The 72,089-nt window shown below is 39.5% G+C and overlaps 1 pseudogene; it reads right to left on the reverse strand.

Annotated features, from left to right (window-relative positions):
• Positions 1 to 35,257: 35,257 nt before the first annotated feature.
• On the reverse strand, positions 35,258 to 35,709 carry LOC110217868 (small ribosomal subunit protein uS13 pseudogene; annotated as a pseudogene).
• Between the last annotated feature and the right edge of the window lie 36,380 nt (positions 35,710 to 72,089).

The raw sequence follows: 72,089 nt of genomic DNA on the forward strand, positions 1-72,089 counted from the left end.
AAATAGGTATATATATGTAAATTATTCTATCCCTACTTCTATTTATCATTTCTTTCTCTGGATGCAGGTAGAGTCTTTCTTCATATGTCCTTTATAGTTAATCTGGGTATTTATAATAATCAAAATGACTTATTTGCTCAAGATCATTCTTAAAATAATATTGCTATTACTGTATACAGTGTTCTCTTGGTTCTTCTCATTTTACTCTTCATTATTTTGAGCAAATCTTTCCATGTTTTTCTAAGATCACTGAACTCATCATTTCTTATAGCACAGTAGTATTCCATCACATTTTATTCAGTCATTTTAGAATGAACATGCTAGGGCACATCCAGAAGAGGTGAGCCAGTTAAGGGAGGTGAGATTTGAGACTACTCTAAAAGGCTTGATTGAAGGAAATAATAGTTATTTGGAATGTAAAAGAGAAAATTTATTGTAGGAGGGGGTGGCAGTGGGGATTAAGGAGTGTGAACAGAGACTTTAGGCCTGGGGAGCTGGTTTCACGTTTAGCCAGTCAGCTGGATTTCTTTGAAGATGTTGGTGCCATGTTAGATAAGAACAGCTCAGGGATCCCCTTTCTGTAGACCTTCAGGAAGTATCTGAGAGATCAAACCCCTCATGGAAGATTAATGACTGCAGTAAATAAGTCATGAGTCCCTACAGAAGCCAGGCTGCATGGTGGTGGGGTCTAGGGGAGGTAAGTTAGCCATGGTTATGAAGAAAGGGAGACTTGAGGGTGACTGGACTAGTTATAAGACCTAAATTTGCTCTTTTATCACTAGGGGCATCCCAGTCTGTTACTTCTTCACTCTATCCTGATTGGGCAAGTGGAGTAAGGATTTGCTACCACATAATGCAAGTGTTTGGAAGCTTTTGTCAATAGGGTACACAGAATTAGGATGCTGGAGCTAGAGATCATCTAATCCAACCATCACATTATATTGATGAAGAAACTTCTAGACTACATGTTATACTAAAAACAACTTAGAAATTGGAGTCATAAAGCCTGAGTTCTAGTCTTGGTGCTGCCATTAATCCTCTCTGTGATTTTGGGCAAGTCACCTAAGTTCTGATGGACTCAATTTAACAAAATCACAGAATCTCCTTTCTATCCCTCACAGGTCTATCCCTTTCTTTCCTCTCCTTTCATTGTACTCTCCAGAGCCCCTCTTTTCTATCACTAACAAACTCCCCTCCCTCTTTTTCTCTTGTGGTACCCACAAAGACCTGGCTCCTCTCAGAAGACATCATGTCTTTAGATATCTTCTGTAGTGCAGAATGTAACTTTTTTTATCCACCCCTCTAACCTACTAGACCAGGAGGGGGGTAGGCACCTTCCTTGCTCCACACTGCCATTTCCTGACCTTCCCTCTATCCTTCTCCATCACTACCTTCTCACTCACTTGAAATCTGCTTCATGCAGATATATCATCCCACTGACATCCAAGTGCCATTTACCCACTGAACCCAGGTCATTCTCCCTCCTCTCTGAAGGTGTTCAACATCTAACCAAGCCTTCCTATTGAGTCCAACTCTCATGCTTTTTCTTGGGGAATTCAATATACATCTTAATTTCACTTCATATGCTATATCCTCCAGAACCTTTCCATTCTATTATTAGCAAACTTCCTTTCTTCTTGGACTTTTCCCTCTAGTGCTTTTTTTTTTGGCTGTTCACATTCATAAAGATCTGGCTCCCCTTAGAAGACACTGCATACCTGGCTATCTTCTGAGTTCACATCATCCCCCATGATCTAAGTCTTCCCTTCATCACAGCCACACACAGGGATTGTTATCCATTTGATCTCTCCATCACCCACAAGTGTTCCACTTCCATGTTCAAGAAATATGAAATTCCTCCTTTCCATATCTCCCTGTGCCTCCTCCCTTCTAAATCAATTCTTCACCATCATAAGAAAATCCTGTGTTCAGATTCTTACTCTTTTTCAAGACGTCTAGAAATTCTCTTTACTGGAATGAAGTATGTTGTTTTCATATTCCATCACTGATGATTTCCACTTTTCCAAATGACATTTCATCATGATAAAATCAAAGTATGAAGGGGCTGGTTCTGAGGTCCATCCTCCCCTCCTTTGTAAAACCCTAAATCATACTCCACAGATAGAAAGATGGTGTGATTGGGGCCAAAAGAAATATATAAGTTCTGCAGCAAGATGTGCATTTTTCTAAGCCACATTCATGTTCATAAGGCAAAAAAAAACTTGGTTTGTAAGATCCCAATCAACCAGTCATCACCCTCTTCAAAAGAAAAGCTTTATTTTAAAGAATATGTTTTCTTGGCTTAGTGTCAGGAAATAAAATGCCAAGGCTAACAGCCTATATAGTCTTATAAAAATGTTATAATTTGAGACCTACAAAGTTAATGCTAAAGTCTTTCTTTGCTGACCCCAAAGAGAGATATATAGCTCTGTATGTATTTCTCTGCCACTCTTCAGTGGAAAAGAGATCTACAAAAAGAGACATTCTTTTTTAACTTAGAAGTTTTATTTTTTGACCCTTCCAGTAAGTTCCTTCCTTCCTTTCTACTCCTTCCTTTCTCTTCCCCTATATCTTTTCTATTAGTGTTTGTGTCTACTTAGTTGTGCAGTATCTAAATCTTACTTAAGAGAAACAGGAAAAGAGATTTAGGAGTTAGAGTAGAAAGGTACTTGAAACTTTCAATTCAATCCAAGGAAACAGGAGGAGGATGGGGGAAAGGGAGAGAAACGATAGGAGTCAAGGGCAGAGGAAAAAAAGAACTGATTTGTTGAAATGAAATGATAAAAAATGTTTTCCAGATGAATCCCAAATAGTTAGGTTCCAGCAAAGACAGTTAGTTGCTAACAATTCGAAGGCTATTTAGAGACACTTAGTATGTCACAAAATTTTACATTTTCAGATAGGATTATAGGAAGAAAAAAATAACAACTTCTTCAGGGTGTTGGGAGTCTCCTAGAAACCGAAGATAAGAACTGAAAGTGTCCAACTACAAAGAAAGAAGCTTGCTAGTTAATTCATTAATTAATATTATTAATACATCTAAAGAAATATGAATTTCTACAAATATGACAAATACATATCCCTGGATCTTCTCAATTCCCAGCATTTAATAAATATTATTACAGTAGAAATCTACTTCTTTTACCTCTCCTTCTTAGGTTTTCTTCCTTCCACTTGTCAATAGTATCCCTGGAAGCCTGTATTAATAGCTTTGTGTTCTGTTCCAGTTTTCTCACCATAAACCATTCTAGGAGAAAACTAAAGGTAGAGATAGGGAGTGTTTCTGAAGTGGGAGAGGAAGATAATGAGCACACTCTGGGTTTCCATTTCATAAATGAAGAGAGATTAATGACTTTCCAGAGGTCACATATCAAGGGAGTGAAATTGAACCCAGCCATGATACTCCCCACTGCTGGCCATTTTTGTTGGTAGCTGTTAGCCAATTGAAAAGGTTTTTATCATGTGCATAGCTGACCCTTTAATGAGTATGCCATAGAAAAGTTCTAATTAAGTGCTTACTAAGTCACAGAACAATAGAAGTTGAGACACAGCTGACTTGTCTTATCCTTCTGCCTTTGCCTTTGTCAGGATCACTGTCTTACCCTTCCTAGGGACTTTGTAAACAATTTTCTTGGAACCTCACCAAAAATAATTCAGTACTTTCACAGTTTCCATAGAGATTAGATCTCCCATCCTTTCAAGCTTTTTATAGAATGTGATATTAAGGATATTCCAAAATCTGGAAACTGCAAAGGAAGCAGTTTCTCAAATCTGAATCAACAAGGCCTACCTGTTGCCTTTAAGCACCAAGCAGGCCATGGTAAATTCACCCTCTGTGCTCATGCCAGTGGTTTTAAGGGGTGAGTAATGATGGCAGAACTGCTTAGATCATATACTCCTTGTCCAGCTACAGGTCAGAAGAAGCAGACTTTTTTTTTTCAATGCTGTCTAAGGATCTTTTATCCTTCCCTCCAATTTCTGTGTGAGATGTTTATAACACTGGGACTGAAACTAATCAGTGATTGCATGAATCTACCTCATTAGACCCAAACTGGATGTTATTAATACCCCAGCTCAGCTCTTGACAATAGGCACCCTTCAAGAGATACAATTAACATAATGAATATGCATGAGACCAACAGAAAGCAGAGGGTTTATTTATTTTCATCAATTCATAGCTCATTAGTGTTAACTATAAGCTCTCTTGCACCAATTGAGAGTGAATGTGGCAGGGTCCACTGTTCTTCTGACCTGGAAAGCAAACTGCAAAGATCAAAGAAATGGGGGAATTTGGGGGCCGAATTTAAGCTTGAATTTTGGACTCAACTTAAGCCTATACTCTTCTATCTTTTGCTTGGATCCTGGGTACGCAGACCCTTTTTTTAAGGGTCACAAGCTACAATTTACACTTGTTTTTCAGTAAGAGGCATGCATGGAGAAGGGTCCAGCCTGCCTGGTGTGACTGTGTACCAGCAAACTGCAGATCGAGCAATACTACTGACAGTTCACCTAAAGGAAAATTTTCCCATTCCCTGAAAGGAAAAGAAAGAATCACTCTTAATGCCTGCCCCAAATTGCACCAATATACGGATTCCATATTCTATGAGTACTTATAATTCCTTTTTTTTCCCCTCTAAAATCGACATGCTTTAGGCATTTGAAACTTCAATATTATTTTTTTACCCTTCCAATAAGTTCCTTTATTCCTGTCTCCTCCTTTCTTTCTCTTCCCCTTTATATTTTCTTTAGTGTTTGTGTCTACTTAGCTAACCAAGCTTACTATATTTCCTCCCCACATCCACCTCACCTTTTTTTTTTTTTAGAATTTCCACATTTTTGTTGAGGGCACTACCTTCCTTCTAGTCCCCTAGGTTCACACTCTTGGTGTCATCCTCAATTTCTTACTTTAACTCACCATCCATATTTGATGAGTTGTCAGATCTTGTTTCTACCTCCATGTTCAATTGTTTCAGTCATACCTGACTTTTTGTAACCCCGTTTGAGGTCTTCTTGGCAAAGATATTGGAGTAGTTTACCAATTTTCTTCTCCTGTTCATTTCATAGATGAGGAAACTGAGGCAAACGGAGTTAAGGAACTTGCCTGGGGTCACACAGCTTCTAATAGTCTGAGGCCAGATTTGAATTCATGTCTTCCTGACTCCAGTCCTGGTGATCTATCCATTGTACCAACTACCTGCCTTTCACCTCCACAGGAACTCCTGTCCTCTCACACAGCCACTACCTTAGTTAAGGCTCTTATTACCTTTCACCTTAACTATTGCAATAGACTACAAATTGGTCTCCCTGCCTCAAATCTCTTCCCTCTCCAATCCATCTTCCATACGGTCACAAAAGTGTTATATTACTAAAGCATAGATCTGACTATGTTACTATCTGATTCAATAAACTCCAGTGACTCACTCAATAGTCAGTCCACTAGCATTTATAAGTACTATTAAGTGCCAAGATCTGTGCTCAATGCTGGGGATACAAAGAAAGGCAAAAACAAAGCAAAACAAAACCAATCCCTGTTTTCAAGGTGCTCACACTCTAACAGAGAAGACAAACATACAAACAACCATGTGCAAACAAGCTATATACAGGACAAAACGAGGGTAATCTCAGGAAGAAGGCACTAAGATTAAGAGGACTGGAAAAGTCTTCTTTTAAAAGCTTGATTCTGGGAAGATGGCAGAGTAGGCCAGAAAACTTTTGGCTCTTTAAGTTTCCTCCAGAAAAAAAAAAAAAGATAGAATATCACCTCAGAGCAGCAGAAATAAACATGAGGTGAAGCAGTTGTCCTAAAACAATTTGAGAAGACCCCAGGAAAGACCCGACCTGAGTGAAGTACAAATGTGTCCAAGCCAAATCTGCAAAATCAACAAACAAGGTCTGGGGGCAACTGGATTGAGAGGCACCCTCAGCCCTTGAAACTTTCATCTCACAGACAATGTGGGGGTCTGACAGCTGAGTAGTAAAATATTGAAGGACCTTCCACTGTGGAGGGAGGCCACGCCCAGCTGTGCTGACCAAATGCATCCCAGGGCGGGATGCTACTGAGGGGAGAAGGAGCTAGCACACACCTGGTCAGTGCAGTAGCAAGGGGCAGGGACCCTGTTGGCTATGGGCATTTGCAGGAGGGCAGAGTCCCTGGTTTTAGTTCTGGGGCAGAGAGGACAGCTGTTGTTTGCAGCCACTGGAGGGACCATAGGGAACAAAATCATTTGCAGGACAGTGTGGCTGGGGTCCCTAGCTGTGGCTTAGGAGTGGAGAGGAGACCCCAAAGTTGGGTCTTGAGACCAACCTCAGAAAATAACAGTAGGAAGGTCCTGAGGCTTGGGATAGCCCCCATACCTCAGGATTACACTAATATCTACTAAAAAGCAAAATAAAACAAAAAAAAATGAATAAGCAAAGGAGAAAGAACTCAACCGTAGATAGTTATTATGGAGATAGAGAAGATCTGGATTCATATTCAGAGGAAGACAATGGAGCTATAAAAAAAAAACACTCCTTTTTCAATGAGAAATGTCTAATGGTCCTAAGCACAAAAAAGGCTCTTGGAAGAACTTAAAAAGAACTTTAAAAATCAAATAAGAGAGACGAAGGAAAAATTAGGGAAAAAAATAAAAGCAATACAAGAACATCAAGGAGATTGTGAAAAGAAAGTCAACCAATTGGAAACAGAGAATCAAAAACTTAAGGAATAAAATAATTCCTTGAAAACTAGAATGGGTCAAGGGGAAGCTAATAACATTCTAAGACACCAAGAAACCATAAAACAAAATCGAAAGAATGAAAAAATAGAAGACAAAGTGAAACTTCTCATCAGGAAAACAAATGATCTGGAGAACAGATCAAGGAGAAACAACATAAGAATAGTCAAACTACTCGAAAATTACTATTTAAAAAGAAACTTGATATAATATTACAAGAAATTACAAAAAAAAATTACCCTGAAATTCTAGAACAAGAAGGCAAAGTAGAAATAGAAAAAAAAGTCCACTAATCACCACCTGGAAGGGATCCCAAGAGAAAACTTGCAGAAATATCATAGCCAAGTTCAAAGCTCCCAGGTTAAGGAGAAAATATTGGAAGCAACAACACCAACAACAAAACGATTTAAATATCATGGAGCTATAATGAGGATTACACAAGACCTAGCAGTTACTACATTGAAGGACTGTAGGTCTTGGAATACTATATTCTACAGAGCAAAAAAGCCAAGGTTACAACCAAGGGTAACTTAACCAGCAAGTTATACTTAAGTATAAGTCTGAATGAAAAAAAAATAATGGACATTTAACAAACTCAAGGACTTCCGTGTTTTTGTGACAAAACCCCTAGAACTTAAGGGAAAATTTGACATAACCTCCAGGAGAAATATAAGGTAAACATTAAAGACCAATTATAAGGGACTCAATAAGGTCAAATTGTTTACTTGGTATATGTAAAAAAATATTAACAGTACACTTATAACTGTCATCATTATCTGGGTAATTTGAAAGAAAGCATGGGCTGAGCTAAGAACGAAGGGGTCATTCTAAAAAAATAAAACTGCAGGGAAAGATAAAAAGGAGTAATTATGTCATACAAACGAGGCATGAAAGAAAAAATTGATACAGAAGAAGCTAGTAGGGAGAAGGGAGAGTAGTGCTGAAACCTTACTCTCTTAAGGAATGGATTAAAGAGGGAACAACATATATATCTAGAAGGATATAAAAGTCCTCTAATTTCAGAAAGAAATAAGAGGGCAAGGGGATAGGGTTGGGGGAAAGGATGAGGAAAGAATCCTTAGAGAGAGAGGTAGATTAGAAATAGGAGGGCAAGGTAGCAAGTAGAAGTAGAGGAGTGTGGAGGGATAGGGTAAATAGGACGAGAAGGATAGAGAGGAAAAATAGGAAGTAGGAAAATACATAAGTAGTTGTAACTTAGCATGCGAATGGGATGAATTTACCCATAACATGGAAACAAATAGCAGATTAAATTCAACAACATGTTGCTTTCAGGAAACATTATAAAATGAGAGATATACAAAAAAGACAAAATAAAGGGCAGGGGTAGAATTTAGTATGTAAAAAAGCAGGAATAGTAATCATTATCTCAGACAAAGTTAAAGTTAAAATAGATTTAATCAAAAGTGAAAAATAGAGAAACTACACTGTCAGCAATATTATTCAATATTATCTTAGACCACTTAAAATACCTAGACAGTAAAGTACCTGAGCATATTCCTACAAAACAGACACAAGAACTATATGAATATAAACATAAAACATTTTTTATACAAATAAACTTAGGTCTAAATAATTGAAGTAATATTTATTATTCATGGGTAGGTAAAGCCAACATAATTTTTAAAATGACAATTTTACCTGACTAATCTAGGCATTCAGTGTCATCCCAATTAAATTGCTAAAAAATCATTTTACTGAGTTAAAAAATAATAACAAAGTTCATTTGGAAGAACAAAAGTTCAGGAACTTCAAAGAAATCAAGGGGAAAAGATGTAAAGGGAGTAGATTCAGCAGTATCAGACCTTAAACTATATTATAAGGTGAGAGCATTGTTGAAGTGTAAAAAGGATAATTTCAATTATTTTAAATTAAAATTATCTTGTATGAATAAAACCTATGTAGCTAAGAACAGAAGGAATGCAGAAAATTGGAGGGGAAAACTTTCATAGACAATCTTTCAGATAGGATGTGATAGGGTTCGTATTGCTGTGGTGTAGGAAATGATGGATTGATGAAATGATTTAGAAAAACATAAAAAGATTTGGACTTATGAAGAAAGATGCTACCTACCTTCAGAAAAAGAGATGATAGGAGAAAATAAACATAGTACAGTCCTATATATACGTGTATGAGTGTACATGTGTATATATGTGTATGTTTATAGACATCTATCTATATGTATATAGGGGTATGTGTGTGTGTGTGTGTGTGTGTGTGTGTGTGTGTGTGTGTATCTCCATGCTTAATTGTAGCCTTCTTTGGGGGGAAGGGGGAATAAAGTAAAAAATGAAGCAAAGAAAAGCTAGGCAGCTTTGAAAACAATGTGTATATTTATTATATACGTTTTCTTGAAATGGAAATGTATTGTTTTATATTGAATCCTCTCTTGTGGTCTTCTGCGTCTTTTTTTTTCTTTTCTCATCGTGTATTTAAATTTGAAATAAAAAAATAAAAATAAAAAGTGGAACTTTAGCTGAGTCTTGAAGGAAGCCAAGTAAGCTAGAAGGTAGAGATAAGAAAAGAGTGCTCCCTCTCTCAAGCATGAGGGACAACAGTAAAAACACTTGGAGTCGAGAAATGAAGTGTCCTGTTTGAAAAACAAGGAGGCCAGTGTCACTGTGATGAGGATGGGATTTGCCCTGGACCCTGAAAAGGAAAAGGCCATATCTTTGGGACCTGGACCCCAAATCCCTGACCCCAGATCTCTGGTGTTCTCCTGAGGCACCCAGCCTATCCCAATCAATAATCCTTTTAACTGCCCTTCCTTCCTGGCCTTTGTTGTCTGTACCTGGCCCACCCCAGGCTACTGTCACTCCTTAATCCCATCTAGACCTCCCCACAGGCTTTCTGTACAGCAAAGTACCAATTTTCTTTTTTTAGGCAATTGGGGTTAAGTGACTTGCCCAGGGTCACACAGCTAGTAAGTGTCAAGTATTTGGTCTGAGGCTGGATTTGGACTCAGGCCCTCCTGACTTCAGGGCTGGTGCTTTATCCATTGTGCCACCTAGCTGCCCCAACAAAGTACCAATTTTACCCTCATCAATTGCTCAGATTCTTAAAATCTGGCCCACTTGTATTGGTGTCACAAATAAACTTGTTACTTTGACTGGAAGGCTTAAGTGGTCAAATTATTTTGAGGTATACCTGCGCCCTGTGCCCTCGAATTTTGGGGTTCCCAGCACCCCTAGACTGCAACAACTAGATTACAGAGTAGGGGAAAGAGGTATAAGAAGACTAGAAAGGTAGGAAGAGGTCAGGTTATAAAGGGTTTTGAAAACTGAACAGGATTTTAAACAACTTTAAAAAGTTGGGTTTTTTTCCCTTAACAGTTAAAAAAAACAAAACAAAACCCTATATTACCAGGATCCTAGCTCTTAAACATATTAATACATATTAGTACTATACATCACCATGACATATTTATTAAAAAAAATGTAATTCAAATGGATTTCATTGTTATGGGTATTTCTTTCCATGGATTGTATTATATCTAACCCATACCAACTCACGCTCTTCAGTTCTTAACCATGGACTTCCATAAATCTTCCAAAGAAGCTGCTGGTGTGTCCTTTAAAGAACTCAGATAAGTTGGGGGGTAAAAGGAAGAAGGGTGCTTCAGAGAAAAAGAATCCTTGCTGTTGCTGGGTAAGAAGGGTTTTTAGGAACAATAGCCTGGGAAGTGAAAATGAACAATCTTTCCAAAATTGTGCTTGTGGGCCTAAAATCTAAACCCATTCCACTAAATGCTACCAGTATTTTGTCTTGACAGACTTACTAATTAGTTCCAAAAAAATCTTCAAATTTGTGATCTGAATTCACTCATTTCACCATTCACTAATACAAAATACCTCCCTTGGCCTCTGGCTGCATTTACTGATATTCTATTTCCCTTTTCTCTAAAATTGCCTCGATTTTTAATGCTCTCACAAACTGAGAAGTCAAGAAACTAACTGAGGCACATAACAAATTTAGCTACTAATCCAAATCCCCTTGAAAACTGAACCATAAACTTTAAAAAAAAAAGTCCTAAACTCCATCTCCTTTTTTTTTTTTTAGCCTGCTGGCTCATTTCCCTGAGGACTAACATTCATTCACTTATTTATTTGCTTATTTGTGTATGCATTTGTTTACTCATTCAGTAATTTGTTTACTTAGTTTCATCTCAGGCATATGATGATGTACTAAAGTTCAAAGCTGCTGATTGGATATAAGTGTATATAAATCTGTCCATGGTAGAACCAGTGTGACCTTGGGCAAGTTTATTACTTCTCTGAGACTCAGTTTCCTCATCTGTAATATGAAGGATTTGGACTAGATAAGTTCTGAGGTCTCTTCCAGCTCCAAATCTATGATGCTAGAACTCATTCTGTTTTGAACTAGTAACAATGGGTAGAAATTGCAAAGAGGTAGCCTTAGGGTTGAAAATTTAGGGAAAACTTTCTCACAATTAGAACTATCTGAAAGGAGAATGGGCTGTTTTAGGAGGTAGTAGGAATCTCATCAACAGAGGTCCTCCTCTTCTAGCAAAGGTCAAATGACCATCTATTGAGTAGATGATAGAAAAGATTCTCATTGAGGTATGAATAGGATGAAATGGTTACTCATGTCCTTTAAAACTTGAAATTCTGTGATTCTATGATACATGCCATTCTGTGAAATTTTCACCATTTTTTTTCTTCCTACTTTTATTTATTTTTATTTTTATTTTTAATTTTTTAGTTGGGCAATGGGGTTAAGTGACTTGCCCAGGGTCACACAGGTAGTGAGTGTCTGAGGCCGGATTTGCACTCAGGTCCTTCTGAATCGAGGGCCTGTGCTCTCTCCAGCGCACCACCCAGCTGCCCCTTCTTACTTTTCTAAGGAGGTCTAAGCACTGATCCAACGTGCACATTCATCTTCCCATCCAAAGGAACAAAGGCGACAAGAAGTGCTATCATGGCAGAGTCTACCCTTCAGGGCTTGTGATTTGAGATTGCAAAGTAATTTCGTGACAATCCTTAGACCATTAAAAAAAAGGATTTCTTCGTGGATCAGTTAACCTAGCTATGAAGTAGGTAGATGAGTATTTGTCTAAATAGGGTGTTGTGAAGGTTTTGTGACACCGATGGAATAAATAAATACAGGAGTGACCATAAGACAGAGTGGGGAAATCCCAGGGTATAAAGCTGTTGGATCAACGTTCCAAGAAGAAACAGGAGAAGAAGAAAAAAGCAGCAGTAAGTAGAGCATGGGAAAGTCTGGCAGCAATGAAAACAGAAGGGCCAAAAGGAAAAAGTTCCACATCTATTAGCACTAAACAAGTTTTTAAAAATTTGTTCTCTCTGATTTTTAAATGTGTGTTCATTTTTTTAAAAATAAATTTTAAAAATATGTAAATATTTCAATTGAAATATTCGTTAAAATATTTTAAAATATTTAGAAGAATGGAGTGGGAGAGTCTCTAGATTAGGAACAATCAATAACATCATTAAAAAGGAAAAATAAGCAAATCAACCAAATAATATATAAATAAGAGGGCATCCTATTTACTTGGGGAAAGATCCTGGGACAGTGAGGTGAGCTGTGGGGTTCCCTTCAAATATTTGCTGATAGCTATTGTATTCCAGACCTCCACTACTCTTCTCTGGGCTAAGCATCCTCTATTCCTTCAACATATACTCATACAGTATTGGTGATGGTCCTTTCAACATTCTTCTCACTCTCCCTTTCACCAAACTCCAGTTTGTCAACATCTTTCCTAAAATGTTTTGTCTATAACTGAACATAACACTCCAGAATAATATGTATGTGTGTATTTCTGTATGTGTGTGTATGTATATCTAGTATAAGTTGGAACTATCTTCTCTGTCATTCTGGACATATGAAGCCTAAGATTTCTATTAGGTGTTTTTGGTTTTTTGTTTGTTTGTTTTCACAATGTGTATCATACCATTGACTCATACTTACCTTGTAATTATTGAAACCCCCAGATTTTTTGCATGAACTTTTGTATAGCCACATCTTCCTTATCATACAATTCATTGTTTTTACCCAAGCATGACTTTACCTTTATCTCAATTATATGTCACCCTACTAGATTCTGACCATTATTCTAGCCAGTCAAGATGTTTTTTAGTTCATGATTTTGTCATCCAAAGAGTTAGCTATCAATCACAGCTTTGTGTCATCTACAATTCTGATAACCTATGACTTCATTTATATTGTTGATGAAAATGATGATAAACACAGGGCCAAACATATCCCTAGAGCACTCCCCTAGAGACTTCCTCTCAAGCTGACATTAATCTTTTTAGTGATCAATCTTTGCATATAATCATTCAAACAATTCCAAATCTACCTGACTATATTATCATCTGGCCCGCATCTCTCCATCTTTTCTACAGGGATAGGATGTGAGACTGTGTCAAATACTTTACTGAAATCCAGGTATAAAATGCTATTATATTACCTTGAAAAACAGATCCAATAACTGTCATATGTACTAGGCTAATAACTTAGTCAAAAAATAGAATAAGTTGGTTTGGCATAGTCTGGTGATAAAAATCATGCTAGTCCTTAGGAATCTTCACTTCCTTTTCTAAATGTCCACAAAACCAGCCTTTGAATTATACATTCTAGAATTTTGCCAGAAATATGACAAGCTCACCAACCTATAGATGGCAGACCCCACTCTCTTCTCTTTTTTGAAATCAGTACATTTCTCCATGTCCACTCTTATTTCATAGATGACAAACAGTGGTTCAGTAACCACAGCTGTCTTCTTCCAGTGCCTTTCAATGTACTTTATCTGGGCCAAATGACTTGAGTTCATTTAGATGTTCTCTTACCACCTCCTGTCTTATCTTACGTTTCAACTCCCTGCTAATTTTTTTTTATTCTAAGTTTCCTTGTCCAAAGATCATTCTCCTTGATAGAAAAAAACAAACAAAGAAACAAAAATATTTCTCATGGGTTTTTTTTGTCCTCATCTTATCTACTCTGGGCAATGGTCCAACTCCTTTGATCTTCCTCTTGTCTCCAACAAATCTTTGAAAAATCATTTTTGTTATCTTTAGCATTTATTGCAACTTCAGCTGATACCAAACTTTAAGACTCTGACTAAAGTTCTTGTAAATCTGGGCCATTCTTTTGAAATTTTATTCCTACTTCCATTTTCTTTGTTTACTTTTTAGAATCAGTACTGGATGTGTTCCCAGGGCAACTATCATCAGAGTCTTTTTTCTTCCTCATTTGAATTGCTTCTGCTTTTGTACTCCACGACTTTTAATGCAGTTTAACTTTGGGAGTTACTATGTCTCAGAGCTGACTCTCTGAGTGTGTAGTGCAAAAGCACTAAAACTTTAGGGTCAAATAACCTAAGGTTAAATTCTAACTTCGCTACATATTTCCTGTGTGAACTAGGACTTGGGTGAGTGACTTCATCTCTCAATGACTTAATTTCCCCATTTGCAAAATGAGGAGATGGAACTAGATGATCTCAAAGGCCCCTAAGACCTCCTCCATTTGGAAAATTAAATTAAATGGCATTGTAGTGAAAACACATTAAGCTGAGATCAATTGTTAATGCTCTGAAGTAAACTAACATGATTTATTTCTTCCCTGAACAAATAAATGCTAGCTGTGCCTGTGCTAATGGGTATTTAGAAAAGGGAGGAAAGAATATGTGTGTGGGTGCTTTCTCAGGAAGAAAAACCCTACTGAGGCAACATGTTGAACAGGTAAATACCCAAGAAAGGGTTTAGGGTGCTAGGAAAGAGGGAAGGTTGCACCGTGAGGCTGTGAACAAAGTTTCTGCAGCCAAGAATCTTGCCCTTGCTCCTGGGTCTTAGAGAAAGAGGACACTGATGAGAAACCTGAAGCTCTCTCACCTCTTCCTCCAAAAAGGGATTACCTGAGCTCACAGAAGACACAAACCACAATTCAGTGGACCACAAATATGCTAAAAGGAACTGGTTCTATACCTAGACAAAGGCACCAGGAGATCTATATAGATGAAGCTCCAGCCTCTTTTTTCAGCCAACAAGACCCTGCTGTAATGGCCCTGTGTCTCTCTCTGAGCCTAGAATGGCCCATCTTAAGGGAACAGATGACCAAGGAGAAAAGAGTTCAACTGCCAGGGATAAAGTATTTCTTTCATTAAGCACATGGTATTTCTTAACTAATCAAGCCCACTGGGACCTCTCCCCAGTACTGCTAAAACCTCATACTAAACCTTCCTTATCTGCTTGATCCAATCCTTACTGCTAACTATCCAGTCTCTTGTCTAAAATCTGTCTATAGAACTGACCGGTGTATCTAACCACGTTTCCTTTCTATGCCCAATTCTGCTATCATGACCTGTCTTAATTTTAATTACTTGTTTCTAGTCACCAGTTCTGGGAATCATACTTGGCAATCTCTGACCACCACCCTAAACCAGTTCATCATGGTCTTGCCACCATTAGAAGAACCTCTTTTGCGAAGGGTATGCCCTAAAAAAGATTTCCTTCTTGATATGAGAATGGGAGAAAGGATTAACGGACTGGCAATCAGTGGACAAATCAAACAAGCAGGTAAGCATGTACTAAGCTAACATAATAAAAATGACAATTTAATCCCAATCAAACTATCAAAAAATTGTTTTATAGAGCTAGAAAAAAATAATAACAAAATTCATCTGAAAAAAAAAAAAGGTCAATGATATCAAGGGAATCAATGAAAAAAATTCGAAAGAGGGTAGTCTAGTCATACCAGATCTCAAACTGTTTTACAAAGTGGTAATTATCAAAACAATCTGATACTTGTTGAGAAATAGAGTGGTGGATCAGTAGAATAGATTAGGTACAAATTATATTACAGTAAATTATCGTAGTAATCTAGTATATGATAAACCCAAAGATCCAAGCTTTTGGAACAAAAACTCACTACTTCACAAAAACTGCTGGGAAAAGTAGGAAACAATATGGCAGAAACTAGGTATAGACCAACATCTCATACCACATACCAAGAAAGGTCAAAATGGGTACATGATTTAAACCCAAAGGGTGATACTATAAACAAATGAAGAGAGCATGGAATAGTTTATCTGTCGATTCATGGATAAGGGAAGAATTTAGGACCAAAGACAATATAAAGAGCATTACAAAATGTAAAATAGACAGTTTTGATTATATAAAATTTAAAAGATTTTGCACAAACAAAACCAATGCAACCAAACTTGCAAGGAAAGTAGAAAACTGGGGGAAATTTTGCAACAAGTATCTCTGTTAAAGGCTTCATTTCTTAAAGATATAGAGAATTAAATCAAGTGTATAAAAATACAAATCATTTCCCAATTGATAAAAGGTTAAAGGATATGAACAAAGAAATCAAAGCTATCTATAGTCATATGAAAAAATGCTTTAAATCACTATTGATCAGAGAAATGTAAATTGAAACAACTCTGAGGTATCACCCCACACCTATCAGAGTGGTTAATATAACAAAAAAAAAAAAAAGGAAAATAATGGATGTTGGAAGGGATGTGGAAAATTGGGACATTAATGTACTGTTGGTGGAGTTGTGAACTGATCCAGCCATTCTAGAGAGCAATTCTGAACTATGCCCAAAGGGCTAAAACACTGTGTATACCCTTTGATCCAGCAATACCATTGTTAGGTCTATATCCCAAAGACATACAAAAAAAAAAGGAAAAGGATCTATGTGTACAAAAATATTTATAGCAGCTCTTTTATTGGTGGCTAAGAATTGGAAATCAAGGGGGTGCCCATCAATTAGGGAATGGCTAAACAAGCTGTGGTATATGATTGTAATGGAATATTATTGTGCTATAAGAAATGACAAGGAGGATGGTTTCAGAGAAATCTGGAAAGATTTACATGAACTGATGTATAGTGAAGTGAACAGAACCAGGAGAACACCATACACAGTAACAGCAATATTGTTCAATGAAGAATTGTGAAGGACTTAGCTATTCTTGGCAATACATTGATCTAAGACAATCTTGAAAGACTAATGATGAAGCATACTATCCACCTCCAGAGAAAGAATTGAAATTGTTTGAATACAAACTGAAGTGAAGAAAATCACTTTCTTTCCTTTTTTCTTTCCTTTATCTTTTATGGTATCATGTTCTTGATGCCATGGTCCTCTTCAAGAATGAAGGACAAACAACAACAATAGCTCATCTCCCCACTCAGACTTCACTTGCCTCCATAACCAAACTTGACCCCGTACTTTGCTACTTTAAGATTATGTCCTAGAAACCGTTACTACTATGATCTGCCATTCCTGAACAAGAGATTATCATCCCTCAGGAGCTTGAACCAGCTCTATTATTACTCCAGGACTGCCAAACAACACAGAAAAAAAAATCAGAAAGTCACTTCACAGACTACAAATCTATGCTATTTCTTCTGTTATGCCTTTTGCTGTTGATTGACTTCACTTTTATTGGCTCTACTCTACTCAGTGATTGCTAGAAACCATTTCTTCTTTCTTCTCACCACCTCTACCCTCCACATTTACAAAAATGGCTTAGCCTCCTACCTATTAACTATTTCTTTTCTGTCTCCATTATCCTCTAATCCCTTGATATAGATATTCCTAAAGGTTTCTCTTTGGCCATTTCTTCTCTCCAATCCTCTTCTTTGTAGATCTAATCCGAAGCACCATTTCAGTTATCAACTTTATGCAGAATGATCCCCAAACCATATCTCCAGTCTTGACCTATGTTCTATGCTCCAGACCTATATCTGTAACTAACTATGGTGCATCACCTGAATGTCCTACCAGCAGCTCAAACTGAACTATCTAAAACCAAGCTTATTGTCTTTGTACTTAAACCTGCTCCTCCTTCTGACTTTACTATATCTGTCTTTGGCACCACCATTTATATAGTTTCCCATGTTCATAATCTTAGGGTTATCTTTAGCTTTTCCCTCTTTCTTCCTTCACACCCCATCAGTTTCTGAATCCTGTTGATTATAGATCCGTAACATCTCTCAGGTGTTACAAAGGCAAACAAAAGCATGTCAAATGATCTGAAGTGCTGAAGACTACTATGAGTAACAGTCATTCATTCATAAAACATAATTTTCATTTCATAACTTTTGATTTTTTACGTTCAATTTTATGTCACATATAAAACATACATCCCTCTTCCCACTCACTACCTCATGACACATTCACCATTCCAACTATACAGGGTAGTCTCTGGTGAGACATTCTGTACAATGCCCATGCTTTTAAAAGTACAGATCATTTCCATTATTCTTATATTCTTATATTGTATTCTCTCCCCTCTCAAGCCAACCTGCTATCACTCTATTAACAGACCTTCAATAACATCTCCCTGGACCACTTTGATAGGTTCATGCTCTCTCCATGCCATATATCATTACCAGGAAATTTTTTTCTTAAAGAAAAAATCTACTCATGTTACTCTTCTGTTCAAAAATCTTTAGGTACTCTCAACTGTCTACCAAGTAAAGTTCAAACTCTTCTGCCTCACATTAGCGCTCCTCTAAAATCTGTCACCAACTTACCTCTCCAACTTTATTTCATATTTCTCCCCACCCACATGCACTCTGTGATCCAGCCAAATTGGACCATTCCCAAATCATTACTGTCTTCTAATGTACACAGCCTTAATTCTCAAGTTTTCTGTCTAGGAGGCCCTCCTCCTTCTTTTGCCAAATTCCTACTTAATAAGCTTTTGACTAGATAAAAAGGCCGTGTTCTGCCTCATTTCTTACCTAGCCTTAATCACTGAATGGGTGTCACTGCAGACAAACTGAGACCTGGAAAGACCTTAGCTTAAAACAGGCCAAAGTCTCCCACTGCATCTGGGGCCATCTCCAGTCGTTCTGATCTTTATCTTGCCACTGGACCCAGATGGCTCCAGAGGAGAGAGTGAGGCTGGTGACTTTGCACAGCCCTCCCTTACTTCAATCCAATTCATTTGCAAGTCGTGGCAACACCTTCCTGATATCATTGGTCCTCTTCCAGAATGAAGCACAACTTAGTAAGCTCTTAATAAATACTGGGCAACTAGGCGGCACCATAGTGCACACAGTGCTAGGCCTGGAGTCAAAAGACTCATCTTCCTGAGTTCAGATCTGGCCTTCAGACGCTAATTAGCTGTGTGACTGGGGACAAGCCATTTAACCCTGTTTGCCTCAGTTTCCTTATCTGTAAAATGAGCTGGAGAAGGAAATGGCAAACTACTTAAGTATCTTTGCCAAGAAAACCTCAAATGGAGTTACAAAGAGCTGGACATACCTGAAACATAAATGTTTTTCTATTCTATTCCAGTAGAGCTACCTAGGTTGGCATCTGATCTCCTTCTTAAATTGTAAGTTTCTTGAGGTATAAACGCACCTTAACTTGTTTCACTCTGCCCTTCATACCTATAACCTAGTATAATGGTCTGCACATAATCAGCACTGAATAAATGTTCATCGTATTGTTTTGAAATTAGGAAACGGGAGCCAGGGCACTCATCTGACGCTGAGTATGGTTGCCTGGGTTGGCATTGTAGGAACAAGGCTACTTGGGGTCATCCTTGGGTACTCTGAAGGCAAAGAAGAGACAGGGCCAATCCTGATAGCAGGTCGAGGTAGAAATATCAAGGGAAAAGAAGGAATATACATGAAAACAAGAAGAAGCAAACTGTATCACACAGCTTTGGATCCAGGAGAAGGATGCAGCTGAGAAAAGACACTGGGATCATGGGGTCAGGCTTCAGTGAAGGCTAGTTCCACTAATCACCTGCCCTCCCAGGTTGCCTGAAACAGAGCATTGAAACATATGCTCTTGTTTTTGCATCGCTGCTATGGTAACAGCTGTTGCCATCTCTTCTGAAGCTTATTGAAAACTCTTTGTTCCCTTGGTTAGTGAAAAATGAGAAACCTTTTTACTATTAAAAGGGCAGAGACCCCTGTATAAGTTTACATTCTGTCTTCTTTACTGGTACCCCAAGCAAAATAAAATGAAAACAGGCTTCCTTAGCCATTGTCAAATGCAAAATAAAAGCTTTTTGAGAAAGAGAGCTATCTTGTTGAGTCCTCCCTCTCTCCCTAAAATAGAGGTTCTGCATGGACTGAAGGCAGTCAGTGCCAAAAAATTCTGAAAACTTGATTCTCAGTGACCCTGGGTTTTTCCTTTCCTTCTCCTCTAATGTCTCATGCCAAACAATGTCTACAGATTACTTCTACTGCTAAGGGTCATGTTGTAATTCATACATACAGATAAAAAAAATATGTTTAACCTGACCACCTTCTGGAATTGGGGAGGGGGAGGAGGGTATCCTCTTCTATACTAGGCCACCTTCCAGAAGTGGTAGGCAGGCCTTCGTTTATTCAGACTCAGGTTTCAAAATCCCATGATGATTCTCCCTTTTCTGCGAATCATTATGGATTGAGGCCCCAGAAAATTAAAGCATAAGTGTAATGCTGATAAGCTAATATTTTGGGGGAAGACAATGAGGACCATCAAAGACAGAGAATGCTAATCTGGTGGATTGGGATTTTGGCAAGGATAACCTGGAATTTTAGGTAAACTTGTGGGTTCATCAGAGAAGCAAGGAATAAAGAACCTTTAAAATTCAGGAATTGTTAAAGAGGTTCTAATCCTGGGTCAAAATACCGAGGAAAGCAGGAGTAAGGGTGGAAAAGAGGATCCCTTCTTTCCTTTCTTTCACTCCCTCACATAGTCCATTGTCCTAAGAGTTAAAACTTAGGCTCGGGTTGTCAATAACTCCCAATGAAACTCACCAACATTTTTCACCTTGTTGAATGGATGGCAGTGGCAGAGGACTATTCAAAATTAACTCACCTACCTTCTTTACCTTGTGCTAAGCTCTTCCAACATCAATATTGTAACTAGCAAACATCTAGTAAATGTGAAGGAAAACTAACAGCCAAAGAGCTCCTTGTCTCATGAGCATAGCTAAATGGAGCTGGAAGGGACCTTGTCCAACCTTGGATAAAGAAACAGATCTAGAAACATGAAATTACTTGCTCAGGGTCCATAGCTAGTAAATATCTGAGGCGAAATTGGAACTCAGATCTTCCTGATTCCAAGTCCAGAATTCCATCATCTGTACCATCAAGCTAGAGCTGTCAGAATTCAGTTATTTTCCCTAAACTAGTTGAGTTAGCCCTAGTACTAAGGACTCAGCTTCACAAGGAACACATCTGCTGTCCACTTTCCCTCACTCAAGCTACCCAAGTACCCTGAAATCTGCATGCTTGCTATAATAGCAGATGTGATCTCTTGTGCAGAATGCTTTGAGCCTTTAGAGTAAACGTGCTATTCCACTTGGAAGCCCAAATCAATACAGGAATTTTGTGCTGTTGGGTGCCAGAAATACTTATGGGACACACAAAAATGAATTCAGGCAGGATCATGTTGTGAAAAATATTTGTATATATTTGTGTGTATTGTGTGTGTGTGTGTATATATGTACACATACATATATATATATGTACACATACATATATATATATATATATATATACACATAAATATAGTGCTCTGCAAAATTTAAAGCACTATGTAAATAGTTGTTTATTATTGTTGCTATTTGTATCCCCCGGTGCTTAGCAAATGGTAGATGTTTAATAAATACTTATTAAACTGAATTGAAAATGCTCACTGTTCCTCTGTAAATCCCAAGGTAATAATATATTTTGTGGGACTCCTCAAACCATAGCTCAATGCCTGCCTCCTCAATAACAAGAAAGAGGGACAGGGGAAGGAGAGATTTCTAAATGAGGCCTGGGTGTCCCCAAATTGGGGCAATTGACCCAGTATGTTTGTAATTCTAGCAATAGCGTACTTCAAGGAAGAAAGAAAATCTTTCATTTCTACTCAAACTCTCCTCCCTGACCTATGACTGGCTTATCATTAACCAATGAATTTCTTTTAACCCTGATGGAGACAGTGGCCCACTTCTACTCACTCCAATGGTAGATCCTTGTAGCTTTCAAATCTGTGGCTCTTGGTGTCAGAGACTGTGAGAGCTTGGGACACCCAGAGGGAGTTTCGTTGTCTATTTTTGACTTGGAGACCATATTAATTGTTGGACAAGAGTCTAACTCATCAGCTGTGGGGGAAGGAACAGGCTAATTTTCTCGCAAAGGCTTTCATTATCTCTCCTGGACATACAGGAAACAAGCTGTAGTGTATAATTAGCAGATGACTTTGCTTCAGTTTTGCCCCAGTGTCATTTTTCTGTTTGGCTCTAGATTTTTGGAAACAAAAAGTGTAGACAGACTGAAGCTGCAGTAGGAGCAAGGTTAGTTTTACACACAGTAAGTAGAAGGAGGAGGCTACCTCTTTAATGTGATTTCAGGTTTTCTTGGACCAAAAAAACACAGAAGTATCTTCCTTCCCCTATGGATTGTTGAATGAAATTCCACAGTTTAGTTCAGGCTCCTGGAATACGGAGTTGGAAGAGATCTTGGTGCTTACCCTAGACAAATCATTTTGTCTCTCAGCTTCCTCACCTATAAAATGAAGAGGATGGATCACTAGATGACCTCTAAGGTCCCTTCCAGCTCAAAATCTCTGATCCTTGGGTCTGCCTGACTTTAGATTTTACAGCTCGGGAGACAGTAAGGTCAAGGAATATGATTAAGAGCTAGAACGTGCCTTAGAGATTATCTAGTCCTCTCCTCACTTCAAAAGTGAGGAAACAGTCCCAGAGAAGCTAAGTGACACATTCCTGGTCACATAGGTAGAAATCAGTATTATTGTACAGTCTGTGTCCAACTCTTTGTGACCCCATTTTGGGTTTTCTTGACAAAGATACTGGAGTGGTTTGCCATTTCCTTCTCCAATTCATTTTACAAATGCTTCAGAAAACTGAAGCAAACAGGCTTAAGTAACTTGCCCAAGGTCACAAAGCTAGCAAGTGTCTGAGGCCAGATTTGAACTCAGGAAGATTACATGTAAGGACAATTTTTAACATTCACTTTTTAAAAATTTTGATTTCTAAATTTTCTCTCTCCTTCCCTTACCTTTCTGCTCCCTAATATAGGAAGAAACTTGACATAGGTTGTATTTGTGCAATGGTGCAAACCATATTTCCATATTAGTCATGTTGTAAAAGAAGAAACAGAACAAAAGGGGAAAAACTCACAAAAAATAAAGAGAAAATAGTATGCTTCGATCTGCATTCAGACTCCATCAGTTCTTTTTTCTGGGTGTGGCCTCTGAACATATTAAGGCATCTTACTGGAACACAACTTCAATGTACCATGCAGATATTATAAATTCCTGCTCAAGGACAGATGAATGACCTGGGTGACCCATCCATAGCTCTCCCAAACCTGTCCATATTTATTGTTATGATCAGTAATAGTTGCAATCATAGTAAATCCACAGGGCAATGCATATAGTTACCTCACGAACTTTTGCTGCCTGACTGGTTCTATTGCCATCTTATTTATGGCAAGAACACATAGGGTGCTGCTCTGCTGGTCAGCTCCCAGTGTGGTCTCATCAGCAGACAAATGACAATAAACAAAGACCAAAAACCAACGGACTCTCTGGAGGGTGACAAGGTGTTCCATTTGACCTTTCTCCACTCAGCTGTTCATTTCTTCTCAGTTTTAACACCAAGTAAATGACATGCAACAGGTCCCTAGGGGAAAATGATAGGTTTCTTCTTTTTCTTCTTTTGCCTCCCTTCCCCAATCTGAACAAAAAGGAGAGAAAAGTCAATACAATGAAAAACTCCAGGCCTGGGGTGTCAATTTGTTGACCTCCAGTCTTACACTGGCCTAGCAGGGGATCCAGTGCTAAAGTTTAACAGAGTTAACAGCTGTGCTGTTTATTAGAGCTCTTTATCTTGTGTGGCTCCTCTGGCAAGAATCTTCAAACCTCCAAAGAGTCTGTCTGGAGTTCAGGGAAGAGGGCTCAACTGCATGTGAATTACAGGGCAGGGGTCATTGACAAGAAGGACAGACCGACAACATTTCCCATTCCCATTGGGAGATGCCTTTTCTAACCTCAAGACCAATCCAATGAAGTTTTATTAAACTCCTATTGTATGTAAGGTACCATGCTAGGCTCTGGAATAATGTACAAAAGCAAAATTTAGAACAGTTTCTACCTTGAAAGAGCTTATATTCTACTAGTGGGATATTGTTGTTTGTCCATTCTCAAAGAAGACCAATGACAACACAGAGTGATGTCTTGACTCGTGCATGAATTGGATTTAAGTGAGGCAGAGCTGCACAAAGTCACCAGCCCTACTCTCTTCCAGAGTCATAGAAATGTCCAGTGGCAAGACAAAAGTCAGGATGAGTGGTGATGGCCCAGGATGCGGTAGATAACCTTGGTGTCTTCAATGTCTGCCTAAGCTCTTAGCACTCCACAGCACCTGGTTCAGCCGTCTTTATGGCCACTGGAACAAATTGTTCTCATCTGCCCATTCCACTGGGGGAGTGTCTTCACATGTTTGCGGCAAACACCCCCTAACTCACTGATGGGTTTGAGGTCTGTCGGTTACCCTCAACCTGGTTTTGCCTGTCTGCTGAGAGGATTTACTGGGGTATAGCTGCTGAACATGCTACAGATTTTTGGAGGCCCAGGCGAAAGTTGAGTTCCAGGTAGATACCAAAGGTGGATGAGCAACCCTGAAAATGATTCAACAAGCCCTCACACCAGAGGTGCAGGTTCTTTCCCCATATACTCCACTAGTGGGATACAACTTATATAAATGAATGAATGAATGAATGAATGAATGAATGAATGAATGAATGAATGAATGAAAAATCACTTGTTAAACATTTACTATCTGCCAATCACTCTGCTAAACAGTTGGGATATGAATACAAAAAGGAGCTGACATTCTAACGGGGGAGACAATATGATCCAACATGTGTAAGTATACACATGATCTCTTGAGGATGAAGAAGAGAACAGTAACAATTCAGGGGACTAGGAATGGCTTCCCATTGGAGATGGCATATAAATTGAGCCTTAAAGGGAGCTAGGCATTTTAAGAGACAGAGGTGAGGAGGATGTGGACTCCAGGCATAGGGAATCACCTGTACAATGGCAAAGAGATGATAGGTGGAGCACAGACTTTAAGGAAAAGCAAATAGACCAGTTTTAATGAGATATGTAATTGTATAAAGGGAAGCTATGAGCAATAAGCCTGAAACCAAACTGTGAACAGCTTTTAATGCCTACCTGAAGGTAATAGGGAGCCACTGAAGATTTTTGAGTAGGGGAATAACATGGTCTGACTTACCCTAGGAACAGAAACTGTCCTTAGCTCATTCATTCTTCATCTTAAGAGTAGGAGTTCTTAACCTTTTGTACTCATGGACCCTTTTGGCAGTCCTGTAAACCTATGAACTCTTAGACAAATGTTTTAAATGCATTCAATAAAAAAAATAGGACTTAAAAGGAAGCTAATCTAATTTAAATAGAAAATAACTTGTGCAACAAGCTAAAATCAACCAGGATGACCTTTTACATTATTAGCATGTACTTTCACTCACTAAGATCCTTCACTGTCCAGTGTTTTTTTGGGTTTTTTTGCTTTTTTTGGTGAGGTGATGGGGTTAAGTGACTTGCCCAGGGTCACACAGCTAGTAAGTGTTAAGTGTCTGAGGCTGGATTTGAACTCAGGTCCTCCTGACTCCAAGGCCAGAGCTCTATTCACTGAACCACCTAGCTGCCCCACACTATCCAGTGTCTTGTGGTCACTTTAGAATTTGAAAAGGAAATGCCAACCGAGTGAGCGCAAGCCAAAGGAAGTTCAATCAAGCTGGAAAGAATTCAAGTATATATTCTGTGATAGCTTGTGTATGTGTCCTTTAAGCACCAGCTAAGCTAACAGATGCTTATTGCCACCAGGTTGGCCACCATATAATGAATTTTTTAGCCCCAGCAATTGATGTGACCCTTTACCACAGCTTGGAGAGCCTTTTGTTCTGCTTTAATTGACATAGACGAGAGTGTTCCTGATCTATGTCAATTGAGGCAGAATCCACGGGAATGAAATAGAAGTTTTTGAAGAAACATGACTTTCAGATTCATCACTATTCTTTATGCCTTACCGTTGTATGCTGTTGGCTTTTCCTCTCTTCCTGGAGAGGCAATGGGACTTGTTGGATAGAGCTGGCTTTAGAGTCAGTGAGACCTGCATTCAAGTGTCACCTCTGCCATGTAGAGGCTGTGTAACCCAGAGGAAATCAGTGACCCCAGACGATTCTCTAAGGCTAGACATTAGCAATTGCTAATCTACATTGGTAGAAAAGGTTTCCTTCCTTTAAGTGTCCTATTCCAATAAAATCACAAGTGCAATTTTAAAGGGGGGAGGAGGGGAAAAGGAGATTTATTTAAAGCTCACAATGCTTATTCCACCTCATCCAAAGCCTTTTTACTCACATCTTTATGTACTAAATGAGCAAAGCTTTCTGAGTTAACCGAGCTTGAAGATATTCTGAAATATGTTATAGAGCACACATATTTTTGTTTTCCAACTGTAGAAATTGCCAAATGGAGCTTGTTCAAAGTCTCCATTTTTAAAAAAAATCCTGTCTGGACAGAGTACAGAAACATGGAAGATTTGGATCCGAGAAGGATAATTTTTCAGGTCACAATCCTGGGAAAAAGAGCAGATTCAAAGGCAAATGATCTTGGAGCTTTCAATATTGGAAGGAAGGACACATCTAGGAGGTGGGATGGTGAGTGTTTTAGAGATTTTGCCAAATTCTTCAAGATCCCCTTGAGCTTTCTTAAAGTTGTCTCCATCTTTTTCTTCCCCTTCTTGGTTCCATGATCAAATCCATCCCTGCCTCTCTGGGGACAAATGCCAGGCATGAAGGATACAGTAAGCCATTGTATGAACAGGTATGCATGGGGTACAATGAGCCCCATCTACATGAGGAAATGCAATATCTTCCCTCACCTAAGCCCTAGACCCCTTTACACATATTTCCTTTCTTGCCACATTTTCTCTACTGCTCTTCTATGTGAGACAAGATCAAGGGAATTTGGCACACTTGGAGGGGAGGGCTTGTTGAAGTAAATGAGATAATGTTATAAAAGGCATGGGAACAATTATTCTTATTAGTCAGCATGACTAGGGCCAGCACAAGAGCAACAGGTATTCATCTCCATCCCCAGAAATAGCAGTCTGGAGGAATTAGGTCAGTTGTTGAGAAAATACCTGAGAATAACTGGAAATAATTAACCCTCACAACTTGCCCTCAAGGCCTAGAGAATCGGTGGATACAAAGCGCTCAGGACTATTCCCATCCACCAGGATGCTGCTTTTTAAACTCCTACTCCAGGGATTTGTTGTGGGGCAGACTGACCCTAAGCTTTTGGAGGCTTAGCCAGCTGAGCACAAACACTGAAGTTCTACCAGGCTAAAAGGCTTCGGTAACCATCTGAGGATCAGCCTAATTGACTCATCAACAGAGGCAGCAATTTGTTTTGACCACAATAAATGCATGAAACCATCTAATTCAATTCAGCAAACATTTATCAACTTGGTATTGTGCGCAAGGCATTAGGCAATAGAAAAAACAGAAATAGTCCTTACCTTAGAGGATAAATAGATAGAGATGATATATAGATAGATGATAAATAGATAGAATATTTTATTAAGTGCTTAACATGTCAGCATTTTGCTAAGCATTGGGGATACATTTACAAGAAAAAAAAAGGTAGTCCTATTTTGTGACTACCCTTCTAGGTTCAGAATTACTATGAATGAAGGCTTTGTTCTGTAAGTTTGCCTCATAATCACAAGCCAAGATTATACATGAAAAAGAATAATGTAAAATAAGGCTAGAAAGGTAGACTGGAGTCAGAGTGCATAGGGCTTTGAATATTAAGATGAGGATTTTTTATTTTATCCTAAAAGTCATAGGAAACCACTAAGGCATAGAAGAGTTATAATTTGTATTGGTAGAATTACAATCTACAGCCAATTGAAAAGAGTGCCCACTTACATTTGTGAATTCACAGATCTTTTAAAATATTCAATTATAAGGAAAGTTTCAAGGTAGTACGAGCCATTGCTTTTTTAAAAAGTAATTTATTATATGTCATGGAGCCACAACTAGTCATTTGGGCTCCTGAGGAAAATTCAATAGAGTTGGGGATGGAGGGAGTAGGCTCCTGAGGTAGGACCAGTCCTCCTATGCATGCCTGAAGGAGATGAAGGCAAAGGTCATGGGAGTCGAGGAGGCTGAGAACTGGGAGGTCAGAATGGTCAAAGAAAGCTAGACTTGGGATGAAGAAGGCTTTAAAGCTGCTGCTAAATTTGTTAGGGAGGAGGAAGAATGCCCTGGAGGCCCATAGGTGATAGAAACAAGGATCTGGACAAGATAGAATGTACTCTCAAAGAGCAGGGAACTACCTGCCAAGAGAGACAGCATCTCACAGTGGCAATGGGATCAAGGAGTCAGCAACTTCTTTTCTTGATCCAATTTCAAGAGTCAACTAGTGGCTAGGTGGTACAGTAGATAGAGCAGTGGGCCTGGAGTCTGGGAGATCTGAGTTCAAGTCCAGCCTCAGACACTTGGTATCTTTGTGACTCTAAGCAAGTCGTTTAACCCCTGCCTCTGTTTCCTCTTCTGCAAAATGAGGATAACAACAGCACCCACCTTCTAAGGTTGTAAAGATCAAAGGAGATAATATTTGTAAGTGCTTAATACAGTATCTAATACATAGCAGATACATTAAATGCTTGTTTCCTTCCTATGTGACAAGAGGTGTTAGTAAAGGATCATATTACTTTGGAAAGGGTGCCAAGAAATGTGGGTTTGCTAGAGAGAAGGCTGAATCTCAGTCAACACCAGAAGATGGAAGGAATGTGAGAAGTAAAGATCAAATCAAAGATTTAGAGCTAGAAGGGAAATTGGAAATTATCTAGCCCAATCCCTTCATTTCCTCATTACAGATGAGGAAACTAAGGCTTAAAGAGGCCTCATAGGCAGTGCCAGAGCCAGCTATTGGAACTCAGGAGTCCTTTAGGCTGTAAATTCTTGGATTTTCCTCCTCCTCACCCCCCACTGCAATAGAAGTTTCTAGGGGCCTTGGTAGAAGTGAAGAGCAGAGAAGAATGGTGACGAGGCTATTCGGACTGAGTTTACTTTGCAGGGGCTAAGGAAACAGGATCAGCTAGCAGTGAACTGCCTTCACCATACTGCATTGGTCTGATGACTCAGATATCTTAGCGTCCGTCTTGTCCAACATTCTCATTTTACTTAGGTGGACATGGAGATCCAGCTTGCTCAATGCCAAACAGCTCATTAATGGTAGAGCCAAAAGTAGGACCCAGATCTTTGGATTCCCACTTCAATTCTCTCCCCATCATCAAGTTCCTTCGCATTCTTTTCTCGTTCAAATGATGCTACCATGATCATTCTCATCATTTTCATTAAGGGCTTTTCTCCAAGGGCCTCCAAGTTGATTGCTATATTTCTACATACTCTGGTTGTCCTATGACATACATTCCAGCTATAATTGTCTTCTATGTTATGGAGACAGAAATGGAAGCTGAGAAAGCTTACAAAAAACCACAGAGCCTGATATCCATTATTGTATAGTGGAAAGAGCAGCAGACATGGAGCTAAAAGACAGGTTTGAGTTTCAGCTTGGATAATTACTAGTTAGGTGAATTTGGGCACATCATCTTCACCTTGTTGAGCCTCATTATGTGAGTGGGGATAAAAGTTCTTATTCTCCCGATCTCCTAGGGTTGCTAGGAAGCTAGCTTATTAGATTGTGAGCTCCTTGAGGGCTTAGCACAGGGTCTGGCACACAGTAAGTGCTTAATAAATGTTTACTGATTGATGATGTTATGTATGTGAAAAGTGTACAATGATAAGCTGCTATCCTTACAAAGTAATGGTTTCTTCATTTGGACAGCCCTCTTTGAGAGAATCCCAAATCACTGTGGGATAAACCATCTGGCTGTAGGAAGAAGAAGGACTTCCAATGATTTGGCTCATTTGTTTTAGTGTAACTGGCCCAGATGCACTGATTCCAAAAAGATTGACTTTGAATAATTAAAAAAAGAGTTAATAACTTGAGGGAAGATAGGTGTAGCCCTTGAGTGTACCCTCTTCCACCATTATCTGTGGGCTCCTTAAAAAGGTAGACCAAGTTTAAGATACTCTGTAAGTCAGCATTCACTCAAAACCAGAACTCACTAGTCCTCACCAGTGGGTTAACATTTACTAGTTAGTCAGTGGATAAGGATAGAATCAGGACTTATGATTTCATTGGTATAGGAAATCTCTTGTGAGGAAACTCCTTCTGACAATGCAGATCAGCAACTATTCTGCAACATTTAGCCTTGGAAATTTGCCTAGAGCTCTGAGCAGTTAAAATAATTTGGCCAGGGTTACACAGCCAGTATGTGTCAAAGGTCCATACCCAAGTGTTCCTGCCTATGCAACGTCTCTTCTTGTATTAGTCAGAAAAGATAATTAATTCAAAGTTAGGTTTTAAGTGAAATAGCATAATTAGAAAGAAAGTATCAACACAGCATTTTCTCCTATAAACCTATTGTACTCTTCTGCAAATAAACACAACATCAGTGGGCAGAAATAGAGATCATCCACTAGGGTCCCACACACAGGGAACACTTAAGGGTGAGGCACATCTAGGGAGGAGTAGGAGGCAGATCATATTTCCTGTGCTGCAGGGCATCCCATGTCCTTTGGTGCTATGATGATGCTGCTCTGAATCTGATCCCTGCTAGGAGTATATCAGCATCTCTGATGCTCTCTGACCCTGCTGGGCAGTTGTCACTATGGCCATCTTTTTGTCCTTCAGGAATTCTTCTGCTGATATTCTACCTCTTTCTCATATGAGGAGTTGTCTCTGACACCTCTTTTTTTTCCATTTAGCTCAGAGGCTAAACTTGAACATTTGAAAAAAACTGCAATAACAACAACGGAGACCTTCCATACCCAAGCCATCAAAATATAAGTGTATAGCTTTCTCTCTTTCCATAAGAAAAAAGAGCTGTCAGCTCCCAGAGCCTTCAGCCTGGGGCAAACTCTTTGGAAACATAGGCCAGACAGCAGGACAGTTAATTACAACATAAAGGAATTTAAACTATTTTTAAACTGATTTTCTCCTACCCAGAAGGCACAAAGTCTCTATCTGACTTAGGGTTAGAAAGTACCATTCAATTTGAGTTGATTGCTAGCGAACTACATTCAAACAAACCACAAAAGATTGTGTAGGTGTGAGGCATCAGGACTTCCCTCAGCTCCCCCAAGATTCTCTGGATCTTCCATGCAAATGAACAGATGGAACAGCAGTGGCAGGGATAGACAATCACAGAAAAGCTAAGTGGAACTACCTAAAAGATACTACCACAAATATTCTTTTTGCAAATTCTTGCCCTCCACATGCAAATAGGACCAAAACCTCTAAGGCTTGGAGGGAGTCTAAACAGAGTTTTCTTCTATGGCAGGACTCAATGAGTACATAGACACTGTGATAAAATTAAAGTTAGTTTCAATTGTTAATGTTTGAAATAGTGGCAATGTATAGCAATGTAACTTAAAATGGAAAGTCATATAAAAAAATATTCCCACTTGCAAATCCCCAAATTACCAATCTAGTCTTTCATATAAATTCAAAAACATCTAACACTACCCACTTCTGTCTCATTTTATCAATAACCTGGAAATGATATACTAGACAACAGAAAATGCCAATCATCTAAAGCATTGTAACATTGTTTTGAGTTCTAGTTTCCATTTTAATTTTAGCTCTTCCTTATCGTGGTTTGATTTCTTTTTATCTTAGCCTATTTTTTCCCTCAGGCTTTGGGGAATATATCCATATTGACTTGCACGACTGCATTTGGTCTGGCTATGGTACTAATAACCCTGTGACTTAGGAAGCTATTTGTCAACCTATGGTTTTGTTTTCTGACTTCTAAAAAGAGAAATCAGAACCATCTTAAGGAAGTGGAAGAGGCACTGGCCAGGAGGTTAGAGACCTGGGTTCTGGGCTCAGCTCTACCACCGACTTCGGTCACACTTTACACGACCTTGGGCAAATCGTTTCATTCCTCTAAGCTTCCCTTTCCTCAGCTGTAATGTGAGGGGGCTGGAGGAAATGATCTCTAACATCACTTCCAACTCTTGAGCTCTGAAAATATTCTAATTCCTAAATAACCTTATGAAACAAAACCACACAGCAACATGTAAGCACAATCCTATAGTGCAATCCACCCTTCTTATAGGGTCTATGTGTGCGTCTTCCGATAAGGCATCCTTTCTGGTTTTTGTTAACATGGCATCTGTCACCTTCCTTCCAAGTGGATCATAAACATGGGTATTCAATCTAATCTGGAGGAAGGACAGTCAGTACATGAGGAGGGAGGTTCAGATTTGGAACATTGCCTTTCTTGTGTAGTATGTGTGTGTGTGTGTGTGTGTGTGTGTGTGTGTGTGTGCGTGCGCACGCACGCGCGATCAATGATCGCTCCCTCCCCTTTTGGAGTGACAAAATTTCAGTGGAAAATGACTTCAGAGCCCATCCAGTCCAATTCATACTTGGCCAAGAGATAGAAGCCTTCCCTACATGCAGCATTACTGATAGTGGTCATTCAGTCTTTGCTTGAAGATGCTTGGTTGGGGGAACCCACAACTTTTTAAAATAGCTTCCTCCATTTCAGACTAATTCTAATTGTTAGGAAGCCTTTCCTTACTTTGAACTGAAATTGCCTTCCATCTCACAGCTTCTAATTCAACCCATTGGGCCCAACTAGAACAATTCTAATACCTGTGCCATATGCCAGGCCTTCAGATAATTAAACATACCTCCTATGGCTATAAATCAGTGAGTTTTTATTGCGTACTTACTGTGTTGAGTATTGGAGATACAAAAAAAAAAAAAAACTTTAATCCTAGCTCTTGAAAGGAAAAAAGGAAGGGAAAACATGAACTTATATAAGTATATACATAATATATACAGAGTGAATACAGGGTAGTTTGGGAAAGGAGTGCACTAGTAATTTGGGAAAAGCAGAAAATGCTTCAGAAAACTAGGTGAGGAGGGAAGGAATTTTTAGGTATATGGGTACAACCAGTACAAAGGCACAGAGATGGGAAATGAAACCTTATCTGTATAGAGCAGGTAATCGACCAATATGGCTGGATTAGGGAGTGCATATCCTCACTCTCTTCATCAGGTTAAACATCTCCACTTCCTTCATTTGATCCCCACATAAAATGATCTTGATGTATTTTACCATCCTGGGTGTTATATACCTTATTGATCACCACCAGTTCAGTTTCTGGGGTGTCCCTGGAAGGTTTGGTTCTAACAAGGAAAATAATGCTCCACACATATCCAGTACTCTACCTTACACGACCCTTCCCTTGTGCACAGTTCTGCAAATGATTCCCCAGGCTCAGTCCCTTAATATCAAAGCCACCATGGGTATCATAGTGCTGAACCTTATGAGTTTTCCATATTTGCCCTCACATCTGGGGTAAGGGAAACAGCTGCTCATGGAAAGAATAACTGTAGATTCTTACTACTCCAGTTAGATGTTTTGCAACTGCAAACTGTTTATGGAAAACAATGATAAAAAGAACCCACTGATTCTGCTTGTCTCACAAAAGTAGTGAAGCAAGGCCCCCAAACCATTGCTGGTATCTGATAGAACAAGAGCCTTCCTGGCCACTTTCCGAAAAGACAATTGTCTGATGGTGTAATACAAAGATAAAATTGACTCAGTAATAAATATTGCCTAAATCGACCCCCTGCTTCCCATCCTGCCTACCACCCCCTCCCCATAAAATCTTGTTTATCTGTTCCTTTTTTCCTCTGTGGGACTGTATCATTTGGTCCTGGAAGGAGCTAATTAAGCAATGCTGAAGGGTGGAAAGGTCCATGGTCACTTGTACATTTTTGGTCCCCTACCCTATCCATTGTAGAAAGCAAGGGAGATCCATGCATAGGGTATGGGAATTAGAAGATGGAGTCTGATATCACAAGGCAAATAGACTCAAAAGTGAATTATTCCCACACTCCTAGAAAGTAGTATACTAGTGTTCCATGGCAAAAATGACAAATGCTTTGGAAAGTAAATGTTTCATCTCCAGTCCCATCACAATGGAGATTTCAACACAGGCATTAGGAAGAATTATGTTGAACTTCAAAACCCTGACCAAAGACCTAGCTACTATCTCTAGGGTTTAGGTATATACACTCCACCCCACCATCTACTTTGAACTATTGCTCCTCATTATCAACATTTGCCAAGTTGTGGTTTAAGTGGCTACTATGAGTTATGAAGTGTTCTAACCATTCTGCAAAGTGATTTGGAACTATATCTTTAAAGTTATTAAACTATGTATATACTTTGGCCCAGTGATATCAGAACTAACTAGGCTTATACCCCAAAGACATCAAAGAAGGAGGAAAAGGAGCCATATGCACAAGAAATTCATGTTAGCTCTTTTTGTTGTAAAAAACTGGGAACTAAAGGGGTGTCAATCAATAAGGAATGGCTAAACAAAATGTTGTATATAAATATGAGAGAATACTATTGTGCTATAAGAAATAACAAAAGGGACAGTTTCAGAGAAACCTGAGAAGACTTGTATGAATGAATAGAGAGTGAAGTAAGCAGAACCAGGAGAATAGTTCATGCAATAAAAACAACATTGTAAAACAACACAACTTTGAAAGACTAAAACTCTAATCAACAAAATGCCTAACCATGATTGCAGATGTCTGATGATAAAGTAGGCTACCCTCCTCCTGACCAAAAGGCAATGGACTCAAGGCACAGAATTAGATATATACTTTTGGAAATGGCCGATGTGAGAATTTGCTTTGTTTGATCATTCATATTTATTACAAAGGTTTAATTTTAGTTTAAGTTTTGTTTTGTAGAGTAGGGGGAAAGGAAAGGAGAGGAGAGTTAGTGATCAGGGTTGCCAGAAAGAAAAAAAGAAAAAAGAAGAGGACCAATAAAGCCTTTTTTCTTAAAAATACACAGAAGAACAAACAGAATACACATGTAAACAGGACAGCTTTGAAAGTTATGTTTGACTTATCGTATGCTTTAAAGGAAAAAGCAAACTCTCATGTAAGAGATTCAGTTTCATCTTTTTCCCCTTTTTCTCTTCTACTTTGTATATAAAAATGCTCATTTTATTTGGTATCTGTCTCAAATTCTCTCTCCATGTCCTTGATTTTCTGATAATGTCTTTTGTACTACTTCTAGCATGCCAAGCGCTGGTGACGTTCTAATTGTGTCCTCTTATGCCCACCATGCATTTTTATTAACTTGGCTCAGGACACACTGATAAACGTAACCCAGATTTTCCTATTAACACTCTACTTATTGCTAATATTCAGCAGATTATTTGACAAAGTTATCCTTCTGTCTATATTTGTCCTGGGTTCTTTAATGATTTTGATGTCTGCATGTCTCCATCTAGTCTTTGTAGAATTGTTGTGGGTTTTTTTTTATATATAAACTATTTGTTAATAGACAAGACCAGTGAAGTTGTTTACTTCTTCTTGAACAAACCCACAGTGTGACCCCTGTGGCCTGTGGTCTTGGTGTGCTGGCCTCTGACCCAGAGATGCCAGAAGTATCAAAGCCCACAACGTGCCCAAATCTTCTTCAGTCACTTCAGATCTTCACACAGCTTATTGTCCAGACCGTTGGCCAGAACCTGGCTATATTTTCCACCCTTTACACCCTTCTGTCTGTTAAGAACCAGTCTGGAATCTTGTACTGCCGGGCATTCTGCATGATGGTGATCACACGCTCCACCTCGTCTTCAGTGAGCTCACCAGCCCTCTTGGTGAGGTCAATGTCTGCTTTCCTCAATACTACATGAGCATATCTTCGACCCTCACCCTTGATGGCTGTGATGGCAAAAGCTATTTTCTGACGTCCATCAATGTTAGTGTTGGGCACTCTCAAAATGTGCTTCTCAGGGATTACAAGAGACATGGCTGCAATGGCAGCATGAGAGCCTTCTCTAGAAGAGCTCTTTGTAGAGTTTTTAAGGCCACATTTTGTAATAGAGGGAAGCATTATTTAAAAATAAATTAATAAACATAGAACCTTATATTCTTTATACCTCTCAGTTATATGACTGTACAGATATGTGGTCTATACAGAAATATGTTGGTAAACTAACAACTGCCTCTCTACAAAAAAAAGTATGTATGATATACTTTTAAGTTCAATCTGAATTATTAACCTTTTTCCATGACTTTCCTAAGTCTAGACAATTAACAAAACAATAAATCAAGCCCTGATTTGTAATATTTGCCAATTTCTGAGGTGTAAATGTTCACACTGAAAATTTAACAACTGTATCTTGAGAGCCAGGTATAAGCTCACTTTGTACACCACTGAGTCTATGGTAAAAATTGCCTGCGAAAGTCTTCCTGTTTTCTTCTCATGTTTTCATCAAGGGTATTCTCAAGACAGGTATAGACCATTCTCAAAAAAATTTTAAGCAAAGCACATAATTTGGTAGCTGCTTTACAGGTCACTACTTTGTTTTGCAGTAAAAGTGTTTCCTGTGATGTTTTCCTCCCTTTTGGACTCTTCTCATCTCTGAGAAGAAGCCTTGAAGATGCCTCACCTCTGCAATTACATTTCATGGAAGCAATGAATATGACCTTGGACAGACTTCAGGAGACAGTGGAGGATAGAAGGGCTTTGCATACTATAGTCCACCGGCTCACAAAGAGTCAGGCACGGCTGAATGAATGAACAACAACTTGGAGATTGGTTTCTTTAAAATGAGTCACTTACGATACAGATTTCTTATATAAGTATTTGGTCAGATTCCAATATCATCTTCTTAAATGCAAGTGCCATTTCCTTACATGTTGTTCAGTTGTTTCTGATTCTTTCTTGGCAGATACTATAGTGTTTTGCCGTTTCCCATTCTAGCTCATTTTACAGAAGAGGAAACTGAGGCAAACTAAGTTAAGTGACTTGCCCAGGGTCACACAGCCAATAAGTGTCTAACGCCAGATTGAACTCAGGAAGATGGGTGTTTCTGACTCTAGGCCTGGCACTCTACCCACTACGCCATCTAGCTGCCCCATTTCCTTACATAGCAAATCAGTTTAAATACTACTTGTGTGACCCTGGGTAAGTCATTTAACCCTGTTTGCCTTGGTTTCCTCATCTGTAAAATGATCCAAAGAAGGAAATGGCAAACCACTCCAGTATCTTTGACAAGAAAACCCCAAATGGGGCCACGAAGGGTCAGACATGACTGAAACAACTGAACAACAACAAAAATTTAAATGTGATGCTGTTGCCTATAAGAATAGATCACTAATAAAAGACTGCTAGAGCTGTCCCACTTTATGTCTGTTTATTGTCTTCCATCGGTTTTATCTACCAATATTCTTGGTATAATCTGGGTAGCTAGATCTCATGTAAGACCTCTACAGGACTTCTAGAGGCTTGTTTTTTCTTCAGCTGCTTTTCACTCTTTTCTGCCTGCTTGGAGGAACTAAACCGCTCAGCTCTGTATGCCTGGGAGCAGCCGTCCTCATCCTCACTTCTGCCATTTTCTATTCTTGCGACTGTGGCCATTCCTCCACTATCCACATTTGATCTCCAGAGATTGTACCTGTGCAGAGGAAGAAGAATGGAGTTATTTGGCTCAGAACTCCCTTGGGCTACACATCCTCATCTTCACCCCAATCATTTTCTAAGCTATCACTATACATCCTTTCTTCAATCTTTTTTTTTTTGCAATTGGGGTTAAGTGACTTGCCCAGGGTCACACAGCTAGTAAGTGTCAAATGTTTGGTCTGAGTTCACAATTGAACTCAGGTCCTCCTGACTTCAGGGCCAGTGCTGTATCTACTGCGCCACCTTTCTTTGATTCTTCAGCTTTCTGCCTCCTGCTCTGAGAACAGTAATGAATTCAACACCATCATTGCCCCTGAAAAAGGTATGCCAATGGACTGCCTTGTTCTACTCAGCATCTCTGTGACTTTCCAGATTGTACCTTCCTGTCTGGGCCACCACTCCTCCTTATATGTGCTATTTGTCCCATTCAAGAGAGAAAATGTAGCATAGTGGCTGGAGAACCAATCTCAAAGCCTCAAAGTCTTTGGTCTAAGTCCCATCTCCAACCCATCCTGGCTGTGTGACCCTAAGCAAGTTACTAAACATCATAATACTCTAGGTAATCCCCTAAGACTATAAATGGCAGAGAAGGTGCTGCCCTACCAGAGAGGAATCCCCTAATCAGTGCTATATATTAATGCTTGAGAGGAAGTATTACATGGAGCAGAGGTGTCAAATATGAAGCCAGCTGGCCCCCTGGAGCCTACAACACTCGCCAGGGCTGCTGGAGCCAGATTAAAATATAATGGGAAAATATTTTTCAAAGTAAATGAAAATGCAATAAAACATGGATAATATTACATTTTAAAGTTAAGCGAATGTGTGGCTTGCGGGCTCCTTGTGTATGAATTAGTGGCCCCCATTTCCATCTGAGTTTGACAGTACTGGTGTCCTGGATAGAAAGTTAGCCTCAGAGTCAGGAAAACATAAGTCCTGCCTCTGACACATACTGGCTGTTTGACCCAGGCAAAGTAATTTATCTCCCATTATTCCAGGTAACTCTCTAAAAGCATAAATTGCAGCAAACTGCTTATCTATATTAATTGACAGAGAGAGAGAGAGAGAAAGAGAGAGAGAGAGAGAGAGCTAGGTGCCACAATGGAGTCAGAAAGACCTGAGTTCAAATTTGGCCTCAGACAATTATTAGCTGTGTGACCTTGGGTAAGTCGCTTAACCTTGTTTGTCTCAGTTCCTCATCTGTAAAATGAACTGGAGAAGGAAATGGCAAACTGCTCCAGTATCTTTGCCAAGAAAACCCAAAATGGGGTCATGAAGAGTATGACAGGACTGAAAACAATTGAATAACAACAGCACACACACACACACAAAATTACAGATTATATGTTATATAATTATAGGTATATTTATTATATATGTGTTATATGTATATAATTATATGTTATAATTATTTAAAAATGTGTTATCCCCTCTATAAGGTAAGTAACACCATTAGGCTTGATTTACATATGAAGAAATGAAGATTCAGAGACTTTCCCTGGCTCACATTGATGAGAATTAGTGGAGCCATGACTTGAATCAAGGTCTTCTGATTACAAATATGTATGCATGTATGTATATATATGTATATATTTCTGCTTAGCCTCAAATAGTATCACAAGGAGCTCAGTACGGAAATTTTAGAGAGGTACATTTACGCTTGATTTCAGGAAAAATTTTCCCCACCACGAGAACTAACAAGAAGTTGCCTTGGGTGGTAGTGGATTCCCCCTCATTCATGTAGATTCTGGGTGACCATCCTATGAACAGGTTGTAGAAGACATTCTTTTTTTTAGTATTGGTTCAATTTGCAGGTTACTGAGGTACTTTCTGGCTCTGAAATTCTGTGATCCTGTGAAACCCAAAGTAAATAGTACAGACAATAGTTAGATTAGAATTCAGAGAAGGGAGAGAAAACAATCTCTGTTTATATATATATATATATATAGTATATGTATATGTATATATATGTATACACACACACACATGCATATACACTTATTAAGCAGAAATACAGGATTGAAAATATGGTGAGGATGATTCACAAAGTGAATAATCAAAATTGACTGATAAGACTTATCAGAATGAATGAAGAGCTTGGTAGGAGGCAGCTTGAAGGAGTGGAAATTCTGCTGGGTTTGGAGTCAGGAAGACCTAAATTCAAATCCAGTCTCAGACACTTACTAGCTGTGTGACCTTGGGCAAGTCATCTCTGTTTGTCTCGGTTTCCTCATCTGTAAAATGATGATAATAATAGCACCACCTTCTACAGTTGTTATGTGGATCAAATGAGATGATAACTGTAAAGTGCTTGGCACAGTGCCTGGCACATTTGTTGTTGTTCATTCCTTTTAGTCATGTCCAACTCTTCATGACCCTATTTGGGGCTTTCATGGCAGATATACTAGAGCAATTTTCAATTTCCTTCTCCAGCTTATTTTACAGATGGGGAAACTGAGGCAAACAGGATTAAGTGACTTGCCCAGAGTCACACAACTAGTAAGTGTTTGAGGCCAGATTTGCACTCAGGAAGATGAGTCTGCCCAGCACTCTGTCCACTGCTCCACTAGCTGCCCCTCTGGCACATATAGTAAGCACTATATAAATGTTAGCTATTATTAGCTATTATTAAATCCTAGCTCTAACACTTCTAACCTGTGTGACCTTGGACAATAGTCTTAAGCCTCTCTGGGCCTGAGTTTCCTCATCTGCAAAATGAAGGGGTTGTTGTAACAACTAGCTGACTTCTAAGGTCCCTTCCAATGATTTATGAACTTTGGACTGTGAAGAGACCTTACAGATCATCCTCACATTTTACAGATGGGGAAATATCCGTAGGAAAGAGACTTGTCCAAAATCCCATTGGTAGCCTGTATTAGAGGTGGATCTAGAGTCTAGGTCTCCTGACTTCCTATTTCTGGTTTTGTCTTCTCCCCCGTGCAGAAAGTGACTTTTATTTCACAATATTCAGGGAAATTAAACTGGTAATGTCTTTAGTCAAATAAAACTCCCTGGGCTCCAAATGGCTCCAGCTGGCACCAGATCCAAAGGGTTTCCCTCTTCTTCCTGTTATGCAGTTGACACTATTCTCATCTACATTATGTATGGCTTTCTTCCTTGAATTCACTGTATGTAAAGCACAGTGTTGGGCCCCTCAGGGGTACTGGTAAAGAAATAGAAATGGTTCATCACTCAATCAACCACTGACTCCCAACTCTGGATAAAGCTCTCTGCTGGGACCTGTGAGGGAAGTTAGAAGAAGGAATCCAAATACATCTAAAATGTTCATCTAATTGGGGAAATGGGATATACACATAAGCAAAGAGTAACAGGTTAATTTCTATGGGACAAATGCCAAATAAGTGGTATGGATAACAAACACAGAATTGTGGCATTTTGGAAGAATAGGGGGCCTCCGAATTAAAGAGCTTATCTAAGGAAAGGTCAGAATAAAATATTCATTAAAAAGAGGCAAAACACTTATCTAGAAACATATAAACAAGGGGAAATTAACATAGTGTAAGCTGTGTATAAGTGAGAGGACTCCAAAGATAATGTTAAGGGTACCTACTCCAGAACTATTATAATCTGCCAGTTGAGAAAGCTGCTGGCTCAGAGGTTACAACAACATGTTGAGGTTTAGAGTTGGGAGAGCTGGTTCAGGTGTGAACAAATGGACCTAGAATCAGGAATAACTGAGTTCAAATCCAGCTTTAGGCGTTCAATAGCTATGTGATTCTGGGAAGTCACTTAATATCTATCTGCCTTGATTTTCTCAATTATTAAATGAGGATCCTAATGGTCCCCACTTTCCAGGTTTATACTGTGGGGATCAAATGAGATATTTGCAAAGTGTTTCACAGATCTTAAAGCACTAAAGAAATACTAGCTATTATTATTAAATAACAACTTACATTTATGTAATGCTTTCCTCAGGGATTACAAGTATAATTATTCCCACTTTTTGAGATGAGATAACTAAAGTTAAAAGAAGCTAAGTCACCTGTCCAGGGCCTTATGGTTAGAAATGTCAGAGAGATTGAACCCAGCCTTCTTTTTAAATTTGTTTTATTTTTAATTTATGCAATAAAACAAGCATTTCCATAACATGGTACAATAAAAAAAAGATAATTTGATATGAAACTGTAAATCTACCATGTACAACTTGCTATTCCTTTCAAATATACAACAAAATTACCATATAAATTTCTTTTTCTCTTCCCCCACCAAAGATGGCTACCTTTAGACACAAATAGATATATATGTGTAGAATCATTCTACACTATTTCTATCTATCAGTTCTTTCTCTGGATGCAGATAGCGTCTTTCTTCATACCAGAGTTCTTTCCATCATGCCTCAGTGGAAAGGAACTGCAAAATTACAAAGAATGAGATGTTCCTCCCAGCTTTCCACCATCCAAAGCCCAGGACTCAGGTCAATCCTCCCTGATCTTGTGCTCCTTGTTCCAAAATCACCCCAAGATTTACATCAGTATCTCTCATCTGGGTGTTGATCTGATTCTAACAATTGACACAAGAGTGTGAATAATACATAGGCTTAACTCAGGGGCAAAGGGAATGTGTGTGAGAAAAGGGGAGGGGGAGCTGTTTGCTTCTAAAGGAAGACTTTTTGAATCACTAGTTGGCAAAATTTTTCAAGAGGATGAGGTATAGAACTCATACTCCATACTTAATCCAGGCAGTGCAAACCCTTTCTAGCTCTCCCACCTCCCACTAGTCTTCTGGACCATAAAATACTGTGGGTGGAATCATTGCTTAGTAGATTCCCCATCTCCTGCCTCTCAACAAACACCTTTATAAACCAGCCTTCCACCCTCTGGAGCTCAGGGACTGCCAAGAGCAATAGCTGAGGGAAATAGTGTGGGTGGGCTCAGGAATTTTGGAAGTGGGAATTGAGAGGGGTCTCCTCAATTTAAATTCTGCATGTAAATACAAGGGGAAATGGGGGGGGTGGAAAAGTCCTCTCCTCCCCCTTCCCCACCTCCCTGTTAATTTCCAAAGACCTAGCTAGTGCTCAGTGGGAATCAATTGAAATTGCAACTCAACATTTGAAGTCGTGCTAGAGCTGTTATCACCCAGAAGACTGACATTTTAATGACCATCTCCACAAGCTGACCTCGGGAGAAAATACTCCTGCTCTGATTTATTCAGTATGTCATGTTGCTTTGATTCCAAGGAATACATGGGAATGGAGCCAGTGTCAGACATTTGGCATGAGCTCCTGCCTGGGCCTTGACTAACTTCAGCTGTGTTGTGTCAGCAAACTGTGGATGCAGCCCAGAAAGCCTTTAACTGGAGCTGGACAGCCGTGGGGATGCTGAGTGCGGGAAGGAGGACAGGGGTGGGGGAGGGTGCCTAGGAGGAAGTCTTTCCCTAGGGCTAAGGGGTAGAAAAGACCTTCAGGAAAGGATTTGCAACTCCATCCATGAGATATGTCTTTAGAAAAGTCTTGGGAAATAGATCCATGTAAGGGCAGATGCTTGCTGAAAAGATTAAACTTAGGGGTTTAAAGAGGGCCAGGGATTTCAAGGCTTTTCTTGAATTACAGAGGTTTCTCTTAAGTTCCTTGAGAGCAAACATTTCTGTTCAATAGGCATCTAACATAGTGTATACTGTCTACGGGCTAGCCTAGGATGGAAAGTTAGCATATGACAAATGCTTACTCAACAAATGAATGAAGAAACAAACTTGTGAATGATGGATTCTGAATGTTATTAGAAACAATGATGATACCAAACTCACTATTTCCAGCTTTAAAACCACTCAAATGATATTTCCTGTAGAATAAAAAAAGTAGATAAAACAAGCAATTTTTTAAAAAAAAATCAATCAGATTATTTTCTGCAGTGAAGACCAACTGGGCTGGCTTTACTAAAAGATAAAGTGGCAACAGACAGAATAGCCCAATGGTGGTATTTCTGAGGTCAAGTGCTTGAGGCCCCCATTTTGTTCTTGATGCCTGAGGTCCTGCAATTAGAAATACACTCCTTAGGATTGGCCTTTGTAAATACTTCTAGAAAGAGTCATAAGTTAACAATTTTGGGAGTGGGGGGGAGGGAGGGAGGGGGTGGTAGGATGCAATGTGTGAATTTGAACTGGTGATTTCTTGAATATGGGGAACTCCAAGTATGGAAACTCTGCCATCAGGCAGATAAGCACCTCAGTCTGTAATTTAGAGAATTTTCTGGGGCAGCAGGAAGTTAAGTAATTTAGTCAGCCCAATGGATAGAGCAAGGGGCCTGGAGTCAAGAAGACCTAAGTTCAAAACCAGCCTCAGACTCTTATCAGCTGTGTGACACTGGGCAAGTCACTTCACCCTGTTTACCTCAGTTTCTTCAGTTGTAAAATGAGCTAGAGAAGGAAATGGCAAAGCATTGCAGTATCTTTGCCAAGAAAACCCCAAATGGGGTCACCAAGAGTTGGACACAACTGAACAACATTTCATTGGCTCTCTATCTACCATAGGCTGAGCTATCAATGAGATGTTGAATAGTTAGAGTAGACCATTAGATTGTCCCAAAATAAAATGGGCTCTTTTAAGAAGTAGTGAGTACCCAATCCCTGAGTTCCTCAAATGGTGACTTAAGATGCAGAAAGGATTTCTACTTGGACTAAATGACCACTGAGGTTCTAATTCTGATCCTGCAAATTCTGGTTCTGAGGTCCTGCAAATGCATGTGTCCTTTCCTAATAGGAGATATTTAGATACTGAGGATCTGGGGATGGGGGGTGAGGGAGGCACCAAATCCTTAAGAGTTTAGGGAGAAACCACTAATTCCCAAGGACAAACTTATACTTGACAACTTTGCCTGGGACTCGCCTTGGGGACCTAAAGCAGAGGTGGCAAGTAATCTGGGGGCCCCAGTCTTTATCATTGTGATTACCAGATCCAAAGCAATCTGTCATCACATACTCAAGGGGCATTAGGTTGAAACCAAAAGCAGTCTTAAACAGAGAAACTTCAGTCATTTGGAAGATGGGTTGAGAAATACAAACCAGATTTGAATTCCAAAGCTTATCTATTGCAGCTTGTGAGTAGATTTCCTGGAAGCCCTTAGGTTCAAAGAAGACAAGTTTTCACTCAGCATTTGAAGAGTCAAGCACATATTTAGTATTATCATTGCCCCATGTTACTTACTAATAGAGTGCTAGCTGAATTTCCTGGGTCCTGGGGTCCCAATGGGTTCCCTCATAAGAATAGGGAATGGGGGGGTGATTACTTCTCACTCTAGGTTGTGGCTGTCACATTAGGCACCAAAAAAAAAGGTGTTGACATTCCCAAGGAGGTCAGAGACAGACAACAAAGGTCCCATAAATACCAAAATTGATCACAGGAACACTTTTCATGTTAGCAAAGAACTGGAAAGAAAGTAGCCACCCCTCAATTGGGGAATGGCTAAACAAACTGAGGTATAGGAACATAATGGAATATTATTTTGCAGGAAGAAATGACAAATAATGAAGAATTCAGAGAAACATGGGAAGATGGGAATGAGCTAATGCTGAGGGAAATAAACTGAATCATAAGAAGAATATACGCAATAATCACGATAACGTAAGTGAAAAGATCACTGACAGGAAGCTAATCTCTGAACATTTATAGTAAACAGTTTGGATCATGAACAACAGATGATGCAACAAAGTACAGAGGCAGACCATTGCATTTATTCTCAAATGCCATCCTTGTTTGTTTTTGCTCAACTGTTTCTCTTTGTTACAAGATAGGATTCAACTGAAGAGGATTAGGGAAGAGATGTCAAAATTTACTTTAAAAAAGGCAAGGATCTCCCTATCATCCTCATCCTCATCCTCCTAAGTATGGGAAGGTTAGGGAGTTATAGGATGCTAATTCAACTGTGCCTTGCTTTCAGGAGATGATAATAGTTTACACTTATGCATCTTCAGGGCTTACAGAGCATGTTTAATCTATCATCTCATTTGATTATGACGATAAGCCTGTTAAGTAAGTTTTTGTTGTTGTTTGGTCATTTTAGTCATATCTGACTCTTCGTGACCCCATGTGGGGTTTTCTTGGCAAAGATACTGGAGTGGTTTGCCATTTCCTTCTCCAGCTCATTTTACAGATGAGGAAAATGATTCAAAAAGGATTAAGTGACTTACCCAGGGTCACACAGCTAGTAAGTTTCTGAGGCTGAATTTGCACTCAGTTCTTCCTGACTCCAGGCCCAGCACTCTATACAGCTCTCCCTAGTACAGGGTTTATCGTCCACTTTTACAGGTAAAGGAACAAAGTAAATTGCTCAAGGTGACACAGCTGGGAAAAAATGTAAAAGACCTGGGAGCCAAATTCTGCTCTGCCTATTGTAAGTTTGGAGTGCTTTTCCACTTTACCACTCTGATTTAGTCACACGAAAATGTGACATTCTTCCCAGGAATTAAAATTGTGCATACAAACCAAAGAAACTGCTATATTTCTCAAGGTATGGTCCAGGGGCCCATGGGGGTTCCTGAGAATCTTTCAGGAGGTCTATGAGGTCAAAACTATTGTCATCGTAATACTAAGCCGTTATTTACCCATTAGAATACTTCCCCCTTTCCAACTATATATCTGTAAGGCCGATTTTCTTCAAATACTTCAACCAAAACAACATAAATGTAACAGATTGAATGCAGGAGCAGATATGAGACTCCAGCTGTCTTCTATTAAGCCAGACAGTAAAGAGATTTACAAAATTATGTAAAACATTGCAAATCTCCTCACTAAATTTCTTTGGAAAGGATTTGAAAACAATTTTTTTTTGCACAAAAATATAAATATTTTATATGTGGAAAATAAAAATGAAAAATATTTTTTACAAATAACGTTATTCATGTTAAATTGTGATTGGTTTACTATTTGCAAGTGAATAAATAAATAATTTAAAATGCATCAGTTTTAATTTCTAATACAGTAAACATTAATAGATGGGACCCACATGAAAAAAGCCTCTTGGGGGTTGGGTCCTCTATAAAGGGGTCCTAAGACTAAAGATTTTGAAAACTGTTGATATTGTTACCAGCACAATGCTTCTACACAGTACTTTCTAATGCTCATTTTAGCATCAAATGCTAGTAATCATGAACATTCCTCCAAGAAAGTTTCCCTGCGGCATCAGTAGAAGCTCTGGAGTCACTCCTAGGACTTAGTAATCTGAAGGGCAAATAAGGGTAAAGATCCCACGTCTCTAGGTGCCAGGGTCTCCTCAGGAACCTAGGGCATTTTCCCAGCCCCAAGAGCTTTTCCTCTTCTAGTTACAATAATAACAATAATAGCTGACATTTATGTGCTGCTCTTAAAATTTACAGAGAAAGAACTGATAAATAGATGTACAGTATGGTTATACATACATACACACTCATATTTAATGGTAGCCTTGTCTAGGCAGTGTGGGGAGGGAAGAAAAAATACAAAAAATTCACAGCAGAGAATAAACGAAAATTTAAAAGGAAGCATAGAAAGCAAAGTAATTTTGAAAACAATGTATAGTACTTCAGAAAAAAGCAAACAGAGTGAAATGTAAATTCCTGGTTTTATAGTGAATCCTCTTTTTATGTTGTGCTGTGTACATGGAAATTTTTTTGGGGGGGTGGGTCTTTATGCATTTGAGTTCAAAATGGAAAAAAAAAAGAAAGAAAAAAGTTTGCCAAGCACCTTACATATGTTGTCTTATTCGATCTTCATAACACCCCTGTGAGGAAGGTGGTATTACTGTGCCCTCATAGCTAGGATGGCGTGAGGTTAAGTGACTTGTCCTAGGTTAGGAAGCTAGCAAGCCTCAGAGGTCATATTTGAATTCAGGTCTTTCTGAAGCTTAATCCTGCACTCTATCTACTACATCACCTAGCTGCCCCCAAATGTATCTTCTCATTAAGTGGAGATGGGGAAAAGTCAGGGGGTAGCAGTGGAAGGACTCAAAAAAACTCAGGTATAAATTAACCAAATTTAGGGGTCAAGGGAGGAGGAAAGTATTATAACAACACTGCAAAGCCTTTCAAGTACAACGTAGTCTACCATTGTAAAGTGAATAAAATCACACTGAGCCCAAGTCAAAAGCTCACATAATTTGCTTATTTTCTGTCTCTATCCCAAGTGAGATTATTAGCATTTGGGGAAAAAATTCCAATCTGGAATGGAACTTTCTTATCAGCTATCAAATATGTCATTTGAAGGGCTTTTGGTTTTTTGTTTTTATTAGTTTAAAAAACACACTCTCAAATTACCTAAGTTAGTCCCTCTCTGCTGTCCCTAGGTGGCACAGCAGATAGAGCACTGGGCTAGGAATGAGGAAAAGCTCAAAACTTCCTAAGTTCAAATTCAGCCTCAGACACTTACTAGCTGTGTGACCCTGGGCAAGTCACTTATCCCTGTTTGCCTCAATTTCCTCATCTATAAAATGAGCCACAATTGGTTTACATGCCCTATTGATGCACATGGCATCTGCTTTATTTCCAGTTCTTTGCTACTAAAAAAAATGCTACTATAAATATTCAATGTGGCCTTTCTATCTTGGACTTCTTTGGGGTATATGCCAAGCAATGGGATCTTTAAGTAAAAAAGTCTGAACATTTTAGTCACCCTCTTAGCCATAACATTGCAGTAACGAACTCCACTCCTCCCTCCCCAACCAACTCTTAAATTCATTGATATTGCCTTCCTTGCTCTGCATTTCCTCCTCCACAGGAGAAATGCTCTCCGTCCTCACCTGTATCTCCTGACATCCCTGGATTCCTCAAATTTCAGCTCAAATCTCATTTTCTTCAGGAAACCTATCCAAATCCCTCTTAATTCTAGTGCCTTCCCACTCTTGATTATCTCCTATTGATGCTGTTCATAGGTCATTGGCCATAGTTATTTGCGTGTTATCTCCCCCATTAGACTGTGAGCTTCTCATGGGTAGGACTATCTTTTTCCTCTCTTTGTATCCTCAGTGCTTAGCACAGTGCCTGGCACATAGTGGATGCTTAATAAATATTTACAGACTAAATGAATTCCTATTGCTTTCCAGAGTAATTGGAGCAATTGTCTACTCTGCCAGGAATGTATCTGTGTATCTGTGTTTCCATAGCTGCTCCAACCATCTTTTGCCACTTTTACCAATTTTCTGAGTGTTAGGTGATTTCTTTGATTGCATTTCTCCTATTATTAGTGATCTGAGTAATGTTTCATATGTTTTATAAAATATAATTTGAATTTTTTTTGGAAAACTATATCCCTTGACCATGTATCCATTGGGGAATGAATGTCTCTTGGTCTTATATATTTATAAAAAGTTTTCTATATATCTTGGATAATATATTAAAAAAAATGAAGGAAATATTTTTTCCCTCAGTTTACAGCTTCCTTTTTTATCCTACTTGCCCTGATTTTGTTCAAGCTTTTCAATGTCATGGAATTGAAATTATTTTATTTTTTGTGATCACCTCTATCCTTTGTTTTGTTGTGGATTCTTTTCTAGCCATAGTTATGCAAGGCACCTTATGTGATTATTTTTGTATTTTTCTTTATGGTATGATTTCAATATTCTGGTTGCCTAACCATTTTGAGTATATTGTGACATGCAGAAAAAATAATAACTTAAATAGAATGCTAATTTTAATTTAAATAAAATGTCTTTTTAAATTTTTAAAAATAAAAATATAATTTACTTTGAGTTTCAAATTCTTTCCCTCCTTCTTGCCCTTCCCCTCCCCATTGAGAAGGCAAGAGATGTAATATCAGTTATACATATGAAATCATGTACAACATATTTCCATAATAGCCATTGTACAAAAAGAAAAAAAGCCAGAAAAATAAAGTGAAAAAATTATGCTTCAATCTGCCCTCAGACTCCATCAGTTTTCTCTCTAGAAGTAGATAGCGGTTTTCATCATAAGTCTTTGGAATTGTCTTGGACCATTGTATTGCTGAGAATATCTAAGTGATGCACAGCAGATCATAGTACAATATTGCTGTTACTGTGTACCATGTTCTCCTGGTTCTACTCACTTCAGTTTGTATCAGTTCATATAAGTCTTCTCAGATTTTTATGAAACCATCTTGCTCATCATTTTTACAGCACAATAGTATTCCATCGCAATCATATACCATCCTAGACAAGTCACTTCATTGATTCCTTTCGTATCTCCCATAGCACCTAACACCGTGCTAGGCATGTAAGAGGTACTCAATTAACTTTAAAGAATGAAGCTCTCTGAGGGCCAAGATCTGCTTTCTATCATCCCCACCAAGAAGAATTCATTCATTAATCCATTCATTTAACAAAATTATCCTGATTTTAAGTTTCTTGAAGGCAAATCTTTTTTTTTCCTTTAAGGAGACTGTTTCCAAAAATAATAGACAATAATATTTAAGTACTTAACAGCTGTAATTTTAAGTTCCTAACAGCTTAGCCAAAACTATGGCAAATTCAATTGTGGGACATGGTGGCTATAAGAATAGTCCAAACGTGGGTGGTAGTCATTGAGAAGAATGGGATAACCTGTCCTCCAGAAGATCCCATAAGGAAAAAGGTACCCTGTCCCTCTGGAGGAACTTGATATGAAGTTTAGGGGAAGGCTGTAGAGACAAAAATAATTGTGAAAGCCTGCCCTCCCAAGGAAGAAGAGAGCATCTCAGGAAGGATGCCTGTTCCCTCCCATGTCAATGCTCTGGGGCCAAGCCTCATCCACCCCCTGCTTGTTATGGCTCTGCTTTTTAGATAGTTCCAAGGACTAGTAATAGTAAAGTCAGATAATCAGCACCAAGAAGTCCTCATTTTGGAAGAGGAAAGTGGGTTAAAAAAAAAAAGATGAATGATGTTTAGGTGGGAAAGTCTTTTACCATAAGGGCCACAAAGACAGAGATAAAGGAACTGGGCCTTCCTAAAAGGTTAGATAAGCAAACATCCCTGATTGGGCAGAACAATCTTACATATTTTCCCATGCTGGACAACTCTCTAAATATCTCTCCTTAACACATTTTATCCTTTACTAGGCCCCATTCTTCATTCTCTCTCCTCCACTTTCTCTCTTTTTCATGAGTCATATCTATTTGTTACATCACAGATCTAAGATTTTTACCTTTTGTAGAGCTTCCCTCTTTGATCAAGTATCTCCTCACTGGCTCCACCCACTTTTCCTTGGCTAGATCACTCTCCCACCTAGCTTAATTTTGTAGTTATACCCTATCCACAAATGACAAGAGATGTCCCCTCTTTGCCTGCTCCAGGCACAGATCTCATGAGGTTTGCCCCTTGTTTTCTGTAGCATGTATCTAACATCACTCACTTTATATAAAGAAAATGTGTTCAACAGGGAACTCAAGCTGAGATAGAAGGGCCAGAGGCTATCTCCAAAGGAAGTAGGCCAAAGTAGTTTCCATGGCAATTTCTTAGTCAGGAAGCTTCCAAGCTGACATGGTGACCTCCACCTCCAGATGGATGCAGAACAAAGTGACATCACTTTTTTCCCTACCCCCATTCTATCAGGTTAGCATGAAGCCTCCTCAGCCTGTCTCCTCCCTCCCTGGGTAGCCTGTCACCGCGTACTAGCTGCTTTAGGCTGGGTTATGCACACCGGGTGAGGTTTTAATTGCCTCCACATGGGTAGGCTGACAACCCAACAAATTTACTTCCTGCCAGCAGCCTTAGGCTCACTCTGGCTCCATGAGGAGAGGGAGGTCGGACACTGAACAAAAGTGGAGAACAGAGTTCAGCGTCCAGGCCCAAAAGACTGCATTAGCCCAGAGAACAATGCAGTGGAGCCAAGCTGAGCTAAGCTTTAGTGAGAGGTTGGGGAGAGGGGAGAAGGACAGGAGGAGGAGGATAAACACCTATGGACAAAGGGAAAGGGCAAGGGACACTTGGGACCTAATGTGGTCTCATTAATATTTACCAGAGGACTAATGAAAACACCTCAGGGGCCTTAGAGTTGTGGAGAGGTAGGATGAGAGGAGAGAGGCTTTCATTTGGATTTCTATTGATGGCAGCTAAACTGCTTCCAGGTCTACCCTGAGTTAGATGAGAGAGTTGGATTAGGTGAGTCAATGGGGGGAACAGGAGGGGGCAAAAGCCTTTGATTGTAGCTTAGTAAGCACGAAGAGCTGAATAGATAGACCGCAGGCATAGTATCATAAACTGCCCTATTAGCAGTTCCATTGACATTTTGCTTATGGTCTTGTCTCTGAGAAGCAGAACGTCTGGCTTTGGCTCTTTAAATTCTTAATCTCCAGAGTTCATTTGGTTCAATGCACACAGAGGCCAGTGGAAAGTGAGTGGAGAAAGGTAAATATGGCAAGCCAATTGTAACAAAGGGAAGGACAGAGACTCAAATTCATGCCCTGGGGGAAAAAGAGGAAACTGGAGCTGTGAATCAGACCTGGGCAAACAGATCTGTGGAAAAAGAAAAGATCAAGATGGCTCTGCACGGCAATCCCCAAAGAAGTCAGTCAGTGAACAGGTATTATTAAGCACTTGGTACTATACTGTCTATGCATTGTTATAGACCCTGGAGATGCAAAGAAAAGCAAAAAACGCAGACTGCCCTGAAAGAGCTCATATTTTAATGGGGGAAATAACAGGAAAACAACTATGTACACACAAGGTCTATACAGGATAAATAAAAGGTAATTTCAGAGTGAAGGGATTAGCATTGACAGGAAGTGACCAGCCAGACCACCACTGCAACAGCATGGTCCTGAAATGATGAGAGCCTGCACCAATCAGGGTTGCGTCTTTGTGAGTAGACAGGAAAACCTGGCTGAGAAGCCTCAGTGCCCTAGAATGGGGAGGCTTTGTCAATAAAGAAGCAGAATAATCAATTATCTTCCCACTGGCTCCACATACTTTGCCTTGGCTAGATCACCATCCCTCCAAGATTAGTACTCTAGTTAGAGCCCACTGAAGCAACCAGGAACTTTTTTTTTTTGGTAATGGCTTCCATGAGTTTCCTGGGCAAATATTTTATCATTTAGTGACTAACTTTCTTCATTCTTAATTATGCTGGTTATCAGATAACAAATACAGTTTATCCCCAAGACCATACTCAAAGTCTTTCCAGCTTGGCTGAGGTGGTCATAGCTTGGGGTTCAATGTCTTTAAAGGCGTAAATGAGCTTTTTCCTTCATCTTGCTGGGAACTAGACCTCTGGGCTACTGCCACTTCCTCCTGTCTCCTCACTATTTCCCCCTACCCTCTTCACCCAATCCCCTATCTCCACCCCTTTCCAGTTCTCTTCCCCCATCAGAATGTAAGCTCCCTGAGGACAAGAATTTTCTTTCTTGATTTTATTTGTATCCCTAGCACTTACCACTGTGCCTGGCATGAGGTAAGTGCTTCATAAATGCTTTATCTATCTTTCCTCATTTTCCTCCCACATAAGAAATATAGTCAGTTAATAAGCATTTATTAAATGCTCAGGATTCAATGACCTTTTAAATTCCCTTTCATTCCTGGAATTCTATGAGTTTCATAATACCCAATGATGAAAGGAGAAGAGGTTAACATTCTCTGTCCTACAGAGAAGGATATTAAAACTCAAAGGACCTAGAGAAAGGATAAGTTGAGTTGGACACAATGTTGTAATGGTAGAATAAGGACTCAAATCCAGAGGCGTGATAGTACTGTTTCCAAAAGACAGCCTTCTGAGCAAGCCTGTTGACAAATCACTGAATTGAAAATCTAGTCAGCAAAGTATGGGGAAGAAGAGCTCAGTTTTTAATGTCTCCTCTATCTTGAACAAACCAGTCACATTTGGCATTACTCAAACTGACTACAAAGCTGAGGGGGGAGGGGTACATTACCCCCCCCACGCCAATCAATTAATCAACTAATAACCATTTATTAAGCATTTGCTATGTGCCAGTCACTGAACTTCTAATGGAGCACACCACATGTTTCTATACAAGTACATAAAAGATATATATGAAGTAGATATAAGGTAGCCTTAGATCAGAAGGGGAACCAGGAAAGTTCTCCTGCAGCAGACAGGACTTAAGCTTACTGAAGGAAGACAGGGATTCTAAGAGTCATAGTTGAGAGTGAGAGCATTCCAGACAGACAATACAAAGAATGCTTATGTCCAAAGGACTGAGAACATACACCAGGACTTCTTTAACAAAAAATTAATTAGGTAAGTATGCTACAATATATAACTAATGTAGCTAGTAGAATGACAGATTCATCTTGTTTCAATCCTACTGACCTAGATATAGATGATCGCAAAAGAGAGAATATCTCTTGAAATTACAACTCTTTGAAAGGAAAAAAAATGGCAGACATTCAAAATAATAGCATACATAATTACCATATTCAAATATTCATTTTCAGTGGAGTCATATTTTACACAAGGGTTAGGTTCTAAAGCCAGCACTTATGGCAAAAATTGAGTAGTAAAAATTAACCTTGGGGGCAGCTAAGTGGCGCAGTGGATACAGCACTGGCCCTGAAGTCAGGAGGACCTGAGTTCAATTGTGAACTCAGACCAAACACTTGACACTTACTAGCTGTGTGACCCTGGGCAAGTCACTTAACCCCAATTACCAAAAAAAAAAAAGAAAGAAAAGAAAAGGAAAGGGAAAAAAAACATAAAAAAAATTAACCCTGAAAATCATTTAAATAGACTGTAGGAGGAAAGGGTCTCTTTAAAAGAAGTCAGACCATACCAGAAAGCAGATGATCTGAACTGATTACTGTGGAAACAATTAAATGTAAATTTTATTTTTTTTCCACAACACTGTAAGCTATAGATCATGAGAAAAGCTCAAACCTGTAATTCAATTCAAATAGAAAAAAAAAAACAGATTTTTTTTTTGCTTGCAGGAAAACTGATTATATGAAAAAATTACACTTTTGAAAAGGCATACAAACAATGTGCTTATATTAAAGGATTTTTACACCTCCATATAACCATCCTTTCTTACTTGCTTCACCAAAAAGTGAAAGGGCAATGCATCAAAGGTCTTCTAGTTGACCAGGAATGTTCAAAAGACTACCTTAAATTATCCAAGTCAATGACCTCTTCCTGCTTGGAACTCTCTGACACTTATCATCTACACCATTAAATTATATACTATATACCATATAGTACACACTCTCTACAAATGAAGCCATGATGTGGGGGAGTAGATGATGGAATTTTAGCAAGATTGGGTTCTCAAAGGCAATGAAGGCAGAGCAGAAGCTCTAACCAGTCCAACTAAGCTAGAAATAACTTGAGAAATGCTCAGATAACTAGCATCCATCCTTCAAAGATCAACTTAAGTTGGGAGAAGTTTGCCACCTGAAGATAGATGAGGAGGAAGGCACAGTCTTGCCCTTCATACACTAAAGGGATTTTTTCAGTTATTGAATCTCTGTGGGTAATACCTTCACCAAAGTAGATGGTACCCACCCCACTCCAAATATACACCTTCAAGGATTCCATGAGTTCCTGCAGCCAATTAAAAAAAAAAAAGAATGAATGAATGAATAGCCTAATGGCCATTTTCGTTGGTGCAAAGTGCCTGGAAGCTTTTATGTTGTAAGGCTTGGAAATAATTTTACTCACCTTTCAGTGTGCTATTCATAAGAGGAGCTGATCTGCAAGAATACTCGGATATGTAAATGCTGACTCATCTGATAGAATGTAAATTCCCTGAGGTCATGACGATTTCACTTCTGTCTTTGCACACTCAGTGCCTAGCACATGGTAAGTTTTTATTAAATACTTGTTGTTTGATGGTCTCAACTTTGTAACTACTGACAAAAATGCCATATACTGTTATGGGCCTCCCCAAACACATCTAGGCAACCCTACCCCCATCTTTTCCTTAGTTCATGGCATGGGATCTTTTCCCTTCAACACATACATAATTAGCTATTAACATGCCTTTGGACGTGGAAATTTCTAGTACTGGGAGGTCCTAAAACTTCTTCCCCACCCCCACCCCCACCCCACAAACACCCATTTTCATTTATTTGATCATCTCTTTTCTCCTTCATTCCTTTTATCTTTCTTAGCATCTGGTCAGAACTAATTTCCCACACAATGATCTTAAGGTCCAATCTCTTTTTCAAAAGTGAGGTACCCAGCCAATCAATGAGTGATAATTTTATATACGTTTAGATAGCCTCAAGATTAAACATTTATTAAATTAATGTAGACTATCTATTAGCTTTATAATGTAGACTACTTACTTACCTATTATCTACAAGGTTCCCATAAAATTTCCCCTTTCTCAATACTATACCAAACCTCAATATTAAATCCTGCTATACACCTTCAAGGTCTTTAATCTATTTTTTTTAATTTAGGTTTATTTAAGATCCACCATATTAGCCAGACTCTTAAAGAAGAATCTGAGCACCTGTGAGCTATTGTCTAGATTGCAAAAATCTGAACAGTGGCTAGATTATAAGAATCTGAGCTCTTTAATCTATTTTTAACAAAGGCCACCTTCATACCATCTTGAGACATCAGAAGAGAACTTTTTAGGAGGAAGTGTTTCATAACAGGTAGGGGTTTTTCTTTTTTAACCTTATATAAGTGACTTCTGTCCATCCCTGCTCCATCAAGGGCAAAAATTCTGTGTGTTTGGGGAGAGAATGAAAGTCTTGCCTGGATTCTCAATAAACAATGAGGTATTGGGGGCAGCTAAGTGGTGCAGTGGATAGAGCACCAGCCCTGTAGACAGAAGGACTTGAGTTCAAATCCAGTGTCAGACACTTGACACTTAACTAGCTGCATGGCCCTGGGCAAGTCACTTAATCCCATTGCCTGGGCAAAAAACCAAAATGAAACAAACAAACAAAAAAAAAACCACAGCAACAACAATGAGGTATTTCAGAAAAGGCCCCACATAAACAAATTAGAGAAAAGAAAGAATTAATACTGAACTAGCTAAATGAATGAACTATAAATGAATTTGCTTTCAACCTGTGTTGATGCAGGGCCATAGATGTATTGAAGAATGTGATTAGACTCCTTTTGGATCTATGTGTAGCCTCCTGGAATACAGTTAGAGTACCATTCACTTGACCTGGATCTCATAGAATTTCCTGGGATTATGACTGAGAAAGCACTCATTCAGGTAAAGAGACCTACTCTCTCAGACTCAGTCATTTTTTTCTTAGTTTGTCTTTCCTAGGATCCTGAACTATGCCAGCTTATCCTAAGGTTACATTCTTCAATAGTGGAATAGACATATATGTGCATATGCCCAGTGGATTCAGTGCAAAGAGATTTTTAGGTCTAACTGGTTGGTGGGAACTAAGGGATATGACTATATTCCTTACCAGGGGAAAATGCTGTATACCACTTCCACTGAAGCAATAGGGCATGTCGGAAAATGCATTTCTGGTCAATTAGACCATGCCTTAAGTCAGTGCTCTGAAACATGAGGCCAAAGGCCCAAGGAGCACAGTAATCCCTGAGGAGATTCCTGACCACAATGCCTTATTACTCTTGCAAAAAGGAATTTATAGTTGAGACTGGGAGAAGAACTAAGGTCAGATGATGTGCCAGGAAGTACAAAGTGTTACTGAATATCGTCATTAATGATGAAAATAGCAGCAGAAATTATTTACTGGAAATCATCAGACGGTATCGGTGACTGCCACAAAGCTCCACAGTCAGCTAGCCTGGTTCTGTTTTACGTGTGTGTGTGCACATGTATTTTAAGTAGGAAACGTGGATGCTACTCTCGGAATCCATCCCACTCTAATTGGCATGGAAACTTTGACCAGCTCCATTTCCATCTTGGACCAGTTAATCCCTCCTTAGGTGATGATTTCCCCTCCCCCTCCCCTTCCCAACACTCCCAGAGACTCATCTTGTTCATGCTGAACTTAGTACAGACAATGGAACTGTAGCCCAGACTTTTGAGCCCAAGAAATTCACCAGCCTCAGTCTCCCAAGCAGCAAGAATTGCTGGCATGTACCACCATATCTTTCTCTTCCTTAGAATGATTAGAGGTGGCAGAATTTCTTGAGATACAAAATACCACTTTGACATGAATATAGGCTGCAAGAACCCCCTCTGCCATAAATCAGAGCTGTGTAAAACCTGAATTCCTTCCTTCTTAGTGAGGAATGACAATGAAGGTTGAAGTGATAAAAAGAAATAATGTATTTTATTTGAATGTTAAGTACTGTAAACAAAAGTTTTAAAGACTTTTACAGTACATTGAAATTATATTTGACTATATGTCTTGAGGCAAAAAAAAGAAAAACAGAGGAAAATAATTATATAAAAAGTGCCTGTATTTTACTTATTATACTCAATGAGCACATGATGCATAGAGAGCACAAGATGAGATCTGTAAAGCTATTGTTCTTTTAACGAGTCTCAGTTCTCATATGCCTTGCATAATGTAAGCATTTCATCATGCTAAGTATTATTCCAGTGTATCAGTGCTCTATATTTGTCCTCCCTTGCTCCCCAGACACACAGAGTAAAGCCAGCCACTTCTCAGGATTCTAGGATATCCCATGAAGGGTATCTTTCTCTAATGCAATTGGCTTGAGTCTCCATTCCAGTGCATTTTCCCCATTGTTGTTGTTCAGTTGGTTTTCAGTCACAGCTGACTCTTCATGACCCTATTTGGGGTTTTCTTGGCAAAGATACTGAAGTGGTTTGCCTTTCCTTCTCCGACTCATTTTACAGATGAGGAAACTGAAGCAAGTAGGGTTAAGTGACTTGCCCAGTGTCACATAGCTCATAAGTGTCTAAGGCCAGATTTGAACTCAGGTTTTCCTGAGTCCAGGCCTGGTGCTCTATCTACTGTACCACCTAGCTGCCCTTATTTCCCCCATTCGCTGATTATAATTGGCAACCCAGTTCCATTTAACCAAAGAAGTCACATTTCACTCTATATCTTGAGGCAAAAAAACTGAGATACCAGAATAGGGCTTTATTGGAAGACATGTTTCATAACATGGTATTTTGTTTTAATATCAATTAGCCTTTACAAAGGAATAGTTATTGCAAAGACATAATAAGATCGAAAGTACAAACATTCTCCTTCCCCCTAAAACTTAGTGGGGGGAATGGGGGAGATACACACTCTCTCCTGTACCATCTCAATCTCTGGGGAGACTGGGGCTTAAATTTAAAGCAGTTTCTTCATAGCATTCACCCAACCAAGCTCACTCCTAAAGATTAACTGCTTTGGTTATCTCTTGATTTCCTCTGATCTGTGCCGGATCAAACAGATTGCTACGGACTTTACTCTTTACCATTTCTACTAACTACAAAACCCATTATGGACTCAGGCTCCTGGGAGTCTTGTGATCAAATCCCAGCATAGATTCTGGCTCCTGCACAGCCATTCTGACCTTTAAAAATTCACAAGGTCATACCTGTTGCCAATATACCTTCACTTAAACCAGGCAAGAATGAACATTATAAAAACAGAAGTAAAACAGGGTCAGGTGCTCCTAGACCACATGGCTAGCAGTGGCCCTCATCAGGACAGAAAAAGGCCTGAAGCCTCTCTCCCCAACACAAAAGTTTATAGCATTCTCTGCCTCTCAACCTGAGTCAGGCAAGAAGGAATCAGACCCAAAAGATTCACTCTGACTGGTTGGTACCTTTGAACAAACCCCAGTTCTGACTTAACAGCACTGCAGAAAGGCCCTTCTTTAACACATGGTTAGCAGACTGGATTCCTTCTCACCATCCTAATGTGGGGGCATATAGACTAAATGATACAAATGGCTTGTAATTATTTTCAGAAACTACAACAGGGCTGTCCCTTCATCATCCCTCATGTCTCTTCTGGCAGCGTAGATACATGGGCATAGGAAATGAGGCCTTACAAGTGCAGTTAGGAACAATTAATTTTAAATTGGCCCCCCCGTTATTTTACTTCATTGAATATTCTATCTAGTGATGTTCAGCATAAAGAATCTTGATCTATGTTTATGGGTAAAATTGTTTAGACTTCTGCCGGAATTCAGCTGTGTTTCAGAGCTAGTTAATGCTCCATTAACATGTTAAGTGCCTTTTATCATTATTTATTCATCCAGCATTAAAAAATGATGTGCCTTTTATAAAGGGAACTGTAAGCTGAGATGGTTCTTGTTGGTAACAATCCCTAGACATCCTGAAGTGGGAGTCTGCATGGTCTCTGCCTCCTTAACTGCATTCTCTTCCCTTCCCATTAGCCATATTCTTGGTTCTGATACCTATGACTCAGAAGCAACAGGGAAACTTAAGATAAAGACCTTGTCTCATTCGGTTTTGTCCAGAAACAGAAAACTAAGACAGAGCTAAGTGATGTACCTACATTAAATTAATCCACCAGTATCTAGATCTTTAATAGCCCACACAGGTAGAAGCAAGCTAGAGAATTGATGAAGAAGAAAGGATTAGGGAAAAGCTAGGTGGCACAGTGGATAGAGCACCGGCCCTGGATTCAGGAGGACTTGAGTTCAAATCCTGCCTCAGACACATAGCACTTACTAGCTGTGTGACCCTGGGCAAGTCACTTAACCCCATTGCCTAACCAAAAAAGAAGAAGAAAAAGAAAGGATTAGACTCTGTCTGGGAAATCAGTCAGTGTTTCTGCTTACTGCTGAAAAAGTCCAACTCTTTCATACCAATGCTTTCTGAGTAATTCAATATGGCTGTGAACTACAAAACATTGTGACTGTGGAACAATTAAAATTCCAAATAATCCAAAGGGCAATTTAAAAAAGACACATGGTAGAAATAAGTAGTCTGAAACAAATTTGTTCCTAGTACTATCTTCTATGAGAAATGGATTAAAATATGTTATTGAGCATGTATGATCAGAAAAGGAAGTAGGCTATTCAACAGACTTTGTCAATACTTCCTAGTATCTAGGAACCCCTAAGTACTCTTAAATCTCCAGAAGAGGGGCAGGTAGGTGGCAGAGTGGATAGAGCACCGGCCCTGGATTCAGGAGGACCTGAGTTCAAATCCAGACTCAGACATATAACACTTACTAGCTGTGTGACCCTGGACAAGTCACTTAACCCCATTGCCTAGCTCAAAAATAAAAATCTCCAGAAGAAAAAGACTTTGCAAACTGTAATTCAGTGAGCTTGATTTTGATTCCTGGGAAAATTCTAGAGCAGATCACTAAAGAGATGGCTGACAAATATCTAGAAAAGAAAATGATGATTACAAAAGACCAGGCAAAGGTCTCTAAAAACCCAACCCAGAGATTTATATTTAACCTGGAAGTAATAGGGAGTCATAAGAGTTTGTTGAGTAATGGTATGGCCAGATATTAATTTTAGGAAACTTACCTTGACAGCTGAATGAAGGACGGACTGGAGTAGTGAGAAATTTAAGGCAGGGAGAACAACAAGAGTCTTTTGCAATAGTCCAGGAAAGATGTGATGAAGGCACTCACCAATATGGTGACTGTGTGACTGGAGAGAAGGGGACATATGCAAGAAATATTTTGAAGTTAGAAATGACAACTGTTGGATATGTGAAGTGACTATGAATCAGAAATCAAAGCTGACATTGAGATATTAAGCCTGGGTGACTGGGAGGATTGTGGTGCCAACAGAACAAGAAAGTTGGAAAGAGGGGAGGATTTGGGGCAAAGGGTAGTGAATTCTGTTTTGGATATGTTGAATTTGTGATGCCTAAGGGACATCCAGTTTGAGATGTCCAGTAGGCAGTTGGTGATGTGAGAATGGAATTCAAGAGAGTGAACGGAGATGGATATATAAATCTGGGAATCATCTGGTTAGGTATTGTAATCGAATCCATGGGACTTGATAAGATCACCAAAGAAGAGAGCTTAGAAGAAGAGTAGCATCAAGGCTACAACCTTGGGAGACACCCACAGTTAGAGGGCCTGACCCAGATCAAGATGAAGCAATGGAGCCAGAGAAAGCATTAACATGAAAAACCTAAAGAGGACAGAGTAACCAGGAGAAGAGGGCAATTGATAGTGTCAAAAATTGCAGAGTTCAAGAAGGATGAGGCTTGAGAAAAGGCAATCAGCTTTATTAATGAAGAGATCATTGGTAACTTTAGAGAGAGCAGTCTCAGTTGAATGAGGAGATCAGAAGCTGGATTGCAGAAGGTTTAGAATTGAGTGAGAGGAAAGAAAGTGGAGACACTGAGTGCAGACAGCTTTCTCACACATACTAAGTGCTTAATAAATATTTGTTGAATGAGCAAAATGCATATTGTTGATGATGAATCTAACCACAGGAGCCACTCTGTTACATTTACTTTGTGTCAGGACCCTAAATGCAGCTCCAACCACCAGGGGGGTCCTTCTATCAAGAAAGAATAGTAATGACTGCCAGGATCCCTGTCAATCCTGACTTGGTCTTCATTAACTTTCCAGTTATTGCCATTGAGGCAAGCTCCTAACGGCTGACTTTAATAAGATCAAAGATTCTCCACTAGGTTTTGCCCATAAAGCTACAGATTGAGAGGAATTGGGTTTTTTTCTCTAAAAATAAAAATTGGGAACAGACCCCAGAACTTTCTTTGCAATTAAGTTATCACACAGCTGTTGCTGCCACAAACACCAGATCACAGCTATAAAAGTGTAGCTCTTATGTGCAGATATGTCTCAGAAGAAACACAGGAAATGTCCCAAGTTCCTGAAACTCCTTGGCTTTTTGTCTAACCCTTCTCCAGGCCTGTTCCCAACACTCCCCCTTTTTTATGTGCAGTATCTTGCGACAACAAACCCTCCCTCATTACAGAAAATTAACTATTTTACATACTACTCAATGGTCCCTTATGCTGAAATGTGATGCATTTTATATTCACATCCATCTGCAAGGATTGCTGTCTCAGTCACATTCTGTGTGAAGCAAAACCTAATGTTTCAAAGGACTGCAAGTCCTCCATCTGCCTTTATTTGTCATCTCTTTGTTGTTTCTCCTCATCTTAAGGTCTCATGCTATCTAATCACCTAAATCAGTGTAGTGAATTCCTGGTTAGGAAGATCACAGACACAGAACTGGAAGGAGCTCAGAGGCCCTCTAGTCTAACTCTTCCATTTTACAGATTGGGAAACTGAGGACCTAAGAGAGTAAGTTATTTACTCAAGGTCACACAAGCAGAAAAATATCAGAGGGACAGTTTGAAGCCAGCTCCTCTGACCCTGGAGCTTTTCCACTGGATCATTCTGACCCTCCTTAGAGCTAATAGCAGAGAGATGGAACATGGAGAAAAAGAATTGATAATCTCATTGCAGTGCAGTGGAAAAATTGATGGATATGAAACTAAAGGACCTGGGCTTGAATATGGTCTCTTCCACTTGCTGCCTTAGGAAACCTGCTTAACTTGCCTCAGATTCTTTAAATGATCTCAAGTCCCTTCTAGCCTGAAATCTGTGACTCTGTGAACTAAAGAACTGGAAGAGTCCTTAAAAGTCATCATATCTAATCCCTTCATTTTATAGATAAGAAAGATGAGACTCAGAGTTGTTATTGTTGTTGTTTCAATCATGTCCGACTTCATTTGGGGTTTTCTTAGCAAAGGTAAGGGTTTACCATTTCCTTCTCCAGCTCATTTTAAAGATGAGGAAACAGAAACAAACAGGGTTAAGTGACTTCCCCAGGGTCACACAGTTAGTAAGTGTCTGAGGTCACATTTGAACTCAGGTCTTCCTGACTCCAGGCCCAACACTCTATCTACTGTGTCACCTGGCAGAGACTCAGAGACTTAGGTAATTGTATAAAGTCACAGAGCTGCTTAGCAACAACATGGGGGCTAAAACAGAGATTTTTCTGACTTCTAAGTTCAGTATCCTTTCCTTTGGCCATATTGTTTCTAAATTTTATTGATACTGAGAATGCAAATTGGGGTTCTAGTCCTTAATTTCTCCTAGCATCTATTTCCTTATCCAATAAACAAAATGAGATGTATCCTAAGGTCCCTCCCTGGTGGAAAATTCTCTAATAATCAACAAGCATTTAAATACTTACTATGGGCTAGGCACTGCGGTAAGCACTAGTGATACAAATATAAAGAATGAAACAAGCCCTACCCTCAAGGAACTTGCACTCTATTGAGGCAGACAACATGTACATATGTAAGTTTCTACATAATAAATACAGATCAGTTAGAGAGGGAGGTCACTAATTGTTGGAGGAATCAAGAAAGGTTTCATGTAAAAAGTGGTGCTTAAGCTGTATCTTAAAGGAGGACATGGATCCTTTGAGGCACAAGTGAGGAGGGAATATATTTGGGGCATGGGTAAAAGACAGTAAAAAGGCACAGAGATGGAAGATAGACAGCCATATATGGGTAATAGAGATGACCAATTTGACTGTATGACAGAGTCAGGAAAGGAGATTAAGGTATAATGAGGTTAGGAAAATTGGAGCCAGGTTGTAAAGGCCTTTAAAAATCACACATTGCAGTTCATGTTTTATTCTAGAGGCAATACTGAGCTACTGGGGTTAATTGAGCAGGAGTGACACAATCACATTTGTGCTTAAGTAAAAACCATTTGGCTAGATAGACAAGAGAGAAGAGAGACTTGTTGCAGGAAGATCAATTAGGAGGCCATTACAATAATCTGGCAGGAGAAAATAAGAGCTTGAATTAAGTTGGTGACTGTGTGAGAAGAGAGAAGAGATTTGATGCAAGAGAGGTTGTAGAGGTATAAAGGGCAAGATTTGGTGATCAGTTGCTTATGTGTGGTGAGAAAGAGTGAGAAAGCCAGGACAATGCCAAGAAAATCTAGGAGACAGGAAGAATGATGGTTTTTTCAACAAGAATAAGAAAGATTGGAAGAGCATTGGGTTGGGGGAAGATTATATTTCTGGTTTTGACAGGTTTTGATACAACTCTGGAGCATCTAATTTGAAATATCCCCATGGCAGTTGATGACATGAAACTGAAGCTCAAGAGAGAGCTGGGTCTACATATATACATATACACACATATACGTAAAATACAAAATAATGTAATATATAATACATGTATAAGAGATATTGAGTCAACTATATGTCAATGATACCATGATCATTAAACCCACAGAAGTTGATGAGGTCACCAAAAGGAATGTGTCTAGAGAAGAGAAAAGGACGTAGGATAGGGCCTTGAGGAAAATCCATTTATAAGAAATATAACATGGAAGATAAGCCATTTAAAGAGAATGAAAAGATGCAGTCAGACAAATAAGAGGAGGATGAGGAGAGAAATGAATCATAAAAACCCAGAAAGAAGCAATTGTCCAGGAGAAGTTGGCCAGCAGTGTTAAATGTAGCAGAAAGTCTAAGAACAATGAAAACTGAGAAAAAAAAAACTATCGGATGTAACAATGAAGAGATAACTGGTAGCTTTGCAGAGAGCAGTTTTAGTTGAGTAATGAGGTGAAAAGCCAAAAGGCAAAGGTTGAGGAGTGAGTGAGAGCAGAGGAAGTGAAGGCAAGGAGTGTACAAGGAGTATAGACAGATATTTTCCTAGGACTTGGCCTTGAGAAAGGGAGGAAAGATACAGGATGATAGCTTAAGGGAATGGTGTTCTTGTTGTTGTTATTCAGTTGTGTACAACTCTTTGTGACCCCATTTGGGGTTTTCTTGGCAAAGATGTTGGAGCAGTCTGCCATTCCTTGTCCAGCTCATTTTACAGATGAAGAAACTGAGGCAAACAGGGTTAAGTGACGTGCCCAGGGCCACACAGCTATTAAGTGTCTGAGGTCAAATTTGAACTCGGGTCTTCTTGACTTTGGTCCCAACAATCTATCCACTTTGATCACTAGCTGCCCAGAAGGGATGGTAGAGTCTGGTGAAAGTCTGGTTTTTTTTTTTTGTTTAAAATATGAGGTTAGTTAGACATACGTGGAGGTACCTATATAAATGGTAAGGGTGAAATGAGTGGCACAAAAAACCATGAAAGAGTTCAAAGTACAGGAAGACCACAGGCCTGGAGTTCAAGGAATATTTCATGATAGAAGTAGGATTTCACTATAAGAAGCTCTTACCATCACTACCTACTCCTTCATACCTACTCATATCTGCCCCATCTCTCCAGGGTCCCCATTTCACATTTTCCTATTCTTACACCATGCCCTCTGAAACCTCTTTTTTACCATTCACAATCTGTTCCTCATTCCAGGCTCTGCCCTCCTCCCCAAATGATTTTGTTTGTATTTTGTTTTTATTTATATGTGTATATGTTTTATTACCCTAGTAGGATGGAAACTCCTTAAAGGCAAGGAGTTTGTTTTTTCAATCTATTCCTGGGCTTTTGATGAATGCTTGAATTGAATTTAATTGATTCTGACAGATGAAGAAGAAGAGGCTGGTATATTGTGTTTCAGTGGAAAGAAGACTCAATTTGGAGGCATGAAATGAGAATTTCAATCCTGGCTCTGACAGTTTAACTTGTAATAAGTCACTTAAACTTTTGGGGCCTCAGTTTCTTCATGTAGGTAATGGGAGAGGGTTGAATTAGATAATCCCTAATGTATGATTCATATGCCCTAAGGCAAGTACTTCACTGTGTCTCAGTCAAGCAGTCACTCAGTCAACTAGCATTTATCAAGCTCTTACACTATACCGTGCTAAAGCATTGCAGACATAAAGAAAGGCCAAAAAAAAGTCTCTCCTGACAGGGAGATCACATTCTAAGGGGGAAGGCAGCATATAAACTAATGATAGATAGACAGATAGATAGACAGACAGACAGACAGATAGATAGATAGATAGATAGATGGATAGATAGATGGATGGAGGGATGGATGGAGAGATGGATAGATGATAGATACATGGATGATAGATGAATAGATGGATAGATGATAGGTTGATAGATAATAGACACATGGATGACAGATGGATAGCTGAATAGACAGATGTATGATAAATAGATGATAGATAGATAGATAGATAGATAGATAGATAGATAGATAGATGGATGGAGGGATGGATAGATGATAGATAGATTGATAGGTAGATAGATAGATAGATAATAGATACCTGGATGACAGATGGATAGCTGAATAGACGGATGGATGATAAATAGATGATAGAAAGATAGAGAGAGAGAGAGAGAGAGAAAGAGAGAGAGAGAGAGAGAGAGAGAGAGAGAGAGAGAGAGAGAGAGAGAGAGAGAGAGATGCACACACACATGATATCTACAGTGTAGATGGGAGGTAATCTCAAAGGGAAGTCACTAGCAGCAGGGAAGGGCCTTCTGCAGAAGGGTGAGTCTTGAAGGGAGCCAGTAAGTGGAGACAAGAAGGGAGAAGATTCCAGGAATGGGAGACTATAAAGACCTCATCTGCCTACCTGCCCTGCTAAAGGAAAAAGCTGGGAAATCCCAAGTCCAGAGTCAATTTATCCAAAGTGAGGCCTACAGTACTTGCCAAGAGACCCTTTTCTCGATGATAGGGACTTTGTATATCATGTAGTTGTCAATTCGCCAGATGTTTCCCCTACTATGAATAAATTCTCAGCCTGGAACCATGACCTCTACCCCCAGGTCCAGGCTTTCTGCTCCCTCCACACAATGTCCAGTCTTGGGTGACCCAGATAAGGACCTTATAAAACTCAATAGATTTTACTAGTTTTGGTTCCCCCCATTTCTGCCAGGGACCCCAATGGACCTGATCTCTTTCCATCCTCCCTGACTGCCTCTCATGACGTATTTCACTTTAAAAATATGTGTTTTTATTACCTTCTCTTTACCGGTTTCCCTTCCTTGTACTGCACCCTGGGGCCCTGAATCTCACTCAAACAACATTAAGATAGGAACAGCCAGTGAAAATTCTCAGAATTAGGAGACAGAATGTCTAGAGAGACAAACAGCAAAGAGGCCAAGGGTCATTGGATCACAGAGTGTGTGGTAAGCATAAGAAGAATTGGAAAGGTAGGAAGGAGGGAGTCAGGTTGCAAAGAGTTTTTGAGGATTTTCTATTTCACCCCAGAGGTAATAGGGAGCCACTGGGGTTTATTAAATAGGAAGGTGATATAGAAAAACGTGCGCTTTAGGAATCTCACCTTGGCAGCTGAGTGGAGGATGGGCTGCAGTGGGGAGGGCCTTGAGGCAGGGAGATGGACCAGCCGGCTGTTGCAATAGTCTGTCTTTCTGATTTGAAATATGTCCAGTTTATGTCTTTTCAAACTGCCAGGAGATTTTGAGTGAGAAGAACCAGATAAAATACGAATAATTGTTGTTAGGCTTCAGATGCCGAAATGTTCCGATTGAGTGTCTTTGAGCAAAGGGATGAGTTAAGTCTGTGGCTCAATGGATAGAGCACCAGGCCTGGAGTCAGGAAGACTCCTCTTTGTGAATTCAAATCTGGCCTCAGACATTTGCTAGCTGTGTGGCCCTGGGTAAGTCACTTAACCCTGTGTCTCTCAGTTTCCTCATTTGTAAAAATGAGCTGGAGAAGAAAATGGAAAATCACTCCAGTATCTTTGCCAAGAAAACCCCAAATGGGGTCACAGAGAGTCAGACACAACTCAGCAGCAAGAAGTCTGGAAGAGGGGAGCAAAAGGCCTACTTAAGAATTATGTTCCTGAGGGAAACCTAGTTCCCTGGCTGTCCTACCTTCGATTTTGACTTATTCTGAATCAGATCCTCCCTTAGGTGGCAGGCAGCTGGACAGAAAAAATGCAGCTTTATTGGACTGTGAAGAGATAACTTGGTGGTGAAGCTGCAGAATTCATCTCCTTCCTCATTGGGACTTCTTTCTTATCCCCACATACTGCTTTTCTTCCCTGGCTCCGTTTCTTTTCTCGGCTTGTTCGTATGAGCCAAGAATTGCCTGCATTACAGCTGCCTACATCCATATAGCCTATAAAAAGTTAATGAACCTGTCTCTGTGTTACTCCAGAGGGAAGGAAGGACCATTTATTTTGCAAGAGACAAGAAGGATAAATGTTTCACTCTGATCTCTTTGCTCACAAGTGGAGGAGGGGGTGGTCTGTGCAAATACATGTCAACATGTATACTCTCTGTCTTTTGGAAATCAAAGACACCTACAATCCTGCTTTCTGTGAGTCAGACTGTGGCTGAAAATACCACTGTTTCTTTCCAGCAATACTTACCACACTGTCTAAAGAGGAAGATCAGAACTGTCTCTGACTTTTTGAGCTTGTAACAGAACTAAATTCCTTCGCAGAGTGTTTTCCAAGTTTTTCAAGAATGACAGTCCCTTTGGAAATATCTAAAAATATCATGGTTCCTCACATAATCACAATAATTTTCATTTATTTAGAAAATACATAATGATTTTTAAAAAGCTACTGTGAATTCAGTGGCACTTTTAAAGGAATTTTATTTTATATATTTTATTATTGACAGCAGCATTGACTTTCTTTATAAAATTCTGACCTGTAATTTCACTGGGATAAGGGAACTCCCAATGACTGCAAATTACTAACTGTTTTGCACCTTGCAATCATGAAGTGTTGCCTGGGGCACAGAGAGGTTAAGAGACCTGCCTGGGGTCAAGTAGCCAGTAAGTGTCAGAATCTAGCAGATGGAGAAGTCTCCTAGCATAGCTGGGCACGTGTGATAATGATTTTAATAATCCCAACCAACCTCCTTCCCTCACCATTCTGTGGATTGTAGATTATAGATTCAGAGCTGAAGAGTCATTAAGTGATAGAGGTGAGGAAACTGAGGCCCAGAGAGATTATGTGAATTGCTTGAGGTCACACAGGTACTAAGTGTAAAAGCCAGGATTTTAACCCAGGTCTTCTGACTCTAAAACTCATACTCTTTTCAATGTACAAAGCTACTTCCTCATACCTGAATTTATATAGAATCAGCTTGATGTGCTAGAGTGAGTCTTGGATCTAGAGGCAAGAAGACCTGAGTTCAAATCTCGTCTTAGATACTTAGCAGCTGTGTGACCCTGGGTGAGTCCCTGAATCTTATCTTCATTTTTCTCATCTGTCAAATGGGATAACAACAGCACCTATCTGACAGTATTATTGTAAGAATCAAATTTAAAAACATACTAAAGCATTTTGTAAATGTTAGCTTTTATTATTCCTGACTCTGAGGTCTGTTCTCTAACCATTATGCATACACTTCTAGGAGCAGCTAGGTGGTGCTACGGGTAGAATGCTGGGCCTGGAGTCAGGAAGACATCTTCCTAAGTTCAAATCTGGCCTCAGATTTGCTAGCTCCAAGACCCTGGGCAGGTCACTTCACTCTGCTTGCCTCAGTTTCTTCATCTGCAAAATGAGCCGGAGAAGGAAATGGCCAACCACTCCAGTACCTTTGCCCAGAAAACCCCAAATGGGGTCATAAAGAGTCAGAAATGACTGAACAACATGTTGCCTTTCAGCTCTCATCTTTGGAAAAGGCCAATATGGATATCTGTAAGATATGTTATTTATTTAGTCTCTAGAAGTTATGTGCGTTAATTTATTCCACTGAGTCACTGAGTAAGATTGTAGTTGAGGCTGTTGTGCATTTTTCAGAGACTAGAAGCCCGATAGAAGCCACGAAGTTTGTAGTGCTAAAGATCCAAATCCATAGACTGATGTATGTATGGACTAGTGGATCCCTTACGATGATTCAACAAACATTTCTTTAGCACCCAACCTGTGCCACACACTGTGCTAAGTGCTGGAGATACAAAGAGAAGGGAGAAAAACCACCAGTCCCTGCTCTCAAAAACCGTAATAATCTAATGGGGAACGCAACAAGCAAACAACTATTTACAACTAACTTACGTACAGGATAAACCAGAGAGAATCTATGGAAGGAAGGTGCTAGAATTAAGGGAGATCAGGAAAGTCTTCCTGAAAAAGGAAGGATTTTACTGTTGTTGTTTATCCTTCATTTTAGAAGAGGACTGATGAGATCAAGGGTGATGCCTTGCTTGTGCGTGAATTGGATTTAAGAGAGGCAGAGTTGCTCGCCTCCTGAGTCAGTGAAGTCCAGTGGCAACATAAAAGTCAGGAGACTGGTGAGGGCCCAGGATGCACTGGATGACCCTAGTGTCTTTGATGTCTGACCAAGCTCTAATTGCCCCACAGAACCTGCTTCAGCTGCCTCCACGGCCATTGGAACAAAGTGTTCTTATCCGCCCATTCCAGTGAGGGAAATCTTCACATACTTGGAGTAAACATCCACCCTGCTCACCGCTGAGTTTGAGGCCTGTCAGTTACCCTCGACTTGGTTTAGCCTGACTACTGAGACAGTTCTACTGGGGTGTGGCCACTTCACATGCTATAATTTCTTAGAGTCACAGGTGAGAGTTGAGTGACAGGTAGACACCAAAGGTGGACAAGCAGCCCTGAAAAGGGCTTGGCCACCTACGAAACATATGTGTACTAAGGCAGGAAAGAGGAGGTAGGTAGGAAAGAAGAATCCAACCCAGGTCATCTAACTAGACATCTAGCAAGCTTTCTAAGTCATAGATCATAGATCCAGAGCTAGCGGGGACCCCACAGGTCACTAGTCCAACCCCCTCATTTAACAGATCAAGAAACTGAGACCCAAAGAGATTGAATAATTTGCTCAAGGTCACATGATGTCAGAGGCAGGATTTGAACCCAAGCCTGCTAACTCCAGAGCCAATATTTTTTTCCCCACTGTCTTTCCTGATTTACCATAACCTTTGTGAACCTCAGTTTCCTAATTTTTAAAATAGGCGTAATAATATTTGCCCTTTCCCACCGCACAGAATTTTTATAAAGAAAGAAATTTGTAAGCCCCAAGGAGTTAGAAAAATGAGTAGTTATTATAAAAATCTGGTTTTCAATGGCAACCCCCCAGGCAGGATGCCCTCCAGACAGAACTCAGTGACAGCTTTTCAATTCCATTTTTTATTTTTTTTGATGGATCAAGTTATGGGATGGGACAAAGTTTCAAGCCTCGCTTCAGTGTCTTGTGAATTGAAATTCCATATCTGTCTTTAACCAGACCATTGCCTTCCTTTGAAAACCTCCCCCTGCTTTCCCTGGTTGCTCATGAGAAGTTCTGCCTAGAGGGTTCCCTTGGCTTCCCTGAACATTGCCGTCAGGTGCAAAGAGAGCTGGTTCTGGATGTGAAAGGAGGGAAATTTCCAGCCAACAATTACCCTCTTCAGGATTTCAAACACCCTGGAGGTTCTAGGAGGGAAGACACTTGGCTCCCTGAGCTCTCAGACCCCACTTTCACTGTGGCAGCTTCCCCCTCCTCTTCCACCCATTTCAGTAACTGAATAATTGACAAGAAGGAACAAATAACTCCCAGAGAAACAGTCCTAGCAAAGTCTATATGCTCGGCCAGACCTTTGCCTTAGTCGTCTTCCCCTGGTTGCCAAGAATATTGTGCTTGCATTAAAGGGGACACGAGCTTTTTTTGGGGGGGAGGGGTGGTGCTAGCCTCACTTTTGAATAGAAAACAATAAAACTACTAATTTATCTGTTTCTAATTCCTCCCTGTCATAGGCAATTTGGTCCTTTCACATCCTTCCCCCTGAGTGGTTATTTATAGTGTTAACCTTGGGCTGATACCCCTTGCTAGATGAACAGAGAAATTAGGACATTTGCTAAGGGCCACTTTAGACAATTCCCACGAGCATTGCTTGGTTCAGTTCTGTTTAGGGCTGTTTATTCATTTCCTCGAACAGCCAGCCCCTTTTCAGCTTGATTCCCTCTGCCCCCAGAATGCTCATCAATTATTGCCTCTTGCTTCTGCTCTTCCCTGGTCAGAATTTCAGGTGATTCCCAAAAGTGGCATGAAGTTCAGGCTTTCTCCCCATTTCAGAATGGAGTAGGGAGGCAAAAGAGGCGTGGAGGGCCTCCATAATAGAACTAGGCCCCCAGTGGGGACCTTGGAG

This window comes from Phascolarctos cinereus, unplaced genomic scaffold (genome assembly GCF_003287225.1).
Source record: "Phascolarctos cinereus isolate Bilbo 61053 unplaced genomic scaffold, phaCin_HiC Scaffold_5;HRSCAF=322, whole genome shotgun sequence".
Taxonomy (NCBI): domain Eukaryota; kingdom Metazoa; phylum Chordata; class Mammalia; order Diprotodontia; family Phascolarctidae; genus Phascolarctos; species Phascolarctos cinereus.